Source organism: Leptidea sinapis, chromosome 35, assembly GCF_905404315.1.
Source record: "Leptidea sinapis chromosome 35, ilLepSina1.1, whole genome shotgun sequence".
Lineage (NCBI taxonomy): Eukaryota > Metazoa > Arthropoda > Insecta > Lepidoptera > Pieridae > Leptidea > Leptidea sinapis.
In genome coordinates, this window is record NC_066299.1 from 9,501,567 (window position 1) to 9,556,127 (window position 54,561).

A 54,561-nucleotide genomic window follows, 5' to 3' on the forward strand; every position below is an offset into this window, starting at 1 on the left:
ATTTTGATCGCTTTACCATGCACGACTTGTACAGTAGAGACCACTCTACTACCTTTAGCAGCCTCAGAAGACTAAAAACATGGCAAAGAAGCACCATGAAAGAAAATCACTTTAATGGTCTGGCCATGATGAGTGTACACAGAGCTATAATAAATAAAAACTTAAATAATTTTAATGATAACGTGCTTGAATGTTTAGCAAAAAACCCCTGCAGGTTATGCTTTAATTAAATATTATTTTTATTAAAATAAATAATTATTACTGCATTTAAAAGTTTGATTTACTTAGAGCCAGTCCACACGGCGCGTTGCGTCAGCGTTGCGTCGACGCAGCGCTACCACTGCGTTGTTTTACATACAAATAACCAAGGTGTTCACACGGCGCGCTGCGTCGTCGCAACGCACACATGACGGACAGCAGCCCCCGAGACGAAGCGGGAGGGGGTGTACTCGTGCGACGTCGGAGCGTCAGCGCTCAGTTGCTTGTGCGTTGACAGAGAGGATACACGGAAGCTCATTTCGTTTTACGTTTACGTTTTTGTATTTAGTTTTATTTGCAGGGTAATTAGTTTTATTTGCAGGGTATAATGAATACCATTGAAGAAATTGACATAGATTACTTGATTACATTGATACAGGAAAGGGAAATTATATGGGACAAGTCAAACGTAGATTTTAAAAATAAAAATTTAAAAACAAAAGCCTGGGAAGACATATCAAAAGTTTTATTTCCTGATTACGAGAATTTCACAGCTGAACGAAAAAATAAAGTTGGTGAGTTCACAGTACAGATATTTATTTTTTTTTTTATTTAAGAGGGCTTTCAAGATTTTCTTGCACCGCCAATTCCGCGATCAGTACAAAATTAATATCTCGACACTCTAAAATTTTAAAACTTAGGGAATTTAGATTAGCGTGAGTACTATTTTATTACTTAGCTCAAAACTAACCTAGACTACGCTGAGTAGGTATAAAATATTATTTTTTTACTGATCGCGGAATTGGCGGTGCAAGAAAATCTTGAAAACCCTCATAATACAATTATACCTTATTTAGCTGCCAAGGCAGAGTTCCTCTAGTCATAAAATAGGTCGCATATTGCTGTCTTATGACATTCGGTGCTGTCTGTTCTTCATGTACGGGTTGTATTGGGAGAAATTCATCAACACTTATAGCAAATTTATCTCTTTGTCTAAAACCATCTCGATCAGCGACAAAATTGTGTAATACACAACATGCTTTTATAATGTCAGTAGCGAAGTCATAGGACACGTCTATCGGTCTGTGAAAAATGCGCCATTTGTTAGCCATAATCCCAAAAGCGCATTCGACATATCTTCTGGCTCTGCTTAGACGGTAATTGAAAACCTTTTGTTGTAAGTCGAGATTTTGACCGCCATATGGACGCATAATATGTTTGCTCAGTCCAAAAGCTTCGTCACCCACAAATACATACGGGGTTGGTATATTGCTACCAGAGAGTGGCTGGGGTTGAGGTAGTGGTAAGTTGTTGTTAATCATTAGCTCGTACAGTTTAGAATTTTGTAATATGGTTGAATCGCATTCTTTTCCGTATGCACCGATGTCGACAAATACGAATTTGTAATTTGAATCCACAATAGCTAGCAACACAATCGAAAAAAAGGCTTTATAATTAAAAAAAAGTGAGCCACTATTTGCAGGATTACACACGCGGATATGTTTGCCGTCGATGGCACCAACACATTGAGGAAAATTTGCCTTTACATCAAAACCCCTCGCTATTGTTTGGAAACTTTCAGTTGTCAGTTCAGGGATGTTGTCTCGAAGAAGATTGGTCCATATAGCACGACAAACTCTTTGTATTATATATGCAATAGTAGATTTTCCCCGTTTGAATTTGAAATGTAAATCAGTTATTGAATTTCCACTTCCTAGGTATCTGAAAAGAAAATAATTATTATAATATGCATTTATGAGATAGATAGATACCCGAAAAAAAATACTGACATATTCAGACATCGATAGCAAATAACTTTCTCTATGTAACCAATTAATTCTAGAATCGCGAAAAAAATAGCAGCTGTTGCATACATTTTGATTCAGTAGGTATTGCTTTTTGTATGTAACAGCTGTTATATTTTCACGATTCCAGAGTCGGTCACGTAGTGTTTGTTAACGATATCTGAATATGTCATTAAATTTTATCGAGAAATTCACTATGTATAAATTATTAAATCATGTTTACTATTGGTTTTGCAGGTAATGATTTAATAAAAAAATGGAGAAGTGTAAAAGATAATTACTTCAGATATTCAAAAAAATTAAAAGAAGCATCAAAATCGGGCTCGGGCGCTACGAAACTGAAGAAGTATCATTTATACAATCAACTCCTTTTTTTGAGAAAAGTGGAACAAAATGCCACCGAATCTAGCTTAGACTCGCCTAGAGAAATCAACAATGAATCTACGTCTACAAATGATGACATTACCACAGACAACACTCCGCGCTATGTTCCAGTCGCGCGCAAAAGGGCAATGCAAATGGATGAGTTTGAAAGAGAAGGACTAAAACTTCTCAAGGAGCCGGAAAATCGCCATATGTCCTTTTTCAGAGCTATATTGCCATCTATTCAAGAATTTTCCGACCGAGAAACTCTCCGTTTCCAAAGTAAAGTTATACAAATTATAGATGAAATGCGGTATGGACAAACATCATCATATGTGAGTGGCCCATCAACGTCTCACCAACCACCATATGGGTATCAAACAGCAAATTTTCAAAGTACATACATTTCTGATTTTAATAATTCAATTACATCTCCAGAAACATCTCAAGCAAGTGAAGAAACTGAATACGATTTTTCTAATTTGTAATTACTGGATGATATCTCTCTTAAATAATGTCTAAATTTAAAATTATGACAATTGCTGATTATTTGTGAGTTGATTACTCTCTTAAATAATGTCTAAATTTAAAATTATGACAATTGCTGATTATTTGTGAGTTGATTACTAATTAAACAAACCAAAAAAACTGTTATATTTTTATTACTTAAATATATTTATATAGTTACCTTAAAGTGATTCCCAGCATTTCTACTGGTTCCACTGGATTCCTCATATTAGTATAGTTTTTTCGTATGTGTGGTTCTAAGGACTTCAATAAACATTCGAAGCTGGATACACTCATTCTAAAAAAATTATAAAACTTCTTTTCGTCTAATAGCAACTCCCGATATTCTAAAAAAAAAACTGTCCATCACGATTTCTTAATGAAATGAAAGGACTGATCCAGTACCGTCTTGTGATCTTGCGTCGATTTCGGCGGTGACGTAGTAATAGGAGCAATGCTAGACGTCTTTTCCGATCCATGATTTGCTATAGACTGACTGCGAATTTTTTTCAAAATACTTGCCGCAACTGTGCGTCGCCGCTGCGCCGACGGAACGTTGACTGCGTCATAGTAACGCTGCAGCGCCCGTGTGGCCGGCTATGCGTCAAAATATTTGCGTTGCGACGACGCAACGCAACGCAACGCGCCGTGTGGACACGCTCTTATTGTGCTGTCGAGGGCTTGTGAAGTTTGATACATTGATATTAGAAACGTTCTTATTATAATTATTGTCATCGAGGCAACGATTTCTAGTGTCATGCGCTTCATGCTTTTGAATGTACTAGGCGTTCATATTTTTTATCCTCCTTTTGGATGACTAAGGCGGGGGCTTTGGGGCAATATTATTATTGCCCCAAAGCCGCCTTAGTCATAAGCTGGCGACTCCCTTGGATACATGCAACATACGATAATGTATACTTATTTATATTATATAAACACGACTCATATATTGGATGCAGGACCTTACAAACTAATATGTTATGTAGGTATATTACAGCCATTGTAAAATATTTATAATTATATTCTTCTCACGAGCTCAACTTTTTACGAACATATGGTAAATTTAGTAATTTATAAGAAATATTTATAGTGACTTATTTGACTTTGACTTTCTAGAGAACTTCCCAACACTATCTTCGTCTGTTATTGGCACATCTACTAGTAACAATAGTCATTAAACACAAGTTAAACTTCATTCAGCAGTCTAGTTGGCGTCTATGAAAACGTCGATCATTTAATTGATGTAATTTATTATTTTATGGATCACCAACATCAGAAACAGTAGTCACAGTGTTAATTAATTATAAAATCTAACATTTCCTACAATAATTAAAGGTCACAAAAAATCACAGCACGCTTTGTGTAACAAAAATTATGAGTATGAGGAAAAATCAAAAAAAATATTGTTATTTAAATTAATTAATGCAATATTCCGACCAATTTATTATTTAAGACTACATATGTATTATATTCCGAGGCTGTATATCTATCTACACACACTTTATGAGCTTTAATTTAAAGTGGTTAACGGCCGTTCCCAATATAATATCTACAGATAGAGTTAAATTACTACCTCCTACTGTCAGTAATTAGCTGTCAATAATCTGAAGTTGTCCCAGTATACCAGATAAGTCATTCTTATCGCCTTATATTGGGACGCGTGAATTGCAATTTCCATAACAAATTCTATCGCTGGTAAGCTATACGTCATCCCATTGACAGGCAGGTTGTACGGATAAGGTGAGTTACCTTCGATGAGTATATTGGGACAGAAAAGTCAACGATACTTACGATTTTTATCTCAAGTAAGCCACAACCGTAGATAAGACTGAATATTGGGAACGGCCGTAAGACTATAAAAATTAATGTCAATAGTTGGACTCTTCATTATATTATAGTAGTAGTTGACCTGGCAAACGTTGTTTTGCCATATAAATTAGATAATATGTAGATAAACCTTCCATGAGCTTCAACGAATCCATTACAAAAGATTTCATTGAGATCGGTCAAATAGTTTAGGAGTTATTAGGGAACATACAAACATACATTCTCTTCTATATATATAAATATATAGTGTCAATATTCTAAGACTCATTACCCATAATGCGTACCACAGGTGAATCACGTCCTAGATTGGTGTTTCAATTAATAATCGGTGAATCATAATTCATATATGATAAAACGTTTATTTATACCAAATTTTCAAAAGAAAAATGTAGTTAGGTACCGACAGGGGCTACAGATTTATACAGTAGTTATAATATTAAAGAAATAATATAAACGACGCAATAAAATATTTTAGTGCTAATGACATCGGCATTGTAGGTCACTAACTGTTAATACTAATCACTCATGCGCACAATGATGAGAAAACATTACGTCATTAAAAGTAAGTAATTATTTTATTATTATATCTTGCCAACCAAAATTAGCTGCTTATTTTGAACAGTTTTACATTAAAATTTTTGCGGTAAATTTAAAATTAAAAGGTTTGCGTGCAATCGGAAATTATTAATGATTTATTTCTTCTATCCTCATGGAAAAAATTATGGAACGATGAACACAGATATTAGATTAACAATCAGGTAGGTATGTATTTAAGTAAGTGTATAACGCGCTTTAAATATTTTAATCTCACATATAATTCACTCACTCGATAATTGAAAAGAAACATCTGCACCAATTAAGTATCTGTTTTTTATTATATTATTCATACCTATCTTGCCAATCAAAATTAGCTGCAGCCTGCAATTATAAAACAGTTTTACTTTAAAATATTTATATTTGCGTGCAATGGGAATTCATTAAAGATAATAAGTACCTTCTTCTACTCTCGTAGACAAAAATTTGTAACGATAAACACAGATATTACAAGTGGGAGGCTCCTTTGCTCAGGAAGCTGGCTATATTATGGGTACCACAACGGTGCCTATTTTCGGTGCCTAGTTTCGGTCTGAAGGGCGCCGTAGCTAGTGAAATTACTGAGCAAATGAGACTTAACATCTTATGTCTCAAGGTGACGAGCACAATTGTAGTGCCGCTCAGAATTTTTGGGCTTTGCATTGTAATGGGTAGAGTGTATCAATTACCATCAGCTGAACGTCCCGCTCGTCTCGTACCTTTTTTTCATAAAAAAATAATAATATTAGGTACTTATTATAATCAGGTAGGTACGTAAGTAAGTGTATAAAGCGCTTTAAATATTTTAATCACACATATAATTACCCACGTGATTACTCTGTGCCAATTATCTGTTACTTAGGTATGTGGATTTACTTTCATTGGCCTACATACTGTTAACGTTGAATTTAACCGTTCATAATATATGTAACCGCAATTCAATTCTACCTATTACTTCACATAGCCATGACTAGATGGCGCTAGTACTGGAATGTACAATAGTTTTAAAACACGCTATGGTATTTATTGCAAATGTGTTTGTACTTAATTAAATAACAAATAAATAAAAATGAATTGCTGTTCGTTAGTCTCTCTAAAATATAGCTATAATAACGGCTTGACCGATTTGGCAAATTTAGGTCTTGAATTATTTGTGGAAGTCCAGAGAATGTTTAAAAGGTGAATTAATAGGAAAATGCTGCTAAATTAAATTAAAACAACAAATTTGTTTTTCCTTTGATGTGTCCATACATATTTTCTATGAGAGAATTTATTGACGCACGGTTTGTCAGTTCTGCTGTGAAACAATAATTTCATTACGACAGCAGGGTGCATATTTTACGAAGTAATTTTTGATGTTATGATACGAGGGGAGGTCAAAAAGTTCGCGGAATGACTGGGAAAAAAGATGAAATGATACATTATGTTATTTTTCCTTTTCAATATATTCCCCCTTAACACGAATACATTTTTGGGATCTGGCATATAACTTATTAATACCGTCGAAAAAATAGGTTTTGTCTTGGGCGTCAAAATACGCCGAAATCGCCGACTTGACTTCATCATCGTCTCTAAATTTTTTTCCACGCAGCTCTTTCTTCATCTTTGGGAATAAATAAAAATCGCTAGGGGCCAGGTCTGGACTGTAGGGTGGATGGCGTAGTTGTTCAAAACCGCATCGATGAATGGCAGCCGTCGCAACATGACTCGTGTGAACGGGCGCGTTGTCGTGCAAAAGGAGTACACCTTTTGTCAGTTTTCCTCTTCTTTTTTCTTTAATAGCTTCTTTTAATCGGTCCAATAGGGAAGCGTAGTACTCTCCCGTTATAGAAACACCACGTTCTTTATAATCGATCAAAAGAATACCTTCAGTATCCCAAAAAATAGTCGCCATGATCTTTCCGGCCGATTGCGACACTTTAAATTTTTTTGGGGGTGGTGTGCCTTTTTTGTGCCACTGCATCGACTCCTGCTTTGACTCAGGCTCATAGTGGTGAACCCAAGTTTCATCACCGGTTACAATTCGGGCCATAATTTCTTCCCTAACTTCTCCACAGCGGTCCAAATACTCGCGGGAACAGTTGACGCGCTCACGTTTTTGCAGCGGCGTGAGCATTCTCGGGACCCACCTTGAACACACTTTACTCATGCCAAGATGTTGATGAAGAATATTTAAAATTGTGGTTTCTGATACTCCAACTGATGCTGCAAGTTGTTTCTTCTTCAACCTTCCGTCTTCCAATACAAGTTTTTCAACTTTTTCAATGATTTCCGGCGTAGTGGCCTCAATGGGCCGTCCAGGTCGAGGATCATCTTCAATTGACTCCCTTCCTTGCTTGAAAAGGCCGTGCCATTTGTAAATCATGGTTTTACCAGGAGCAGAGTCTCCGTAAACAGCTAACATCTCTTGCAAAATAGTTTGAGGCGTTTTTCCTTGTTTGGTGAGGAACTTTACGACGGCGCGATGTTCAATTTTCTCCATAGTGGCTAGTTTGTTCCCGATTTACTTGTTCACTCGTTTGTAACTCGAAAGCTAATGACCCAATTAGGCTAGAAATTGGCATATATAGTAATTATGAGTTACTCAAGTAGCGGCTACCTGGAGGAGCGACCTCACCCCCGCCAACCCCGCCATTCCGCGAACTTTTTGACCGCCCCTCGTATATTATTGACAAATTCAAACAAAAACATTATTTTATTTATTATATACAGAACAACATCTGTCGGGTCAGCTAGTATCAAATAAATTGAGGGCCCTCGCCTGGACCGCGCTGATCAGCGAGACAGATCGCAAGTCGCTGCGAGCGCAGCAGTCGCTGGCGCTCCGTACCATCTCCGGAGCACGCTGCTCCACGCTTCGTACAGAATCAGGTCATCTCCAGAGACCAGCGCATGAGAGCCTAGACGACTTCGTACGTCGCCTGAGCAGTGAGCACCTCTTTGTTCGCGCGCGCCGATGAAGCGCATACCATCGACGACCGCCGGACCTGACATTGTCTCCTAGGATACGACTGCTTCCTCGCCCCTGGCTGATGGGTGCTCACCGGTACAATACCGGCGGGCTCGACCTCGCTGAGCGGCAGGCGCAAGCTAACCACGGACAAACCACCCTGCCGCAGATCGCTCGCGACACTTCTCGGGCTTGATCGCACTGCAGCAGGATACCCCCGATTCGTGGTGTTATACCACGAATCAACCGGATCGCCATCGCGGCCATCGCGGAATACCCAGGTGAATAAATTGACGTTCTACCTAAAGCGAACCTGTGGTGGTTTATTATAAGTGTAGTACTGAAATTCCATTCCCCTCCGACTTCCTTCACCTACAATTCGTCTTACTCTTTCCGTTAACGACAAACACTTATTAATTATTATTAATTTATTTGAATTTGAATTTTATTCTCTGCTTTTGGTTGATTCATGTTCCTCACTTTTAGATTTTTGAGTTAATGATAAGAAAATTTAGCATGTAGTGTTTCCCATTCACTTATTTTGTACACCCTGTGCACGTTATGTTAATTGTAAGTAGCTTAAGAAATATTAATTAAGTATCTATGATAATCGCTGGTAAACAAAACTAGGATGCCGCAATCGCTCGTCGTACCGCTTCGCTGCGGCGTATATTTGATGAGCGATGCGAGGTAAACTAAGTCTGCGTACAAAAACAAAACAAAATTAATCCAAACGAAAACAATATAAAGAATCTTTTGGAATTTGACGACATATTTAAACATAAGGAATTAGCGTCTTATTTTGGTCACATGAGAAACTTGTGTTGATTTGCAAATTCAATAACTAAGAAGCTGGCAGTCGAATCACTCTGGATTGATGGCAATTAAAACTTATTGTGATTTGATCAATGGGCTCAATTTTTAAATAAATATAAATAGCGCGTGCTAATTTAGGATAAGTTGTAAATCATGTTTGTTTTTAATTATAATAATTGAACCAAGTCGAAATCAAAAATTCTGTTGCGACAATAACCAAAAAAATTTCAAAAGCTTTCTATGAGTTCAAAATTTTTTAAAATCGGTCCAGAAATGACCGAGAAACAATTTAACACAGAAATCAATTGGAGTCACCCAGTGGGAGCTCAGCTTCGGTATGCTCAATAAATAAACATGAAAAATTCGTAATTTTTTTTATGTTCACACATCCTGTTCTCTACTGATAAAATAATTATATCTGAGCAATTCATTTTTAATATTTATGTAAATTATTACTAAAGTTTATTTAAATAAAATAAATATTCATAATCATGTTCGTGTAAATACAGTCCGCTTTATCATAGATTCAAACAAGATACATTAAAGAATAATCCGACGAATTGAGAACCACCTCCTTGTTTGAAGTCAGTTACAAAGTATTGAAATGTATGTCATCAATGAAATTAAGTTTATAATTACCTGCTAAGATAATTAAAACATTTATTGATCCCAAGAAAGGATTGCGTAATTTAGTGCGTAACTAAGTAACACGTGTAAATAATTAAAAACATATTATTGTACCTGCACTTACATATATGTGTTAACTGATCCATTTATAATTATAACCAGCGAATTAAATAATTAAAGTCGATACGATTTAGGAACCTTTATGAAAAGAACTCCCACCTTAAGGGCCGGCTACTCATCGCTTGACAAATGTTGTTGCGGATGTCCATAGGTGGTTGCCTCTTGCCGTTTGCCCCCTCTTAAATACAAAAAAACAAATGAAAACAGTACCAGTAGTATAGTAAGCAAAACTTGCATACAGAGTAGATAATCTAGCAGTAAATATCGTGATTCAAAGAACAATTGAAAGAGTATTAGCGCAGACAGACCGATCTTTTCAACCTAAATGTATAACCTAACATATTTAAACAAATACAAAATGTATAAACACAGTTACAATAGCATGTTTCAATCCTTTAAAAGTGTTTTATTTAAATGCAAATAAACACTCGCGTAAATCAAAGAAAATACTAACATAACATAGTTTCACAATGAGACTAAAATTACTTATCTTTATTGGGTAAAACATAACTACAGTAAATACAAATGTGGGATGATTTTCAATGTCAGCTAAAGAAAATGCACATACAAAATAACTTCGTCTTCATGGCAAAATGAGAATATAATTTGCCTCACAGCTGCAATAAATAGTAGGTAGGCATATTACTATTATCTGATATTATGTCACATCTACGTTATTTATCTGTTTTAGGTCAAAGAGAGTTCAGAAAAACAGCTGATAAGTGTTGCGGGATGCATAGTTTTTGCGAAAACTTAGCACTTCAAAAATTGTATTAATATGCAAATCTATTTCTGACTTCACAAACCTAGTCATTAGAGATGACCTAAAGAATGTCTGGTTCAAAGTATATAATACCCATAAAATTTCACCGTGTATAATAGTTACTAATGCCAAAAAATCTCATAAAATTGTACTATAGATTCAGGTGATAATTCATTCATTCACTCAGTTTTTAGAATTTCTGTATGTTCGTCTGTGTCCTTGTACACAATAATCTCACAGAAGGCTCGATTAATTGCGATTCAATGCAAATTTTCATGTGTATTGTGCCAAGCTTCCCATAATTTGAAGTGTTAGTTACTTATTACTTATTAGATTTATAATAAAAAAAGATTTCACAGAGTCAATATTGCTAAACGTAAAAATATATTAACATCGCAAATTAAAATTGCCATGTTACACTGTCGTTTACAAAAACCTATTAAAAATCATACTTTGTAAGTAAATAAATTAAAGATTACGATTTACCTTAGGTACGCGTACGATTGCAATGTCAGGTTTGCTTGACCACTTAATTTATTCAACAGTATTCAGTAACGAATGTTGCGCGACGCACGCGAATTTTATTGTATTATTTAATTTCAATGTCAATTTATTGCAATTCCTCAAATATAATTTTAAAAAAATAAATTTAAATACAAGTATTGAATGATGATAGCCATACTCTTATCAACTGTGTTTGCCATTTTATCCTTCATATCCTGGATATATCTCAAGAGGGACTGCAGTACTTATAACATTTCCGGACCCACACCCTTACCTCTGGTCGGCAATGGACATCTATTTTTGACAAGAGCAACAGGTGAGGCTGCCAAGCTATTCCATAAAATATAAAAATTCCGTGAGAATAATATTAATAACGATTATCAATAAAATAATAAAAACAATCGCTTGTAAACGAACCTAATTTGCAACTATAAACATAAATGCTACTAACTTAAATTACTAAATGTTCAATATTTATTATATAATACTAGTTATTTACATCTCTCTATCGCTAATTATAATAATAAAATCGGTTATGCAGTGATATTAAAAGGGGTGGACTTCTGACCCCGAAACTAGTTAAAACTGTAGGTATCTTCGTGGTCACAAAACATTGAGCATAACAGGTTTGACAATTACACATATTTTCATTTCATTGAAACCGATAATTAAATCAGTATGTCAACTTGCATTATTAAAGTGAAACTGCAATGCTCAGAATGCTAGTCAATAAGTTCAAAAAAGTGTTATTTTTTAAAGCTCCTAAAAATAAGAGGTTATTTCTGGTCAGATTCTTAAAAGTTACTATGCAATGCTCACAGAATACATTTATTTATCTACGTGGATGATGCGGCTACTGTACTCAATAACTTTTGTATTTATAAAAAAAGCCCGCTGAGTTTCTTGCGCCCATTCTTCTCAGGTCCGAGTCTCTTTTGAATGGGTGGTAGTTTCTGACGTTCAATAAGTAATTTTGAATCCTATTTTGAATAAAAATATTTGAATTTGAATTTGAATAGATGACCTGACAGCCCGATAATGTGTAAACAATTTTAATTTGTCAATGTGTTCGTAAGTTATTTTAAAATTTAAAATAATAAGAAGCTATAACCAGTGGGAGGCTCCATTGCACAGGATGTTCGGGTGAGACGAGCAGGACGTTCAGTTGATGGTAATTGATACGCTCTGCCCATTACAATATTGAAAAAAACAAAAATTCTGAGTGGCACTTGAATTGCGCTCGTCACCTTGCTCACACCTCATTTGCCCAGTAATTTCACTAGCTACGGCGCCCTTCAGACCGAAACACAGTAAAGCTTACACATTACTGCTTCACGGCAGAAATAGGCGCCGTTGTGGTACCCATAATCTAGCCGACATCCGATGCAAAGGAGTCTCCCACTTTTAATTTTGGTTTTTGTTTATTATTTAATATTTAACTAGCTGTCCCAGCAAACGTTGTATTGCCAATTAAAATGATAAAAAAAATCAATAATTTAAAATTTTGGGTTATTAAAAATAGATGACGACCGATTCTCAGACCTACAAAATACACATTTCAATAATTGATTGTACAACAATAATTATTGTATTCGATTACCATCTTGCAACCCTGTTGCTGTTTTGTGGATGGATCAGAATAATATAAAAATCGTGATTAAAACATAGGGGTTGGTGATAAAAGGGTAAAAATTTAGGGTTGTATGTATTTTTATTGCCACGTTATTGAAAAATAAAAATTTTGTCCAAAAATAAAAAAAAAAGTTAAGAGTGAACAACCCTTATCACTTAGGGGTATGAAAAATAGATAGTAGCCGATTCTCAGACCTACTGAATATGCATATAAAATTTGGTAAAAATCAGTAAAGCCATTTCGGAGGAGTAAGGTAACTAACATTGTGACACGATAATGTTATATAAAAGATTTTGTAAAACAAATTATATAAAACTGAAAATAATATTTTATTCTATTCTATACTAATACTTGTCCAATACAAGACCGACCTGTATTCGTTTATCACACGTATCGCACACGCACTGTCACTTATAAATCGATAAATAAGCAAAGTAGATTGACCATACAAGGGCCACAGTTGAATCAGACAATAATATTATACTTAAGGCGAGGTTTTCCCAACACTTTAGGTAAAAATTGCGCGAACGTTAGATTCGATAGGTACGCATGGACACGGGCGTCGGGCATGGCTGAGAACGAACCGAGCGATGCGGGTCAACGACTGCCGATCCCAGGAGGACCGCGTAATATTTTTTAAAACTTACAGTTGTGCTAGAGTACGGAATTACTGTGATAATATTTTTTTAAGCATTTTTGAAGTAAATCTTTTTTATCGACGTATGAGAGCATTTCTCTCTAATATAACGCGCAAAATTATGATTTCAACATTATGGATATCGTATCCGAGATTCTCGAAGGTGCAGAGAACTAATTTGGGATCATTTTTGAAATCCAAGATGGCCGCCGCGCAAAATTATGATTTCAACAATATGGGTATCGTATCCAAGGTTCTCGAGGGTGCAGAGAACGAATTTGGAATCATTTTTGAAATCCAAGATGGCCGCCGCAAAAAATTATGATTTCAGTAATATGGATATCGTGTCCGAGGTTCTCGAGGGTGCAGAGAACGATTTTGGGATTATTTTTGAAATCCAAGATGGCCGCCGCGCAAAACTATGATTATTATGATTATTAGTTTAAATAATAAAAAATATTCATTCAAATAATAATGATTTGGTTTGAACCCGAAATCATGGGTTTGACTAATACATTACTAAAGACAGCCAATATTACTGACAGCTACAGATACGGATAATATGGGGACGCGTGAATTGCAATTTCCATACAACTATCCCTGGTAAGCTATACGTCCTCCCATTGACAGACAACGTGTACGGATAAGATGAGTTACCGTCGATAAGATTATTGGGACAGAAAAGTCAACAATAGTTAGAATTTTTAATATCAAGTAGTTAGGCCATAACCGAAGATAGTCTTAATATTGGGAACGGCCGTAAATGTTTGATGTCGGTATTGTTTTTGCAAAGTTTTTATAGAAAACGAGTAAGGCTGCCGCGCATATAATTTAATAATACCTATGAAGTTGTGAATGTAATCCGACACAATGTTTAGCCTCGTAAATGATATGTATGTATATGTAGCTATTGCTATATGTCTAATATTGAGTAGAGGTGAAATTCGTGTCGAATCGTTAGAGCACTTATTAATTTCCTCGGCAATTTGAACTCGAGTCTGTGTACCAGGTTTACTAGGCTACTTTTAGCTAAACAATAAAGTCTAACTGAGGGGTTCCCTAGCTTGTGGTCCGACCATCACCAGACCAAAATACCTGTTCAAGTGGATCAGGTTTGTCAATGTCAATGCAAGTGAGGACGCAATAACCTTGCATTCATCTCGATTTCGATAAACTTTTGCAAATTAACACGAACATACATATAATACCGTGGTAGAATTATATTTCCACTTCGAAGTTTACGATGAAGAATGAAAAAAGCGGCCAAGTGCGAGTCGGACTCGCCCATGAAGGCTTCCGTAGCAGCAAGTAACATAAACGATTTATGACGTATTAATAAAAAAGAACTACTTACTAGATCTCGTTCAAACCAATTATCGGTGGAAGTGTGCATGGTAATGTAAATCGTATATTTTTTAGTTTTTTCATTCTCTTATTTTTAAAACTTGCAGAAGGGGGACACACGAAAAATGATATTATATAGTTATATATTGATATTATTCTGTTTAGAAATAATATCAATTTTGTAGACCTATCCATATATAGACCACACGTATGGGTTTGAAAACACACTCATCTTATTTGGTGCGCACAAATATGATATCTCGATGCAGTGCCGCTACAAGGTCAAATTGTTATCCGTAATAGGATGTTCCAAACAATTAAAATAAATAACATATATATAAATATATAAACAAACAACAGTATTTAATATAGTAATTATACTTCATTTTAGGTATTTTTTTAATCTTGGCTTTGTTACGAATAAAATAAATAATATGGTTCAAAAAAATGCTCGAATGCACAATCTCTCGTTAAAACATGTACAGTTTATTTGTTTTAAGTCTTCTTATCTGTAATATTGTTCAAACCGTATTTATTATTTTAGTTTTCTTCAACTGTTATCTTTATAAGTCGTTAGCCACATCCAGTCCTTCTTATTCCGTATAAATATAAAATATATTGATGTTGTTTTGTTGAGAATTTTTTATGAACCTTAATTTTTTGTAATTGTTCACTTTTTTTTTGTTTTGCATGCTGAGTCATAGAAACCTAAAGTAATATTGTATATGTATGTAAAATTCTCATGTAAGTGATTTTATATTAAATCTTATGAGAAGAAATGTCTTTAAACCGAAAATAAAATAAATATAGCCTTTATTTTTCTACTACAGCATTATTTGACATCTTACTCTAGTTTTAACTAAAATATAATATGATTTTTAATTAATTTAATAGGTTATTAAACTAACTGTAATTTTATTAAAATATAAAAGTAGTATTCGCTTCTGTAGCGTCTGGCCTCTCCTAAACCTATCCAAACATCTCTTTCTCGTGCCGTCCGCATCCAATGGGATCCACATCTGTTGTTGTCTCTCTATCTCTTACGTGATTTCCCTTTTTTCGCTTTTTCCTCTCTTGGTACCCACTCTGTTAAGCGCTTCGTCCATCTATTATTTTCCATCCTACATAAATGTCCTGCCCAGTGTAATTTAAGGAATCTTATTCTTTTCTGCGCATCTAACATTTTTGTTTTTTTTCTTATGTTTTCATTACTAATTTTATCGGATAGCCTTAAGGCAAGAATACTCCTTTCCATTTTTCGCTGACATACAGAAATTTTCTTTTCGTCCTCTTGCCTTAATGACCACGTCTGATAACCATATGTTAGACACGGTAGTTTTGCTACTTCATACAGTACCTTTTTAATATTTATATTTATTGTATTATTTTTCATTATTTCTTTTAAACTCCAATACTTTCTCCAGGCTAAAGTTATCCGTCGGTGTGTTTCCTTCTCTGTATGATTTTCAAATGACACTAGTTGTCCTAAGTAAACGTATTCTTTAACATATTCTATTTTTCATTTGCTACTATTATGTTTCGGGGTACTCCGTAAGTTCGTTTAAAATCAATTATCGAACGACAAAACCACCTATTCGAAAAGAAATGCTCCAGACCTGAGTGGAATGGGCGGAACAAACTCAGCAAAACCTATTACTTAAAATATGAAATAGCCTTACTTATTTATTTATTTCAAGCAATATCAACAGCTATTGACACAAAATAAAAATACAATGAAAACTTAGTGCTAATTACAGATATTCACTAATAGACAATAGAAGTAGTGAGAAGCAAAATTATAAAGAGCAAACATGTAAGTAATATCTCTATATTATATATAATGAAAAGGGTATCGAGGTTCAATCACGCCTAAACCACTGATCGTATCAAATCAAATCATTTATTAATAACACTATAGTTACAAGTCAAAAACATAAGTCTATTAAAAATTCTAATTATCATTTTAGATAGATAGGGAAGTACCTAACTCACAATACTACAGTATTATGTAATTATATATCGACATGAAACTACCACCATTCGCTGCGAAATTTTTCCTAGATGGTTAATGGCTACTTATTTTATTATTGCATTTGTAATAAGATGAATAAAATTTAATTTATTTTCTATTAAAATTTGCCGGGCGGGAACGGCTAGTTATAATCTTAGCACACTTGATATTTACAGGTTAGTCAACGGATTCAAAAAATGATTTCATGATACATTGTTTCATTGCGTTAACAGTTGTATTAAAAATATCCAAATTAATTATTTCACTGCTTAATTTATTATAGGTGGAGCTGACCCGCAAGATATAACTATTGTTTCGGCAGTTAGTAGATGATTGAGGTACATACAATAAATAGGAATGGCGTAGTGCAGTTGACGAAGTTCTCAATGAAATTGTCGATACAAGATCTGGACAATCAAACTTATTTTGAGCTATTTTCGAGAAGAAAGCAATATCAGAGATTATTCGTCGTTTCTCAAGTGTTATTATTTCTTATAATAATTATAATTAAACAGCCTGGAGGTAGTCGCTCATTCCCAAGGTGTGCTATCATGTAGAGAGTTAAATAATCATCATTTGTTAACTGCACAACACACATGTCTTGTAAATTTTAAAATTTAAACAAAGTCAGAATACTGACCTACATAGGTGTTGGTTCGTATAATCCACTGACCTGTATAAATACCACTGGAAAGGCTGTTCCATACTTTGACAGCAATTTTTTTGTGCCTATTTGAAGCGCCACTCGCGAGCGTTCAGAGAACTAATTTTGACGTATAATATCAATGGCTGCGAAGGAACGTACAATACTCTGAAGTATTTTTACATTTTGAATTAATTTCGTTCGTTTTCCGTGTTATTTATACTTTAAGAACGTAATAAAGTACACATTTTTTTTGCATATAGTTTCCCACCATCTATCGATGTTTGCTGAGGATGTCATCCCGATTGAGTTTTAGTACCGCAGACTCTCGCTACATGGCCAACAGCGCCAAAATGGCGCATATTATACAGGCACAAAAGCACTTTGACAACCGCCTGTCCAGTGATATACAAGTAGAGATCAATGGTATATAGTAGAGGTCAGTGGTATAATCATGGTATTGTAATGTGATTTCTACGTCAATCCTAGATTTACAAAACAAATAAAATTTACTTATTGGATTTTTTGAATACAACTAACAATAGCGTTTAATAGTGCAATCGACAAAAAATTGCTTTAGCATTCGACTTTTTACGTTACCTAACCTTTTGACTCACTCGAGTAATAACGGATAATTATTAAATAATTTATTTGCAGCAAAAAAACCACTTGCAACTGCCAAGTGATGTGATCTGCCAGTAAACAAATTTAAAAATTCAATAAAACTAAAACTGTATAATAAAGCTTACTTACTTGATTAGGTACTTAGAGTACCTAATCCGTTATTTTATAGTATGGTAAAAATACTTGGGAATAAACTTGCTCTAACCCTGTTTTAATAAGACAAAACATGATAATTATCTAGAGCTTTATATTATTTTTACAAACAACATAATGTAGCTCTTATTATTATAAAAAACCAAAAATTTATGATTCAAAATGATCACATATGATTTCAATGAATAAAGATATTTTGACTCATAAATAGGCACAAGGTGTTATGCACATGTCATGTACACTCAGACCAGCACCGATCTTCCGCTTGAGTACTATTCTGTGACCTCTATCTTTCTACGGCCTCACAAATAAAATTGGCATAAAGTTGTACCTGAGCATAAACCAAGAGTATGCAATATGTTTTCAAATAGAAATTTTGCCTTTGATTGATTTATTTTGACGTATAACGTTTTCCGCGTTTAATTGCAAGGCTGCTTGACATTCGGAAAACTTTAGAATTATCATTGTATTGACAGTTTTGTCAGATATATAGTCAACATTTTGCACATTCTTGGTTTGTTCTAGGGTATAACTTTATACCCAGTTTATTTGTAGGGCCGCTAGTATATAATTTCTTTTTTGCATTTATTGTGAAGACGCCTAATACCTACAGGTTGTTCACGTATATTTTTTGTTCATATCAATCTGGTTCGTCCTTTGCAACATTTTAAAAGTAACTCGCCATCAATTGGGCTTTGCTGTAAGCATTTATATGATTATTATGGTTTTTTCCTAGTTATGGATATTTCATGGAGATTTATGTTTATTTAAGTAACTTTATTCTATTTTTCAATCATTGTGTGTAGCCCTTGATGACTTGACGGTACGCTGACGTGGTCGCTAACTATGGGCCTTATGAGAAGGCTCATGGGCTCATGGTCTCTCAGAGGGCAATGGAGAGGGATATGCTCGGAGTTTCGCTGCGAGATACGAAACAGAAATGAAAAGATCTGTTGGAGAACCAAAGTCACCGGCATAGCCCAAATGATTGCGAATCTGAAGTGGCAGTAGGCAGGGCACATAGTTCGACGGAAAGATGGCCCCTGGGGCAGTAAAGTCCTCAAATGGCGACCACGTACCGGAAGACGACGTCTTGGTAGGCCCCCCCAAGATCTCTGGAAAACGTTGGATGGGGGCAGCGCAGGACCGATCGTCGTGGAAGTCTTTGTAGGCCTTTGTGCAGCAGTGGACGTCTACCGGCTAATGATGAATGAAGATGATGATTGAAAATTAACTCAAACAGAGAAATATGCTATTCGTTATTTAAACATATTTTTTTGTTTTATAGTCTATACAATACAGAGTCACAAGCGAGATTCATTGTATGTAAATTATTTACTATTTTTAATTTTATATTTACAGTACAACAGTCGCGCGACTGCAAAGTTAGAGGTAGCTAATAATTATCCCACTTAAACCAGATGACAATTCTTAATAATGACGGATAACCACAGTGTAATCAGTTGAATGACTTTTCTTTTATCATATTTCATCATAGTTTTTTAAGTTCTTCTCAGAATTTCTTTGAATGCATGTTTCATTATATTTCAAAGCAAAATTTTATAAAATTGTAGAGTCGTGTCAATACGTCCCCCACGTATGCTCTAAACTTGTGGGTTCCTAAGTCATAATCGGTCCGTAAATTGATTTCACAAAGTAGCTGTGCAAAGCAAGAATTTCCTTAGAAAACGCACGGTTGTAGAATACCAGGAGTTAATATGTTACGGGTGGAATTTCGCAATTTCTCGCGTCCGATGTCCGGTGCTGGAATTCGGCTGCTGGTATCTTGAACAACTCCTGTGAGTACTCCTCGCAACGCCAAAGAATCGAGACAATAGGAGATGACTTGATTATCGCTGATTCGAGACGCTCGTCGTTGTTTGCGGTTAAATAAAAGAAGTTGGTACTGGGGAGCGCCCGACCAGACGTTTCTAGATACTACTCCTCGGAAACAAATGGCGCTCCGAGGGTGAAGAAGCAGAAAGCTCCCAGCATTCTTCTTTTGCGACCTCTTTTTAATGAAGTATACAACTTTGTACTGTCATTGTTATTGCTATAAAATAATAATATCTAGTCCCAGGCTGTCCGCTCACTTAGATATTCAGCTGTGGAGTAGTATGATTTACGACAGAGCCATTTTTTAATAAAACACTAATATTTATTTATGAACATCGGCCCGGACTTTATTATAAAAGTTTATACATTAATTATCCTTAAAGCTTTTATGTAGGTATCTTATTAGAATTAGTTATAAGGGTTCTTCCTTATAACTCAATAAAATTAAAAACAGTAATAATAAAGTAAAAGCGACTTGGAATGTAATGAACAATGAAACTGGTAGATCGAATTGCCGTAACACCTTTATCTGTTTAAATATTAATAATCGCGTTATAAATACGGAAATAGAAATTGCAAATTAATTTGATAAATACTTCTTCGAAATCCCGATTATCACGACCAAAGACCTTAACTCTTCACCAAAAGCAGCACATGATATGCTTAAATTACACGTACTAGTATCTTCCATTGGTTTGAAATTTAAGTATGTTAAAGATAGCGCTATAATAAAAATCTTAAAATTAATTAACCTAAAAAATACAAAAGACCTATGGGGCCATTCGACTAATATTGTAAAATACATACTTGACATAGCACCTGAATTAGCAATTATATTTGCTGCTGCTGTATTGAACATGGCGTGTTTCCTGACCTTCTGAAGTATAGTAAAATTACACCAATATTTAAATCGGGACTCACTTCTGACCCGAATAACTATCGCCCTGTTTCGGTGTTGCCGACCCTTAGTAAAATTTTTGAAAAAATTATTTTAAGCCAAATGCTTACTCACTTTAACACTTACCTATAAGTTACTTCATATAAAACAATTTGGCTTTACTAGGAGACGCTCGACTACGGATGCAGGTGTTGAACTCATCAGGAATATTTTTGAGGCCTGGGAGGACTCACAGAATGCACTTGGTATCTTCTGTGATTTATCTAAGGCTTTTGATTGTGTTCAACATTCAACGCTGGTCAGGAAGCTATGCCACTATGGTATAAGAGGATCTGCACTCGATCTTCTGATCTCATATTTAAATAATAGGATTCAGAGGGTCGAGGTGAATGGCAGGAGATCTCCTGGGACTCCTGTCGGTATGGGGGTACCTCATAATGTTAACACGAGGAACAAACATAAACTTGTTATGCCTACTACTCGGTTGGGTCGAGTTAGTAAGTCTTTTGTTGGGCGATGTATATGCTTCTACAATATGATCCCAGAAAATGTACAAAACAAATGTGTTACGAAATTTAAAAGAATTGTTAAAAAACGTTTGTGTGGGAAAGGTTATTATAGCATAAACGATTTTCTTAATGACACCACGAACTGGGATTAAAGCGAACACCCTCAGCCTCTTTAATTATTAATGTTTATTGTACGATATTACATTGTAATCCATATTTTATATAAAAAAAAAGCCCGCTGAGTTTCTTGCGCCCATTCTCAGGTCTGAGGCAGTCTCTTATGAATGGGTGGTAGATTTTGACGTTCAATAAGTGATTATAAATCCTATTTTGAATAAAAATATTTGAATTTGAATTTGAATTTAATGAATGCATAGATGAGGTTGTGTTCTCTGACTTCATGAAATACAGCAAAGTAATACCTTTATTTTAATCGGGCAATTCTTTTGACCCTGCTAATTTCAGGCCTATTTCAGTGCTGCCTGTTTTAGTAAAATTTTTGAAAAAGTTTTGCTTCAATAGCTAGCTACAAATTCTTGTAAATTAATTAACAAAAATCAATTCGGTTTCACTAGGGGCTTATCAACAATTAATGCATTTACTGGACTCATTGAGTACATCTTTGATGCTTGGGAAGAGTCACAGGATGCATTGGGCATTTTTTGTGATTTGTCCAAAGCATTTGACTTCGTCCACCATGAAACTTTACTCCTAAAACTATAGCATTATGGAGTGAAAAATAGAGCCCTAAATCTGTTAAAATCATATTTAAACGAAAGAGTTCAGATATCCGATGTTCCACAGGGTTCTATTCTCGGTCCTTTCTTGTTTCTTATATATATTAACGATCTACCGTTTGTGGTAGATGATAGCCATGAGATTGTATTGTTTGCTGATGATACTTCACTTATTTTTAAAGTGAAGCAACGTGTAGATATTGATGAAGAGGTAAACGATGCACTCTCAGATAGTGCGTTGGTTTGAGACGAATAATCTGCACTTAAACAGTAAAAAAACAAAGTGTTTACGGTTCATTACACCAAACAGCGGAGTACAAACCAACGTACTTATAAATGACCAGAGATTGAAACTTGTGGACACTAGGGTCTTCTTGGGTGTCACGTTAGATAAAAAGCTTCAGTTAGGTCCACATATTGCCCATCTAGCAGATAAACTCAGCTCTGCGGCATATGCCGTTAGAAAGATTAGAGAGAACATGAATGTTGCGACCGCTAGATTAGTGTAATTCAGTTATTTTCACAGCATCATGACGTACGGTATTTTACTAAGGGGTCATGCTACTGACATTGATATAGTGTTTGCTTTGCAAAAGAGAGCTGTTCGTGCTATATATCAGCTAGGTTATAGATAATCACTCAAAGAAAAATTTAAATAAATAAATGTTATGACTGTTCATTGTCAGTACATTTATGAAAATTTAATATACGCTCACAAAAATCGCCACGTTTTTGCTCTTAATAGTGAATTTCATAACTATAACACTAGAAATAAGGGATTACTTGTAACTAAATCTAGTAGGCTTCATAAGATACATAATAGTTTTAAGGGTAAATTAAACTTTAACCCTTAAATGTATACACTTCTATAATAAAGTCCCAGCCACTGTTCAGACATTATCTATAAATAAATTTAAATGGCTCTGTCGTAAATCCTATTACTCCACAGCTGAATATCGAAGTGATCGGACAGCCTGGGACTAGATTATGATTATTTTATAGCGATAGAAATTACTGTACAATATTGTATATTTTTATTGAAAAGAGCGCAAAAAAAGAATGCTGGGAGAGTTTCTTGCGCCGCTTCTTCTCTCTCAGAGCGCCATTTGTTTCCGAAGCGGTAGTAGTATCTAGTATATTAGAAATGACATCAAAAATAATTCTGAAGGCATCAATTTTGAGAAAATAAATGCCTTTTATGCATTTTGCCTTTTAATGTCAGGCTGAATTTACTCCTTATGCAGGCTTTTTAGAGACCAGTTTGAGGGTGCAAGCACTCCTTTTAAGAGCAAAAGAACATTGTTAGTTTAATTATTTATTAAATATCATTATATTATTATGGTAATTATGTCTGGTATCGAGAAGTCACTGACAGCTGAAACACAGTTCATACAAGTTTAGCGGTCTTTGTCTGTATTGTATGTAAATTATTAATAATATAATTAAGAAACATAATTTTAACTTGTAATGCTATTATTTATTGTAATATTTGGGTAAAAAAGGTTTTTATAATTATTATTATTAACATTTTCTTAATATTGTGATTTCCAGCTTACATCCTCATCCATCCAAGTTACCAGTGGGAGGCTCCTTTGCACAGGATGCCGGCTAGGTAACACTAGGTAACACAACGGTGCCTTATTCTGTCGTGAAGTAGTAATGTGTAAACATTACTGTGTTTAGGTCTGAAGGGCGCCGTAGCTAGTGAAATTACTGGGCAAATGAGACTGAACATCTTATGTCTCAAGGTGACGAACGCAATTGTAGTGCCGCGTTTAATGTGTCAAGGATCCTGAGTGGCACTGCATTGTAATGGGTAGGGCGTATCAATTACCATCAACTAAACGTCGTGCTCGACTCGTCTCTTATTTTCAAAAAAAAAAGTTATTAAGTTGGATCACTAGGTAAATTTTTGTATTTTGATAGGTAATTACTGCAAGTATTGATTTCCTTATTTTACGTTGAATATTTTTATTATTCAAATATTTTATTAATTCCAAATTGTATTAACATTTTTTGCAGTAAATTACATTATCCAATGGCTTTTTTGTTCCAGGATTTCTACCTCTTCTACATCGTCTACTTAAAACTTATGGCGACGCAGTTCGGTTTCACTTCTTTCATCAGCCATATGTACTTCTATGTAATCCTAAACATATAGAGGTAAAGTATTGTTTTAAATTTAGTTTTAATAATTAACCGTTTGCTCGATTGTTTGACAAAGGATGCCCCATAATTTGACTGTCACGTACCTAGTGAAGCATGTGCTTAAACTTGCCATACCAGATATATTTTAAACTTCCCGCCGAGAAATTCGGGAAGTTCTTGGTTTTACCCCGTTTTTCGAAAATCGAGTTATGAATTGAAATTCAAAAATTCTTAATGAGGCTTAAAAAACTGCGTCGAACCTCGTGATAATCGGTTCAATCATTTAAAAATTGATGCCGTTTTAAAATAAAAAAAATAGTATTTTATTAAACTTTTATCATACATAATTATTTTGAGAATGTTTTTTCAAAACTCCGAAATTTAATATCTGATCAAGTACATGTTCTAAGTTCTTTAATAAGGACCTCAAAAACATAGAACAGCTAACTCTTTGAGCTCGAAGAGCTGAAAATAAAACAAATTATATAATTAAATTAAAATCGGCAGAATCGTTTGGCAGGACTTTTGTCCCCTACTCCCGTGGAAAGGTAAAGCACAGTACATTTTTATGATTTTTTTAAATTTCATTTTGAGGTTATGTTTTTGAATATTTTTTTGGGGTTAAAATTACTATCATGTCACAGGTGGAGGGAGGGAGATGTCCTCTTTCCCCTAGTAGCTTAATGATCAGAACAAAATTATGTTTGCCATTCTGCTATCACAGTCATATTGCATTCATTTTTCTATATTTTATCCGTTTTTAGGTTAAAATAGTTTTTTAATATTTTCTAGAAAACAGTCCCTTTTAAGGCCATTGATGTTGTTGTGGGACCAAACCTCTACCAAATACAAAATCTTTCTCCCAAAAACTCCTGCTAGACAATTGCGAATCCGACCCTAATTAAATATTCATTTCTCAATGGTTTTGATAATTAATCAAGGAAATAATCATTTTTCAGCCTTTAATGACGGATCCAGATTTAATCACGAAAGGCGTCTCCTATGATTACCTTGTTCCCTGGTTGGGAGACGGTCTTCTTACTTCAACAGGTTATTATTTCTTTATTAAGTTATGTTTTTCTTATTAGTCGGAGGCTTATTTACCAGTGGTAGGCTTCTTTCAGAGGATTCCATCTAGATCAAAAAATAAATTACCCCAGGAGGGTACCGGCTCTTGTAGAGCCGGAGAATCCCTCCCCGAGCATTCGCGCTCGGGTTGCCCCTCGTATTCTGGGGAGGGCACAGTACCGCGTATGTCACAGGACAAACAGGGCAGCAACACCACGGCACCCCGCTCCACGCTTAATGTGGACTTTTGTAACATCCGGGGAATTCACTCCAACTTAAACGCCGTCCACCACCACCTTGAGACGGCGCAGCCGGCCTTGTGTTTCCTTACGGAGACGCAGATATCTCGACCTAGCGATACGTCATATTTAACGTACCCCGGGTACAAAATTGAGCATAATTTCATGCCTCATGCCGGGGTATGTGTGTACGTTAGGGAGGATATCTGCTGTCGCCGTCTCGGCAATTTTGAGGGTAGGGGCCTGTCTACTCTCTGGCTCCGCGTAGATTTAGAGGACCGCGTCCGCATCTATGCGTGTGTCTACAGGTCCCATAGTGGTAACGCAGAAACGGATCACCTCATGGGCTGCGTTCAAGCGGCATTTGATGACGTGCTTGCTCAGATCCCCTCCGCTGAAATCGTAGTCTTGGGTGATTTCAACGGGCACAATGCCGAATGGCTTGGATCACGTACCACAGACTACGCAGGGCGATCTGTGCATAATTTTGCATTGGCGTATGGTCTGTCCTAATAGGTTGAGTCGCCGACGCGGCTCCCGGATGTGGATAGCCACATGCCGTCCTTATTAGATCTTCTGCTGACTACACATCCCGATGGTTACCAGGTCTCTGTCGACGCCCCCCTCGGAACGTCCGACCATTGCCTGGTCAGGAGTGTAGTGCCTATCCGACGCCAACGTCGCAGACCATCAGCGACCCGCCGCGTTTGGCACTACAAGTCAGCAGATTGGGATAGGATGCGTTCCTTTTTTGCATCCTACCCTTGGGGCAGGGTTTGTTTCCTTTCAGATGATCCTAGTGCCTGCGCCGTTGCAGTAGCCGATGTGATACTGCAGGGCATGGATATTTTTATACCAAGCTCTGTAGTACCGATCGGTGGCAGATCACAGCCCTGGTTCGATGCGTCAGTTAAAGCAGCATCTGACTGCAAAAAACAGGCGTATCGAACTTGGGTTGCGGCGCTGGGCTCAAAGGATCCGAACTGGAAAGTTCTGAAGAGGAAATATAACCGTACCTCCAGATTTTTTAAGCGGCAAATCGCCCGTGCGAAATCGAAACACGTCGTCAAAATTGGCGAGCAGCTTTCCAGTTACCCGACCGGAACACGCAAGTTCTGGTCGTTGTCGAAAGCTGCTCTTGGTAACTTCAACCAGCCGTCCATGCCGCCGTTGCACATGAGGAATGACACCCTGGCCCATACGGCAAAAGAGAAAGCCGATCTCCTGTGCACTCTTTTTTCCTCCAACTCGACTCTTGACGACAACGGAAAAACACCGCCGACCATCCCGCGGTGTCAGAGCTCCATGCCTGAAGTACAGTTCCGACAGAAAACTGTTAGGCGAGCTCTGTTTTCGTTGGACGTCAGGAAGTCGAGCGGGCCGGATGGCATTTCTCCAAGCGTGCTTAGAACGTGTGCCCCTGAGTTGACGCCGGTGCTAACGCGTTTATTCCGGCACTCTTATTCAAAAGGCGTAGTCCCTGATTCATGGAAGTCAGCCCTTATCCATCCGATCCCAAAAAAAGGAGACAGTTCGGATCCGGCAAACTACAGGCCTATTGCTATTACCTCCCTACTCTCCAAAATTATGGAGAGCATAATTAACCGCCAGCTCTTGGTATACCTTGAGGGTCACCAGTTGATCAACGACCGGCAGTACGGCTTTCGCCATGGTCGGTCGACTGGCGATCTTCTGGTATACCTAACACACAGATGGGCGGCGGCTATTGAAAGCAAGGGGGAAGGCCTGGCAGTTGGTCTGGATATAGCGAAGGCCTTTGATCGTGTATGGCACAAGGCGCTCCTCGCAAAACTTCCATCATTTGGGCTTCCCGAGAGCTTATGCAAGTGGACCTCCAGCTTCCTCACTGGGCGCAGCATACAGGTCGTTATCGACGGTTATTGCTCGAATCCCAAGACCGTGAACGCTGGAGTGCCCCAAAGCTGTGTGCTATCTCCCACGCTGTTTCTTCTGCATATCAATGATATGTTGGACACCGCCAACATGCATTGCTATGCAGACGACAGCACTGGTGATGCCGTATACACGGGCCATGCAGGTCTCTCTCGGGAAAACGTCGACCAGTGCCGGGTGAAACTTGTGTCTTCTATTGAGTCCTCTTTCGAGAAGGTCGCGGAATGGGGTAAGTTGAACCTTGTCCAATTTAACCCCCAGAAGACTCAAGTTTGCGCGTTTACCACTAAAAAAACCCCATTTGCCGTATCACCGCTCTTCGAGAACACTTCCCTTAAAGCCTCGCCTAGTATGGGAATACTGGGTCTCGAAATCTCGAGCAATTGCCAATTCCGTGGCCATCTGGAGGGCAAAGCCAAACTGGCTTCAAAGAAACTGGGCGTCATAAATAGAGCACGGCAATACTTCAAGCCGGCCCACATTCTAGCGCTCTACAAAGCGCAGGTCCGGCCTCACATGGAGTATTGCTGTCATCTCTGGTCTGGCGCACCCCAGTATCAGCTCGATCCATTTGACCGCGTGCAACGCAGAGCAGCTCGAATTGTCGGGGACCCAGTACTCTGTGAACGGCTGGATCACTTGGCGTTGCGTAGAGACGTCGCTTCATTGTGTGTCTTCTACCGCATTTATCACGGGGAGTGTTCCGAAGAGCTGTTCAACCTGATTCCTGCCGCCGAATTTCACCTTCGCACGACACGCCACAAGTTACGATATCATCCCCACCATCTGGATGTGTGGCGGTCCTCCACAGTGCGGTTTTCAAGGAGCTTTCTTCCTCGTACCACGAAGCTGTGGAATGAGCTTCCTTGTGCGGTGTTTCCGGGACGATACGACATGGGTACCTTCAAGAAAAGCGCGTACACCTTCCTTAAAGGCCGGCAACGCTCTTGTGATTCCTCTGGTGTTGCAGGAGAGTGTGGGCGGCGGTGATCACTTAACACCAGGTGACCCGTACGCTCGTTTGTCCTCCTATTCCATAAAAAAAAAAAGATCAGCCTCGAATTTTCCTACCATTGTACAGTAGAGTGCAGATAATATTTTTGTTTCGGTTTGAAGGACGCTAGCTAACGATTACTGTGGTAGTAAGACTTAAGGTTATGTCTCAGATTTTGGATATTTCAAAAAGTCTGCGCTGCTTTACCATCACGTAAACGACTTTCTCATCTAATTACTTTTTCTCAAGTCTGAGGTACATTAAATTTATTATGAAAACTAAATGGTTGGAACTGCTTAAGGTGACAGGTTTATGCGACCAGGATTAGAGCAAAACTATGCCCACGCGTCTATTAGGCAGTTTTCGTTCAGTAGTGTTACGACCCCGCTTTGAATACAACTCCACGCAATGACAAAGTGCTATGTGAAAAAGTCTAAATAACAGCATATCCAAACATAAAAAGGATGGAGTGTCGTATTACAGTTAAGTGTCCCTTTGTCCTCATTAACAAAATTAAGTAACTAACTAAACATTTTCATTCATTTTGCTGAATAATTCACCGACCGGTCAGACTGACACCGAAAGATGGTCGGTAGTGCCTTTCTGTTGCCGTTACGAGTCGAGTTCGAGGCCAGGAGAGTGTCCAGAAGATCAGCCTTCTATTTACGTGCATATAACCGCAGTTAATTAAACAGTTTTGCCCTGTGCTTCCCCGGGGCGTAAAAAGAATAGGGTAGTCCCAGGCCCAAGGGTGTCGTAAGAGATTAATTGTCGTTATTGAAAGTGGGAGAGTCACGCTGCCGTCTTATGACGTCAGCACAATCGGGCCAGACTCGTCCGGGTTACTTACCACACTCGCACAGAATACCAGTGTGAAGTAGCGGCCTAGTGCCGCTATGTTTCGCATAGGTTAGTGTCGAGGACCGGAGGCCATCCCTTACCCCCCTCCCCCTCCCCATCGACCCCCAACAAAAATATGTGAGCGGTCCTAAATAAGATATTACCCCAGGAGGGTACTGGCTCTACCAGAGCCGGAGAATCCCTCCCCGAGCATTCGCGCTCGGGCTGCCCCTCGTATTCTGGGGAGGGCACAGTACCACTCATTTCATAGGACAAACAGGGCAGCAACACCACGGCACCCCGCTCCACGCTTAATGTGGACTTCTGTAACATCAGGGGAATTCACTCCAATTTAAACGCCGTCCACCACCACCTTGAGACGGCGCAGCCGGCCTTGTGTTTCCTTACGGAGACGCAGATGTCTCAACCTAGCGATACGTCATATTTAACGTACCCCGGGTACAAAATTGAGCATAATTTTTTGCCTCATGCCGGGGTATGTGTGTACGTTAGGGAGGATATCTGCTGTCGACGTCTCGGCAATTTTGAGGGTAGGGACCTGTCTACTCTCTGGCTCCGCGTAGATTTAGAGGACCGCGTCCGCATCTATGCGTGTGTCTACAGGTCCCATAGTGGTAACGCAGAAACGGATCACCTCATGGGCTGCGTTCAAGCGGCATTTGATGACGTGCTTGCACAGATACCCTCCGCTGAAATCGTAGTATTGGGTGATTTCAACGGGCACAATGCCGAATGGCTTGGATCACGTACCACAGACTACGCAGGGCGATCTGTGCATAATTTTGCATTGGCGTATGGTCTGTCCCAATTGGTTGAGTCGCCAACGCGGCTCCCGGATGTGGATAGCCAAATGCCGTCCTTATTAGATCTTCTGCTGACTACACATCCCGATAGTTCTGGTAACTATACTAACTAACTACCGTCGACGCCCCTCTCGGAACGTCCGACCATTGCCTGGTCAGGAGTGTAGTGCCTATCCGACGCCAATGTCGCAGACCACCAGCGACCCGCCGCGTTTGGCACTACAAGTCAGCAGATTGGGATAGGATGCGTTCCTTTTTTGCATCCTACCCTTGGGGCAAGGTTTGTTTCCCTTCGGATGATTCTAGTGCCTGCGCCGTTGCAGTAGCCGATGTGATACTGCAGGGCATGGATATTTTTATACCAAGCTCTGTAGTACCGATCGGTGGCAGATCACAGCCTGGTTCGATGCGTCAATTAAAGCAGCATCTGACTGCAAAAAACAGGCGTATCGAACTTGGGTTGCGGCGCTGGGTCAAAAGATCCGAACTGCAAAGAAGAGGAAATTCTGTGAATTTTGAAGCGGAAATATAACCGTGCCTCCAGATTTTTAAAGCGGCAAATCGCCCGTGCGAAATCGAAGCACGTCGGCAAAATTGGCGAGCCGCTTTCCAGTTACCCGACCGGAACACGCAAGTTCTGGTCATTGTCGAAAGCTGCTCTTGGTAACTTCAACCAGCCGTCCATGCCGCCGTTGCACATAAGGAATGGCACACTGGCCCATACGGCAAAAGAGAAAGCCGATATCCTGTGCACTCTTTTTGCCTCCAACTCGACTCTTGACGACAACGGAAAAACACCGCCGACCATCCCGCGGTGTCATAGCTCCATGCCTGAAGTACAGTTCAGAACTGTTAAACAGCTAAAAACTGTTCGGAGAGCTCTGTTTTCGTTGGACGTCAGGAAGCCGAGCGGGCCGGATGGCATTTCTCCAATCGTGCTTAGAACGTGCCCCTGAGTTGACGCCGGTGCTAGCGCGTTTATTTCGGCACTCTTATTCCAAAGGCGCAGTCCTTGACTCATGGAAGTCAGCCCTTGTCCATCCGATCCAAAAAAAAGGAGACAGTTCGGATGCTTTATAAAATCATGGAGAGCATAATTAACCGCCAGCTCTCGGTATACCTTGAGGGTCACCAGTTGATCAACGACCGGCAGTACGGCTTTCGCCATGGTCGGTCGACTGGCGATCTTCTGGTATACTTAACACATAGATGGGCGGCGGCTATTGAAAGCAAGGGGGAAGGCCTAGCAGTTAGCCTGGATATAGCGAAAGCCTTTGATCGTGTATGGCACAAGGCGCTCCTCTCAAAACTTCCATCATTTGGGCTTCCCGATAGCTTATGCAAGTACACCTCCAGCTTCCTCACTGGGCGCAGCATACAGGTCGTTGTCGACGGTTATTGCTCGATTCCAAAGCCCGTGAACGCTGGAGTGCCCCAAGGCTGTGTGCTTTCTCCCACGCTATTTCTTCTGCATATCAATGATATGTTGGACATCTCCAACATACATTGCTATGCAGACGACAGCACTGGTGATGCCGTATACACGGGCCATGCAGGTCTCTCTCGGGAAATCGTCGACCAGTGCCGGGAGAAACTTGTGTCTTCTATCGAGTCCTCTCTCGAGAAGGTCGCGGAATGGGGTAAATTGAACCTTGTCCAATTTAACCCCCAGAAGACTCAAGTTTGCGCGTTAAAAAAACCCCATTTGCCGTATCACCGCTCTTCGACAACACTTCCCTTAAGGTCTCGCCTAGTATCGGAATACTGGGTCTCGAAATCTCGAGCGATTGCCAATTCCGCGGCCAACTGGAGGGCAAAGCCAAATTGGCTTCGAAAAATCTGGGGGTCATTAATAGAGCACGGCAATACTTCAAGCCGGCCCACATTCTAGCACTCTGCAAAGGGCAGGTCCGGCCACATATGGAGTATTGCTGTTATCTCTGGTGTGGCGCACCCCAGTATCTGCTCGATCCATTTGACCGCGTGCAACGCAGAGTAGCTCGAATTGTCGGGGACCCAGTGCTCTGCGAACGGCTGGATCACTTGGCATTGCGTAGAGACGTCGCTTCATTGTGTGTCTTCTACCGCATTTATCACGGGGAGTGTTCCGAAGAGCTGTTTAACCTAATTCCTGCCGCCGAATTCCACCTTCGCATGACACGCCACAAATTAGGATATCATCCCCACCATCTGGATGTGTGGCGGTCCTCCACAGTGCGGTTTTCAAGTAGCTTTCTTCCTCGTACTACTAAGCTGTGGAATGAGCTTCCTTGTGCGGTGTTTCCGGGACGATACGACATGGGTACCTTCAAAAAAATCGTGTACACCTTCCTTAAAGGCCGGCAAGGCTCTTGTGATTCCTCTGGTATTGCAAGAGAATGTGGGCGGCGGTGATCACTTAACACCAGGTCACCCGTACGCTCGTTTGTCCTCCTATTCCATAAAAAAAAATAACTTTTGTGAAGCTATGAAGTGATGAAGTGATAAGGTCTTAACTATCTTTAACTTTACTTGTTACTATTAATTGTTACTCATCGCGATCATACCGTCACAAACATAATAGCATAAATGCATAAATTAATGCAACTGTTGTGTAATAAGGGGTATTAAAACATGAATGTAGGCTTACGATAATGGTATCACATGATGTTTTAATAACTAATTATCAACAGGTTGCCTACAAGACTTTATCCACACCCATAATACGAATCCTCTATAAAAGATTGTGAAGCAGTTAGCTTACCGCTATCATTAAAAAAGCCAGTCCTAGTAACCCAAATATCATTTAAAGGAATGTTATTATGAAAAGGAATGATATTATGTTGTACTTGGTTATTAGGACATTGGGTGTTTTAATATTGGCAATAAGCTAACTGTTTTAGAATTTTTAATCGAGGATTTAAGGCAAGGGGGTAGATAAATTAACAAAATATAACATATGCCACGTTTATAGATCCTTTTTTTTTGCCATGTTGAGGTAACATTATCTAACAATGTTATCGATTGTTAGAGAATATTGACTATTTTGGGCGACGTCGCTTAACATATACTAACACGGCAACATGTATTAACAATAAATCTCTTTTTTTCCCACCTCTATGAAAATCTGTCTTTTAATCCCTGGTACGACGGACAAAAGTGCCCGATTCTCTTCCGGCAAGCCGACTTTTGTCCCACGCACCAGGGACTAAAAGCGAGCTTTTCATCCAGGGGGAAAATAACATCACGTGAGATAAGTTACCAAGAGCAGCTTTCACCAGCGACTGGAACATGCGTGTTGGGGATGGTCGAAGTGAAGGCAGCTCAACTATTCTGACGATCATTTATTGTTTTTTTTTGCTGAAATCCTTGATCATTCAAGTATCGTGAGCCTTCTTGAGTGTAATTTCCGCCAAGAAGGCAAGAAAGAAGAGGCGAAACACGTGTCGAATTGATTGAAAACCAATCTTGGCGGAATTTACGCTTGAATCGTCTGACGATTATTCATTTTTCTTTTTATCACATTTTAGGTGCAAAATGGCGTCTTCATAGAAAATTCTTAACTCCAGCATTCCATTTTAACATATTGCAAAATTTCCTGCCGGTTTTCGTGAAGAATCAGAAGATATTAGAAGACAAGTTGCAGTGCAAATACAGCGATGGAAAAGAGTTTGATTTGTTTCCAGTTATTGCACTAACCGCCCTTGATAATGTTACTGGTATGTTCATAAATGCTTAACTATTACACTTCATAATAACACTAATGCTCTAGTTCTAGCCATCCAATAGCCTATACAAGTAGATAGGAGGGATCTTTGACCTTGTCATACCCTACTATAGTACCTACAAAATAGATTTATGAGCCTACAAATCTTAACAAAGTTAAAACAACGCTATATTTAAATATTGCGTTATATAGTTCCTCGCAAAACGATAAAAAATCATGATGCAATCACGGACGAGTAAAAAAGAAGGACTCCGTGTCACCTTATTTATGTAAGGTAAGACTTCACTTATGTGAAGTCTTACATCAGTGAAGCACCAAAACAAGCCGGTTAACGTGTAAATACCTATGTACTGCCCCACGCACACACTTAAACCAATACAAGACGATCGATAAAATATTTTAAAAATGCCGTCAAGCGTGGTGGAAAAGTGTAAAAAAAATACTATAAACGTATTTTTGGCCATATAATATGATTATTTAAGGGAGAAAAATTGTGTAACTGGTATATAAAAGTTATGTTTAATCAAGGGGATGTTTCGAAATGTCCTGGTAAAGTTCCTGATAGGCTACTGGCCACTTACCTATCGAATAAAGACATCATTTGAATTTCACAATGTATAGATAGCGTTATCTAGCAGGTAGGGGCCACTTAAATTCTAGGATATATGCAAAAAGGATTTAAACTTTACGTTCAGATGGATGTAGAAGCAGATATCATTACCTGACGGATTGCCTGACAGAGTGACAAGCATTTGACATAATAATGTCAATTTATACGAGGTATGTTCAAAAAGTAACGAGAATTTTTAAATTTCGCGGGTTTGGAGAGTCCGCCTGTATAAAATATTTTTTATCATGTTGGTACACATGCCCCTGAAGTACGATAAAATTTGAAGTACGTTGAAGATGACGAACGACCCGGACGCCCAAGCGCATCAACAACCGATGGAAACGTGAAAGAAGTGAAAGAAATGATTATGAACGATCGCCGAATCACAGTCAGAGAAGTCACTGATGATGTTGGCATATCAGTTGGCTCATACCATGAAATTTTTTCGGATGTTTTGGGTATGAAACGTGTGGCAGCAAAATTCGTTCCAAAATTGTTAAATTTCGAACAAAAACAGCGGCGAATGGAAGTTGCTCAGGAGTCGCTAAATGAAGTTAATAACGATGCAGAACTACTAAAACGTGTTATAACAGGTGACGACACACGTAAAACAGCAATCACAAAGAAATAATAAAGTTTTTGAAAATGCAAAAATTATCGTGCCTCGAAATACTTTAGCGCGTCAGATTATTATACCGACGGTTGATCTTAATGTCCTTGACGTCCTGACCCATAATATGACAATTGTGTGCAGGAATTCCCTTAACGTGACGGTTTGAAACTTTGTGACTTTCCGATTTCCTTATGTAACACTCAATTTTTTTGATTAATGAAATGCACACTTTACTGCATATAATTAACTTACTTTACTTCAATCTGACACGCTCGAGCTGATCTAATGATTTTTTTACTAATCTGGTCTGCTCTAAACATTCGACCCTATATACAGGGCTCAGGTATGTTGGGAGTACTTCACAAGGTGCATGTTTGTCCGTCTTATGTTATTCTGACGCACTCAAATAAATCCCAAAAACTCAACATGAGCTCCTCTGACAGATAATTCAAATAGAAATTAAATATAGTGATTTTGAAACGCAATCTGTTGTGTATGGAGCTTTTATGTAGCTATTAATTTATCTAGCCTATGACAATCTGCTGCTTTACTTGGACATTGTGAAACAGCCCCTAAATCTAATCAATTAAGCCTATCAAAAAAAATCCTTATTTTTAATATTAGTTTTCTAATCAAATAGGTTTTTTTTTTGTTTTTATTTTTTCTGTTAATATATATTTTCATATATCACATATTATCTTATATATCACAAGGCACGCTTGTTTGAGTAGTTGAGTAGTAATACTCAAGCTTGGCTGGAAGTCAACGTTCTGGAATTTAAAAGAACTGAAGACTTGCCCTCGTCCAGCCCAGATCTGAGCACCTTAGACAAAAATTATGGTCAGTGTTGCCTGCTCTCGACGAAACGCTGATATCGAGTCGCTTATGGAATGAATTCTTGAATACTCAGTGACAAAATTTCCTGTGGCAACAGTGCAGTGCATACATCGATAGACTCATGAACAGACAGATGTTATTAAAGCGTAAGGTGGCAGATTCGAATAGAATTATTTAAGCATGAAATTCATTAATATTACATTACGGCATTAAAAGTATATAATATATTCTAGGAAATAAGACCAAAAGGACCATTTTTATAAGAATTGACAAATTTTAATACCACCAACAAAAAATTCACAAACAAGCTAACATCTGAATAAATAACTATTAAATTAATCAGATAAATTTTTTAAGCTTCTAAGAATAAATTTCAATTAACACAATGACTAATATTCGATCAGTAATCGAACAGAGTAATGACCTAACTAGTCAACGGTTGCAGCGAAAATGTGTCGACGCTAGGGAGACCTCGTGTTTTATAGACGTCTTCACCCTGTCCACCTGTCACTGTCAACAATATATTAATTACAGTCAATCATAATACTGCACTGCCTGATAGGTACTCATCACTACCACTTTTTCCAGAGGCCGTTATGGGAGTATCCTATAATTCTCAGCAGGACGCCAGTTCCAAATATGTTAAAAGTATTGAAACGTGAGTATATTATAAACTACAAATTAGGTCTCCTCCGGTGATGGATCAGACACGTGAGACATTCCATAATAGTTAACTGTCTGCGTGTTGGAGAATTTCCGTTATCACCATTATCAATCATGATTAATTTAAGACAATCATTGATTGCATTCCTAGTTTATATCTAAAAATTATTGTTCTTAATATATATAATAATTGCAGGTTAGCTAAACTAGTGGCATTAAAGATGCGAAATCCTATAATGGCCCGTGACGCTATTTTTAATCTGACACATTATAAAAAGGCCCACGATGAAGCTCTCAATGTATTACACAGTCATACAAAGGAAGTAATCAATATGAGACGGAAGGAATTAGAGCAGCAAAATATAACCAGGCTTGCCGGTAGTTCAGAAACGGGTAAACTTATTTCTTATAAAATTGTTATTAAAACTATATGAATTAAGAAGCTAGCACAAATATATTTTCATTCCATAACTTGCGACTAATAAAAGTAGTTTGGGTACATCCCATTCTTCCAAAACTTTTTTATAACATGCGTGCAAACAAACCTTCTCTTATTTTTCCATCTTTTATCTATATATATAAACGTAAAAGTCCTGACTGACTGATTCACTCAATTAAATCAACGCCCAGCCTAAACCGTTAAAACCAGAAAGCTGATTTTTTCACAGCAGGTAGTTTACATGACGCAAGTATCCACTAAGAAGGGATTTTTGAAAATTCCACTCTTAAAGGTGTGAAAAGAGGGTTGAAAGTTTGTATGGGGATGGAGTAAAATTTTGAGTAAGAGACTTGAAACTTGCGTATGGACTCCTCATTATAATACAATAAAATGAATTTCAGCATTATGAAAAAATTCACCCCTAAAGGGGTTACAAAGGGGAGCAAAGTTTGTATGGGGATGGAGTAAAATTATAAGTAAGAGACTTGAATCTTTGCGTATGGACTCCTTATTACAATACAAGAAAATAACGTTATAGTTTTTATCCCGGAAATCATCCCCTAAAGGGATGAAATGGGGGGTGTGGAGGTTTGTATGGCGCTACAATATTTAAACGAGACACACGCGGACAGAGTCTCAGGCAGAGGCTAACTAGGGGTGCAAAGTGTTTATGGGAAACTCTTTTTTTGAGCTATAAAAATAGGGAGTTAAATAGATTTTTTTTGATATTTGGTTACATGTATGGTATGGAGTGCCCACCTCAATTTTTTTAGGATTCCGTACCCAAAGGGCAAAAACGGGACAGTATTACTAAGACTCCGCTGTCCGTCCGTCTGCCTATCTGTCTGTCTGTCTATCTGACTGTCCGTCACCAGGTTCATGAACCGTGATAGTTAGAAAGTTGAAAATTTTTCACAGATCCTTTTGCGCTATAGCAATAAATACTAAAAACAGAATAAAATAAATATTTAAGGTGGCTTCCATAAAACAAACGTGTTTTTTTTTGCCGTTTTTCTCGGTAGGGTCGATCCGATACATCCAAATAACACCGAGTGCTACCACCTACGCTTATTACTACATGAGGTTAGAGGGCCGACATCCTTCGAATATTTAAAAACTGTCAACGGTAACACCCTTGGACTGCTAGAGGACGATAAACATTGGGACACAACTTTAGAATAAGCTGCATTGTGCGATTCTCCTTTCAAGCTGCGGGAGCTGTTCACAATAATGATAGGTTTTTGTCAAATTACTGATCCCTTAAGCCTTTGGGAAAAATTCATGAATGAGGTGTTTAACAGATGCTTTATATTGATCGAAGATGTAGTATTAGCACAAGCTGGAAAATATTTTTATCAATTCGGTTTACCTAAACCACAAAGATCCGCACTTAGCCTGGATCATCGCGAATATCTACGAGAGACAAATTATAACCCTTGCGCCCTGGGAGAGGTAGTATCGCATCACGAGGAATTATTGACAGGCGAACAGGAAAAAGTTTATCAACAAATTCTAGCCAACATTGAAAGAGAGATTGGGGACATTTTTCTTTATTATTTATATTTTTTCTTAGATGCTGCTGGTGGCACTAGAAAAACTTTTCTGATAAATTTAATATTAGTAAAAGTAAGAAATAACCGGGGTATCGCTTTGGCTGTCGCGTCATCAGGAATTGCTACCACACTACTGGAGGGAGACAACACTGCTCACACGGCTTTCAGGCTGCCTCTTGAATTACTTTCTTTACTTACAGACTTAATAAATCTTAATCATACTGAAACTCCATTGTGCAATATCCCAAAACAGCACAAGTGTTGCGCGATTGCAAAATTATAGTTTAGGACGAAAGCACTATGTCGCACAAGGGGGCCTTTGAAGCTTTAACTAGAACCCTAAAAGACATCCGAGAGAACAACTTCACGATGGGAGAGGTCACAGTTTAATTAGCTGGAGACTTTCGTCAGACTCTGCCCGTAGTTCTGAGGGGAACTCGAGCTGACGAAGTCAAAGCATGCATTAAGGCGTCAAATATTTGGTCCTTAATTAAAAAACTAAACATTACAAAAAACATGCGAGTGCATCTTAAGGGCGACGTGTGCGCCGGGGAATTCTCCGATCCGATAACTGAGGGCAAAATTGTAATTCCACCAAAACTTGCGTCAGTTGTGCACACCGTTCAAGACCTAATACCCCGAATTTACCCGGATGTCCAAAACCTGCCCAATAAATCCATGGAGTGGTTGTGAGAACGTGCTATTCTGAGTCCTAAGAACCACCAAGCTTCTGTCATTAATGATACTTTATTAAAGTCGTTCGAAAGCGCAGAACTTCAATACAACTCTGTGGACTCTGTAGTAAATACGGTTGATGCTGTTCAGTATCCTGTGGAATTCTTGAATGCACTCAACCCGCCTGGACTACCAACTCATAAACTTGTCCTTAAAGTGGGTGCTCCAGTAATGTTACTGTGTAATCTGAACCCTCCCAAGTTGTACAACGGGACTGGGTTGCGTATAAAAGCGTTACATAACAATGTGGAAGAGGCCACTGTCATAACTGGTTGCACTAGAGGTGTATCCATGTATATACCACGCATACCTCTAAAACCATCTCAATACCCGTTTGAATTTAAAAGGTTGCACTTCCCCCTTAAGGTCTGTTTTGCAATGACCATTAATAAATCACAGGGTTATTCTTTAACAACGGCAGATATTGACCTAAGGGGGGACCGCTTCTCTCACGGGCATCTTTACGTGGCTTGTTCTTGAGTAAGTACACCAAGCAGTTTGGTCATACTAGCACCTCAAGGCAGAACCACTAATGTAGTTTATAAGAAAGTACTATAGCTAATGCAACAACAATAACAATATTGTTGTTTAAACAACAATAATATCATGCATTTACAATAATGCATTGTAATTTGTAATATCACTTTATTGGTAGCACAATTCTACCACCATAGCGAAAATAGCGAATAAACCTTATTCATTTACCTGCCTGCTAGAGTCTGTCAAGCGAGTCGTATCATCGTTGTAAAGATCTACGATATAAACGAGTTCCACGCGGACGAAGTCGCGGGCAGGAGCTAGTGTTTTTATAAATCTCTTGCAGTATTTCGAGGATGTTCTATACATATAGACAATTCACGTCATACAATTACAAAGCTGAAATATGGATCATGCTGCAAATGACACCATAATAAGCTTCGACTGATATATCGACACATTTCTGCGTTAATTGGTCAATAGGCAGCAATGTAAACATTTTTCAGTTTAAGTTCACGGACGAGTAAAAAAGAAGGACTCCGTGTCACCTTAAATAGCAGTGAGGCACAAAAATAAGCCGGTAAACGTTTAAATACATAGCCCCACGCATACACTTCGTCTGTCGCCATCGTCTGTGACAGATCAGTTTGAGTCGCAATAAAATATTTTTAAAATGCCGTCGTGCGTTGTGGAAAAGTGTAAAAACAATACTATAAATGTATTTGTGGATATATGATTATTTAAGGGAGAAAAAATTGTGTAACTGGTATATCCCGTAACCGCACACACTAGCATAAAGGTGCTTCACTTGCTAATATCCGCAGATTCTATCCTAAATTGCGGAGTCCTTCTTTTTTACTAGTCTGTGTTTAAGCTGCGGTCTTTTGAATTTAGAACCCGATTTGGGCAGTGATATCAGTGGAATAGAAGTAAGGTATTTTTTGTAGCCCTGACGAAAAAGAGGGTTACTATAAGTTTTACATTTATCAGTCTGTCCCTATTCTATGATCAAGATTTGTTCCGTCTGAGGTTTTTTACGTTTTTAATCACAAATCACACTCATATTACATAGGCGAAAGTTTGTATGTTTATTTATTGGTGTGAGTGTTTATTTATTACTCCTTAACGTTCCAAATGGATTAGGATCTAATTAGTTAAGGTAACCTATAATGAGAGAAACAATCAATCAAATATAATATTTTTGTTTGCGTATAATAATTCGGTAAACTGGTTATTAAAATGTTAAGTTCCCTGAAATAAATTTAATATTTTGTTGAAATTAGTCTTTTATACTTAGACATCTTTTTTGGCATAATATGTTGTGTAAACGGACATCAACTTATTTTTGTATGACAGCTTTTATCAAATTATAAATATGGCTAATTTGGATTTTTGTGTGTGCCAAATTGATGACTAAATATATTGAATTTTGAAAGACTTATAATGTAAGAAAAGTTTTATCATACTTTTTCAGCATGAACTTTAAAACACTTAAGTCCTTTAGTATTGAAATATAAATGAACCTCGAGGAATTGATTTGAGCAAATGCCGATCGACTTATTTGGTTTGTAAAAATTTCACTACTCTCTCTCTTGCTACCAACTAGCGCCAATTCTCTTTCACTATCTCGTGTACGGATAAGCTGAAAAAATTAGCTTTTACAGATTTACGGTGTTAATAAACTTACCAATTATCACTAGCGATACGACTGAATGATACCGTGTAAATAGCACTAGTTTGTAATTGTTCACTTTCTTGGAAGCCGTTCATATTCATTGGCAATGACTTTCTGTGCACAAAATATAATATAGTTATGAGGGCCTTTAAATCGACAATGATTTCCATACACAAAATACAATATTGCTATTATTGTTCACTAGGCCTTTAAAAAAAAAAATATTAAAATGGGTGACTCCATTGATAAAATTTCTGAGTGTGTGCTTGTCGCGTCCTTTTATGTGATGTGAATACCTGTCAATAATTATACCATATTTAATGAAAAAATATTACTTTAACTAAATTATTTACGCTTGCACAATTCGACTTAATGATTGACACACAGTTGACTCACGACTAAGGAGAAAAGTGGTCTTACATTGTCTTTAAGCACACTTTTGCCGTTCCGCTACCAGACTGCGAATGATATGTCCATATGTATAGAATGTCATTGCAGTATTTGATTAATAGCTTTATTTAACATTTTATATATATTTTCTTTAAATTAAATTAAAATTTGCCAAATTCTGCCCCTTTTTTGAATCGTCTACGCAATCTGCCAGAGCTAAAATTTTGGTGCAAAATGTACCCAAATCGCTGATATCTGAAAATACAAAATCCACAAATAGTCAGACTACACCGGTCCAATCAGCCTGATCAAGCGAAATAAATTGAATTTCGATGGTTCCATTATTATTTTTTCATATTTACTGTCATATCAATCCGTGCCTTCAAACGGTCCGTTCCAATCGGCGGCGTCATGCAACAGAAAAAAACTATTCTTAATCGGTAATAAAATAAAGACAGTCAGTGCCAGTATTTTTTTTAAATCTATGTTTTATTGTTAAACTTATACAGCTTATCACCATTATACATTAGTTACAGATGGACGTACGAACGCACACATAGCGAAATCGTAGTAATCGTACGAATCCCTAAAAATTTTATTTCAGAATATTATGGGCTGCGACCTCAGCTATGCAAGAAAAACCATGGAATTGTATATAAATGACCCGAAATTCCACTAAAATACACCTAGTTCTTGTGTTATTTTTTTTTTAATATTGAAATATATCAAGGCGGCATTTGCAATGATTCAAATGTTGGCGTTAATTTGTATTCAGTTGCGACTGTCAATAATTCAATGATTGAATTTTAACACGACATATAGGACAAATATCAAACAATTCTTAGAATTGTTAATATTCTATTAAACAAATAAAAATCATCAGTTTTGTTCGTAATCTCATGCTAAATCTAGTAAAAGTACAAAGATGTGGCCCATTTTGAAACAACTTCTTAAAAAACTAACTGATTATGTGTCTCTTCTAGGAATCAAAAATAAACATGCATTTCTTGATCTGTTACTTCTGTCTGAGATTAATGGCACAAGGATTGAAGATGAGCATATCCGTGAAGAAGTTGATACATTTATGTTTGAGGTAAGACATATTATACAGCTAATAATTAAAAAAGAAAAAATGTAAAGTATTTTTGATTGTCATAACCTCTGAAACTGAATGAGATGAAATTGAAAAATATTTCACCAATAGTAATCGAACCTTTCAGTATAGTAGTTACTCTAGCGGTCTACATAGCGCAGATCCGGCCACATATGGAGTATGGCTATCATATCTGCTCTTACTAACCCCAGTATCAACACGAACCATTGGACCGCGTGCAACGCAGAGCTACTTGATTTGACGGGGACCTATATAGTGCTTTGTGAACGGCTGGATCACTTGGCGTTGCGTAGAGACGTCTTCATTTTGTGTCTTCTACCAGCTACCGCAATTATCACGGGGAGTGTTCCGAAGAGCTGTTTCACCTGATTCCTGCCGCCGAATTCCACCTTCGCACGTTACGCCACAAATTATGATATCACATCTCCTCTTCCGTGAAAAAAACTTCTGTTACTCCCTATACTAAGTTTTCTATATAATACGTTTTAATTCTGCATAATATGTAAGCAGATCATAATGAAAATGCCATTGTGCAGGGAAATAAAACATACTTTGCAAACACATCAAAAAAGTCTAAGCAACATGCATGATATTAGAAATTTACCATTTATATTAATTAATTTCTAAGTCTTTATTCACTCAAAGTGCATAGGTATGAAAACTTTTTTGTTATTGATGATATACTAGCTAGATGTAAAAAAAAAAATCGATTATGTTTTGTTTTCTTTTTTATAAAATTAAATGAAAGGAAATTTGTTTGAATTTAAGTGCGTTTTTATTGCTACGTTTAGGCTTGATTTTATAGTTTTACCAAACATTTAAATTAAAAAAATTCAATTTTGTCGCTACAAAATTGAATTGTTAGATATTCTTTAAGTCATGGAGTGATGTCATTTGACGGCAAATGAAATGCAAAGAGCTGTAGGGATGTTGCAAGCGGGAAGTAATCAATCTCAGGTATCTCGGCATTTTGGCATTCATAGAAGTGTTATTTGTTGTCTTTGGCAGCGCTACAATGGAAATACAGGAATCCGCTGAACAGCATTCAGGCCGTAAAAAGAGTACAACCACTCGGCAAGACCGGCACATACAATTGACTGAAAGACGCCAGCCGATGTTAACCGCTTGAGAGATAAGTTTGAGGCTACAAAATTCAAGTGGTGTTGATGTAAGTCCCCAAAATGTGCGAAATGGACTGCATGAGTACGGCCTACGCCCAATTAGGTAACCACCGATACGTCACGGGAATTGCTCTCGTCGAAATGAATGGTATAGAGAACGCAGAACATGGACCCAGGAACAATGGGATAAAATTATGTTTTCCCATGAGTCGCGATTCGGGTTTAGGCCTGATACAAGAAGGGTGCTAGTGTACCATCGGACTGGAAATACTGCACAGGTGCATTCAGGAAGTTCACCCATACAGGAACTTCACCCATACAGCGGCTCAACAGCTATTCTATGGGCGGGAATTATAAAGAACAGGCGAACTGAGCTCGTTTTTGTAAATGGAAACATGAACGCTGAAAATTACGTTAAGGATATTCTCAGACCTTATGTCCATCCATTTCCACAAACATTTGGCTCCGATTTTACGTTAATGCATGAGCATCAACCCCATCGAGCACGCATGCTCCAAAGACGTGTTTTGAAGGACTTGGACGGAGTGACAACAGCCCAACAGCTGAAGGATTTGCTACAATTCCATTGGGAGCGAATACCGCAAAATGATATAAACAGTATAATTCAATGAATAATCGTTGCCGACAAGTTCTGAATAGCAGAGGGGGCTATATTTTGTAATAAATTATCCTATTCCTTCACAATAAATTCAGCTTCTTTAGAAATTTCATTTTGTTAAAAAAATGTTTAGTTGCTTATGTACCTTAGTTTCTGCAGTATATTCTAATATTGTTAATTTCTGTTATTAAAAGAACTTATAAAGACAACAGTTGTTATTTTTACATTATAGGACCCTAAAAATATTATTTTAAAAATAAAATACAACGTTATAATGTGAAAAACCAACCTAAAATTTAAATAAGTACATGTTGCTTAGACTTTTTTGATGTCTGTATATATGGGGTCATCAAAATACACATTTATATCAAAATACACATTGCATGGGCACGGGGAAGAGCGCTGGTGTGGGACGCGACTTGGGTCGACATTCTGGCTCCTTATCATGTCCAAGTTATGTCAGCTGGTGCTGGGGCTACTACTTCGACTGCCGAAGACAGCAACCGTCACAAATATGTCGGTCTCTGCAAGTCTTACATCTTTGTGCCGTTTGGTGTTGAGACACTTAACCCATGAGGCCCAGAGGTGCGGAGAATGTACAAAGTATTATCCTCTCGCTTCAATAGGGCTACTGGCATCTCAAGCACTAACAGCTATTTCGGTCAACGGATCAGCTTAGCTATCCAACGTGGAAATGCTGCCAGTATTCTTGGTACGCTTCCCCGTAATGATAGTTTTAATTTAATCTAATCTAATGTTTTTGTAAATCTAGTTATAAGATTTGTTTTGTTTGAATAAATTTATTTCTAGTCTGTAAGATACAAACTATCACATATGTTCCGTTGGTTTTAGGGTCACGATACTACCACAGCTGGCGTAGTATACGCATTGTTCTGTTTATCAAAAGAACAATCAATCCAAGAAAAAATATTTGAAGAACAGATAGCAATATTAACTGACCTTAGTAAGGATCCATCTTATATGTAAATATTTTATTACTTACCTACTTCTATTAGCTTTGCATTATATAACACAGTAATTGATTATAATATGTTCTAGCGATTTACAACAGATGAAATATTTAGAGATGGTTATAAAAGAATCCTTACGATTGTTTCCGCCAGTGCCCCTAATAGAAAGATTAACAACAAAAGATGCTGGTATGTAATATATATTTTATATAATTTCTGTTAAGACCTATTGGTCGCATAATATTGGGTTAACAGTGACAGCTGGACAGGATGAAGACGTCTATAAAGAGCGATGTCTCCCTGACGTCGACACAATTCAGCTGCAACCGTTGACGAGTTAGGGCGTCACTCTGCACAATTTATGTTTGAATATTAGTCATTGTGTCATTATTCGTAATTTATTCTTAAAAGCTCGTGACGAAATTTATTTTTCTTAATGTTTCGTGACGTTTTTCTATTTCATTTTACAGTAATTATTTAGATGTTTACTTGTTTGTGATTTTTTTTTGTATGCTCTATGGGATTGAGGTCAGGTCTTCGAGCTGGCCAATCCAAACGAAGAATCCCTAATTCTTGAATATACGCTTCCACATCGCGACAACGGTAAGCGCGAGTGTTTTCATCGCAAAAATATTTTTCTTTCCGAGTTGTACGTAATGAATTAGGACTTCTGATATGTACCGGTGTGCATTCAAAGTGCCGTTTTCTATGAACTTTTTTTCTACTAACACCTTACGGCCCAATACATTAATCGCTAAACAAATAACCAAAATATAACTGAGCCTCCACCATAATAGTACTTAACTTGCTTACTTCTACAAAGCAATCTTCTGCGAAACGTTCTCCTTGCCTTCGCAGTACTTGCCGATGGTCCTCACCCTAATATATTTTCAATATACATATATCTAATATCACTTATAGTGATCTTCTTTCTGGCTTCATCCGAAAATAATTCTCTACCTCACTCCTCTTGAGTCCTCGTTGCACAATTTCGTAATTTATGACCACCGGCTGGACGGCGACTGCATATATTGGCAGCGAGAAGCCTCCTCCTGACAGTCCATAAGGTGTTTTGCACACCTCTAAAATACGATAGAGGGAGTGAGCTCTAGAGTATTTTTGTGGTCGACTTAAGATTTGCGATTTCTTAATGCTTGATTCACCAGGAAGCGGTCATCTCGAGCTTCTGTGCGTGGTTTTCTTCCAGACCCAGGCCTTCTACTGAAGGAACCAGTCTCTTGATGTCGTTGCCAAGTCCTCTGGATAGTCGAACGATTCACATTTAGCCTCTGGGACACATAACATTGACTTCACCGTTCGATCACCCGTTTTAGAGACCGCTAATAAATGGTATCGAGACTTAAAAATATCAAGGAAATAGGATAATTCGACAATAAATATCTAAAAATGATTTAGAGTTAATACGAAAGTTTTGTTAAAGACCAACTATGTCTAAAGTTTTAATTTGGAATAATCATTTTTTATGCACCACAAGTGTTCATAAATGTGCCAGTAATAGACTCAAATGATTAAAACCTCTTTGGTATTGAATTTTCTAAACGGACGGTAAGAATTAAGACCGCCCGTTTTTTTTTGCATAGAATGTATAATACTGACTTCTAATCCTAATAAATAAATAATACGTATATTGTTGCCGAATGATGGTTACATAGGTGGCACGGATCAGACATTACCAGGCATCTACAAATGTGGCGCCTGTTTCTGTCGCCAAGCATGAGCTTGTTCACCATCTTTTTATTTTTTATTTGTTTGAATTATGTCGTAGCTAATGAAATTACTGTGCTACTGAGATTTAAGATCTTTTCTCTGAAAGGTGATGAGTTCAAGCGCGACGTCGCTAGCAGCTCAGGATTCTTGGATACCTGTAATTTGTAGGAATTTCAAGTTTGAAAGATAGCATTGTATGTGGGGCGTATAATATGTATATTTTAGCCGTGTCACTATTTCTAATGTATCATGAAAAATCAGTTTCTGAATTCAGAGAACCACAGTCGGAAAAGATGAGCTCAAATTAGAAGATGCGGCAAGAAACATATTTCCATATTCGCGTATATGTAAGCAATGAATTTTGTATTAATCAAGATCTTATTTCAGATCTAGGTGGATTGAAAATTAGGAAAGGAACAGCACTGATTGTGGATATTATTCATATGCAAAGAAGCCCAGATTTATACGACGATCCCTTGAAATTCAGACCTGAGAGATTTGATTCATCAGTTTCTAAAACTTCAAACAATGCTTTTTCGTGGCTAGCGTTCAGTGCTGGGCAAAGAAATTGCATTGGTAAGAAGACTCATTCGATGTAACCTTACAACTTAAATTTAAACATTCGTACCTTACAGTATTTCCGCCGAAATAATTACTTACACATTTAATAATTTTTATTAAAAAATTCTTTAAAATAAGTATTTTAAAGAAAAACAGTTTTTCTTACAACAGCTGCAAAGAGAAGTGAATTATTATAATATCATATTTGCCAGTGAAAGCATTTTAATCAATCTAAATCTATAGAAAAATCATATTCAGTGTTCAAAATGTAGTCTTAATTTGACGTAGTTCCTGAAAAACCTTCCATGCCACAAACATCACATTTTAAGGAAATCGTGTTTAAAGTACCTATATTACAATATATGAGTGTATTCCATACACGTGGGTTGGACTACTAAGTCATGATGTCATTTAAAGAGTGACAGTAGGGTTGGCATTTTTGTCAGTCCGTTATTATGAATCAAGTGACCAGTTTTTTGTTCTTAACTCAATTTCGACATGATTGTGGTTTGGAACGTTTTTCTGGAACTACGACCAATTATGTTCACTTGTGTTTCCTTATTTCATTCTCAAGTGGTCGTCACTTACTTACTAAAGCCTTAATTTTTATAGTAGCCGTCATAAGTTCCAAACTGCAAAGAGCTGTTCATACATCCTTTCTATTTCTCGACCAATAATATATTCAGTACTAATTTGGTAAATTCAAATTCATAAACACTTTATTCATGTAGGTCACGGAAGTGACACTTATGAAAGTCAAAAAAAAAGAAAATTTTATTCTTATTGAATTTACCGCTACTTCGTAAAGGATTGAGCTAATGAGAAGAAGTAGAAAGAAACTCATTGCCACTCTTTTAAGACAAGATTTACATTTAATTGTTTTACTTCAATTACAATACATGCAAAGTGACGCAACAAAAATACTCAAATGTCAAAAACTGAAAGGCTTACACGAGTAAGTCAAAGAAAAAAAAGTAAATTAATATTTATAAATACAAGAGTTATTGAGTATTGTAGATGCATCAATCCACACATACCGTAAATAAATAGAGGCATTATTTTACTATTTACTATTTTTTTACTATTTATTTATTTATTTAAGACAACAAAAGGTCCATATATAAATGTTAGTGAAATAGTCTTAACCTATGTTAGGAATACAATAATAAATTACATATATGTTAGTAACAAGCTTATTCTATATTAGTTGATATAATTAATAAACTTACAAACTAACCCAGACATCCAGTGCGCTTTGAATGCGCTGTCCTGTCTGTCGGCTATCACCTTCAAAATAATATTGGGACTCCTCTCCAACCTATTTTTGACGGAGGCGATTCTTTTCCGTATGATTGCGGAAAAACCATCGACACGGTTCTCCACAAACATACCGGACGCGCTACAATACTGAGGCAGTCCCAACATTATCCTGAAGAAGTTATTATATTGGACACGGAGAGCATTAATAGATTTTTGGGTATAGTCAACCCACAGACTGCACGTGTAAAAGCTCTGACAGAATGACTTGAATAGCGTTATGTGAGCATTTTATGTGAGCATTTCATAAATTAAAATATATAATAACTTTAACTTTAAAAGAAATAATAATAATAAAAAACACATCAAGCAGACCTCCCGGTAACAAGATCATCCAGCCACCACGAGTAGCACCCGAGCATGACGCATGGACCAGCCATCGCCTCCCTCGACCAACGTAGACGTAGTAACTAATAATTATAGGAATATATTATGTTACATGTAGCACTTATCCTAATAACCTTATCTATTTTGCAGGTCAAAGATTTGCCATGATGGAATTAAAAGTGATTTTGTCAGGGATCGTGAAAAAATTTAAAGTGCTGCCCGTTGATATGGAGCCTCAACTTTGCGCTGAACTTATACTAAGATCTGAAAATGGTGTGAAGATTAAGCTATTGCCAAGAAATTAATTACAAAGAAATTTATATGTTACTCTGTTTAAATAATATGGGTATATTATTAGGGTACAATTAAAACTAATTTTACAATTTGTTTCCTTTGTTTTTCTTCACTTGATATTGTGGAAAACTGATTGTTACGAACTCTTTTGTTCCTTGCAGAAGCTATTAAGGACTTCTGTGTCCTTTTTTATGACTAATATGAGACGAGCATGACGTTCAGCTGTTGGTAATTGATACGTAACCTATACAACCTACAAGCTACCCATAACAATGCAGTGCCGCTCAGGATTCTTGAAAAACTCCTAAAAGTCTGAACTGAACTACAATCGCGCTAGTTAAGGGTGCTAACCCTATAGATTTATGCTTTGTCAGCCAAAGTAGAGCATAGCAACAAGTCGTAGGTACATTTACTTTACACGTGTAGAACCTTCTGGAAACAATATTGCTGATGTACCAAATTACTTTCCCACAGAAATATGACTCTCTTTGTTGGAATAAGCTATATAATGTAAGTTTCCGTAATATTAAGTATTCTGTGTTTAGTCTTAGCTCCGTAAACATTGTAAATCGGGTTTATTGAATAAAGTTATTTTTTTATAAAGTAACCATTCAGTTATTCCTTGACTGGCGCAGCCGGTGATCTTGTCGTTTGGGTCCTCTGTGCCATCGCGAATAAAAATTTTCGGGCAACAAAGCAGACTCCTAACGTTCGTTTTAACGATTAATCGGGTCAACGAACCAAAAATAAATTTGTCAAGAGAAGACACGGCGCGGAGCAAGCTGACCAGAATCACTGATCACAGAAGGAGAGCCGAGAAGCGGGTTATGTGAGTAAATCTTTTCACTATCCTGTCAAATTTCCTTTTATATTTTCCTGGTGATCTTTATATGTGTTTCGTGTAATAATAGGGATTAGAAAAAGCCCGTCCAGCACGTTGCATATATAATTTAGTTAATAAAGTGATTAAAATCTCACGTTAGTTACTTATTTTGTATTTGAATTTTATTTAATAAATAAGGAATCGTAGTTGTACCTTCGGAAGTTTTGAAAATAATTCAGTATTCAGTGGAGAGACAAGACTCTTATCGTTGTTCATCCGCAAAACAGAATACATTATTAGTTTATATAGAGGAACTGAAGTACAAAATGAATATCTTTTTAATGCAATTAGTAGTAGATTAGGCGGGGAAGCAGCTAACTTAATTGGTGAAAGAGAATCAATACAGACTTGGGTTGAATTAAAACAAATATTACAGGATCATTTTGGGGATCCAAGGACGGAGGATTGCCTTGAATTAATGAAACTGTCGATGATGCAGCTGTTAGGTTATCTAAACAAAATATATACACGGATCTTTCTATGAAAATTTTCTTGTTTAATTTGCCGAAATATTTAGTAAGGTTAGTGCGATTGAAAAATGTCTCAACATTAGAAGACGCATTAAAAGCTGTTCTAGAGGAACAATATTTTCAAGAAGTTTATGATCAAAAACAAACAAGGTCCACTCAAATTAATCAAAACTTTCAACGGCAAAACATTCACCAATATAATTTTAATCAACAAGCATCGACAAGTACATACAATAACTCGCCGAAAATGCAACGGTATATTAATAATTTCACCCCTCATCGTAATAATTCACCACATTATGCATTTCAAACAGAAAATGGGAATAGGTCCCGTAATAACTTTTCTCCACATAATTCATTACAATTAAGAAACAATAATAGGAACCAGAATAATCCTTTGAATCAAAATAATCCATCCTATAATAATTATAATACATTGGAACAAGCGAGGCCGCAGTTCCCACATCGGCAAAATGCTGACAACGGTCGTCGCGGCTCGCAACACGTACAGCCAACGCCGGCGACGGGATCAGGTTGCAATACCGATGTAACCATGAGAACAGCTAGTTCGAGACGTGTAAACTATACCGATTATAATGATAATGAAAATAATGTGTTACCAAGTACTTTTAATGATAATGAACAAGTAGGAAATTTTTACATAAGGTCCCCTACACACGAGAACGGAAAAAATTAAATTGTAATATATTAAATCTCCCGCATATACGTATACCAAAAATTAATGCTATCTTTATGATTGATACCGGCAGTCAACGCTCGTTTATAAGCCCAAAGTTAGCGAATCAATATTTTTGCGACTTCAAGCGAAACGAAAATTTTGAAGTAGTTAGTACTCATGCTAGTAGTAAGCATAATGAAGTAGTGTTTATACCTTTACCTAGATTATTTAAAAGTGATGAATGGCACAAATTTTATATTTACTGTGTTGATGATAGGTATGACGGCTTAATTGGTAGTGATTTATTGACTCAACTTCACGCAAATATCGATATGAAAAATAAAAAATTATTTACAAAGGGCACTTGCATACCGATTATTTATAGTCCACCAATACGTGAAATTTATGTGTTACCTCCACGTAGCGAATTAAGGGTCAAAATTCCAGTAAATTTGTTACATGGTGAGGGCATATTACACTTCACAGAATTTACTGAAGGTGTTAGAATGCCAACAGCTTTAGTAAACTGTATACATGGTTACGCGACAACTGTTATTCAAAATTCCAGATCCGAGCAAATGGAATTAACAGTGACTTCTTCTTTTAAAGTCGAACAGTACTCAGGAACGAATTTAGAATTTGATTTTTTTTTTTATTGAATAGGAGGACAAGCGAGCGTACGAGTCACCTGGTGTTAAGTGATCACCGCCGCCCACATTCTCTTGCAACACCAGAGGTATCACAAGAGCGTTGCCGGCCCTTAAGGAAGGTGTACGCGCTTTTTTTGAAGGTACCCATGTCGTATTGTCCCGGAAACACCGCACAAGGAAGCTCATTCCATAGCTTTGTAGTACGAGGGAGAAAGCTCCTTGAAAACCGCACTGTGGAGGACCGCCACACATCCAGATGGTTTGGATGAAATCCTAACTTGTGGCGTGTCGTGCGAAGGTGGAATTCGGCGGCAGGAATCAGGTTAAACAGCTCTTCGGAACACTCCCCGTGATAAATGCGGTAGAACACACAATGATGCGACGTCTCTACGCAACGCCAAGAGATCCAGCCGTTCACAGAGCACTGAGTCCCCGACAATTTGAGCTGCTCTACGATGCACGCGGTCAAATGGATCGAGCAGATACTGGGGTGCGCCAGACCAGAGATGACAGCAATACTCCATGTGTGGCCGGACCTGCACTTTGTAGAGCGCTAGAATGTGGGCCGGCTTGAAGTATTGCCGTGCTCTATTGATGACGCCCAACTTCTTCGAAGCCAATTTGGCTTTGCCCTCCAGATGGCCACGGAATTGGCAATCGCTCGAGATTTCGAGACCCAGTATTCCGATACTAGGCGCGGCTTTAAGAGAAGTGTTCTCGAAGAGCGGTGATACGACAAATGGGGTTTTTTTTAGTGGTAAACGCGCAAACTTGAGTCTTCTGGGGGTTAAATTGGACAAGGTTCAATTTACCCTATTCCGCGACCTTCTCGAGAGAGGACTCGATAGAAGACACAAGTTTCTCCCGGCACTGGTCGACGAGATCCCGAGAGAGACCTGCATGGCCCGTGTATACGGCATCACCAGTGCTGTCGTCCGCATAGCAATGTATGTTGGAGGTGTCCAACATATCATTGATATGCAGAAGAAACAGCGTGGGAGATAGCACACAGCCTTGGGGCACTCCAGCATTCACGGGCTTCGGGTTCGAGCAATATCCGTCGACAACGACCTGTATGCTACGCCCAGTGAGGAAGCTGGAGGTCCACTTGCACAAGCTCTCGGGAAGCCCAAATGATGGAAGTTATTTCATTAAGGTTGATAGGGTAAATTTAAATTTTACTGATAAGTTTAATTATAACATAGATCAACTGTTAACAGATAATCTCAATCAATCAAAGTTAAGAGTAGATCATATGAATGAGGAGGAAAAACAATCAGTAATTAATATTTGCAAAGAATTTAAAGATATTTTTTATTGTGAGGACGTACCTCTTTCTTTTACTAATGAGGTAAAGCACAAAATTAGGACTAAAAATGAAGATCCAATACATATTAAAGCCCATAGGTTACCGCCTACACAAACAGCAGAAATTAGGAAACAAGTAGAGAAAATGCTCAAAGATAACGTGATTCAAAAGTCTTTTTCACCTTGGAGTGCACCAGTTCATCTGGTACCCAAGAAAGTAGATAATTCAGGCATAAAGAAATGGAGAATGGTCATAGACTACAGACGCCTTAATGAAATAACTATTGACGATAAATACCCTCTTCCGAATATCAATGATCTTTTTGATATGTTAGGCAAGAGTACATATTTCACAACTTTAAATTTAGCGAGTGGACACCATCAAATAGAGGTGGAAAATGAGGATAAAGCCAAGACAGGATTTAGCACCCCTTTTGGTCACTACGAATTTAATAGAATGCCATTTGGCCTAAAAACCGCACCGGCTACATTCCAGCGAGCAATGGACAACGTTCTAAGGGGATTACAAGGTATTCATTGCCTCGTATACCTTGATGACGTAATAATCTTTGCTAAAAGTATTCAAGAGCATAACGAAAAACTTAGGGCTGTATTTAAAAGATTTCGCGAAACCAACTTAAAAGTGCAACTAGATAAATCAATTTTTTTACGTAAGGAAGTGTTATATTTAGGGCACACGATAACTAGCGAGGGCT

At 37.6% G+C, this 54,561-nt stretch overlaps 2 protein-coding genes across 4 annotated transcripts; both read left to right on the forward strand.

Annotated features, from left to right (window-relative positions):
• The first annotated feature begins 586 nt into the window (after positions 1-586).
• Positions 587-3,018, forward strand: LOC126975246 (uncharacterized). Its single transcript, XM_050823050.1, has 2 exons — positions 587-773; positions 2,241-3,018. Exons 1-2 carry the CDS (start codon positions 587-589, stop codon positions 2,852-2,854), a joined length of 801 nt encoding a protein of 266 aa, XP_050679007.1. The 3' UTR covers positions 2,855-3,018.
• Positions 3,019-11,110: 8,092 nt separating this feature from the next.
• On the forward strand, positions 11,111-49,948 carry LOC126975210 (cytochrome P450 4C1-like). Of its 3 annotated transcripts, XM_050822996.1 has the most exons (11): positions 11,111-11,369; positions 24,135-24,241; positions 25,186-25,276; positions 33,615-33,803; positions 36,460-36,529; positions 36,731-36,927; positions 42,787-42,896; positions 45,510-45,640; positions 45,717-45,817; positions 47,744-47,932; positions 49,712-49,948. In XM_050822996.1, exons 1-11 carry the CDS (start codon positions 11,216-11,218, stop codon positions 49,864-49,866), a joined length of 1,494 nt encoding a protein of 497 aa, XP_050678953.1. In that variant the 5' UTR covers positions 11,111-11,215; the 3' UTR covers positions 49,867-49,948. The 3 variants fall into 3 exon arrangements, 2 of the variants coding, with proteins under 2 accessions (XP_050678953.1, XP_050678954.1); XR_007731671.1 differs by lacking the exon at positions 49,712-49,948 and having other exon boundaries at positions 45,510-45,621; positions 47,744-47,893; XM_050822997.1 differs by lacking the exons at positions 47,744-47,932; positions 49,712-49,948 and having other exon boundaries at positions 45,510-45,621; positions 45,694-45,748.
• The last annotated feature ends 4,613 nt before the right edge of the window (positions 49,949-54,561 follow it).

What these genes read in the sequence shown, in the direction of transcription:
- LOC126975246 (XM_050823050.1), top strand. Translation starts at nt 587, where the DNA reads ATGAATACCATTGAAGAAATTGACATAGATTACTTGATTACATTGATA. An exon ending in TGAACGAAAAAATAAAGTTG is followed by an intron (nt 774 to 2,240) that starts GTGAGTTCACAG and finishes TTGGTTTTGCAG; the next exon opens with GTAATGATTTAATAAAAAAA.
- LOC126975210 (XM_050822996.1), top strand. Translation starts at nt 11,216, where the DNA reads ATGATGATAGCCATACTCTTATCAACTGTGTTTGCCATTTTATCCTTC. An exon ending in GTAATCCTAAACATATAGAG is followed by an intron (nt 24,242 to 25,185) that starts GTAAAGTATTGT and finishes ATCATTTTTCAG; the next exon opens with CCTTTAATGACGGATCCAGA. An exon ending in AGTAAGGATCCATCTTATAT is followed by an intron (nt 45,641 to 45,716) that starts GTAAATATTTTA and finishes AATATGTTCTAG; the next exon opens with CGATTTACAACAGATGAAAT.